General features: G+C 43.5%; 1 protein-coding gene across 1 annotated transcript; it reads right to left on the bottom strand.

Moving 5' to 3' along the window:
* Positions 1-8,196: 8,196 nt before the first annotated feature.
* Positions 8,197-44,973, bottom strand: LOC147445725 (keratinocyte-associated-like protein). Its single transcript, XM_086525164.1, has 5 exons — positions 44,815-44,973; positions 10,451-10,617; positions 9,346-9,397; positions 9,201-9,267; positions 8,197-8,396 (listed from the first exon to the last, which is right to left on the bottom strand). Exons 1-5 carry the CDS (start codon positions 44,831-44,833, stop codon positions 8,306-8,308), a joined length of 396 nt encoding a protein of 131 aa, XP_086381290.1. The 5' UTR covers positions 44,834-44,973; the 3' UTR covers positions 8,197-8,305.
* Between the last annotated feature and the right edge of the window lie 18,785 nt (positions 44,974-63,758).

The following is a 63,758-nucleotide window of genomic DNA, read 5'->3' as shown; positions in this document are numbered from 1 at the left end:
TGTCAAAATTGTGCTAACTAGCACTGTTCGGGATAGCAAAAAGCATGACACATTAACATGCTTTCACCCATTATAATTTACCATTCCGGATCTAGAAATTAGTTAACAATATTCAATTGTGTCTATCATCCTCTGCAGGGTTCAGCTAGCCATATTATTCAAGGCCAAACTCATCAGATCATCCTATGTACACATGACAGAATATATATCCAAATGAGCAATTAAAAAAACCAGTTTTGAGTAACTTTCAGCAGAGTATGCTTTAGATATCAAAACATAAACCACGTACTCTACCTTCAATTCATATGAGCAAAAAGAAAAAGACAATGTTTTGGAGAAAACTTAATCACACTGAGTAGGTCCCAATGCACTTATCTGAATGTCAATGTTTTGGAGAAAACTTAATCACAATGAGTAGGTCCCAATGCACTTATCTGAATGTCATTGTTTCATTTTAACATACATGGATCTCTAGGCCGTAGAAGTTCGATACCATCCATCACAAGGGTAAAATTACTAGTCAAAGCCAAGGTCGTGTGACATCATAACCTTACTAGTCAAAACCGGAGGGCAACGCTTGACATACATGATGATTATGTTTTAATTAAATGTCAAACAAAGACTTCATATTCTTTCAACAAGTCATATGGGCAGAACAAGCAGTAGTTTTTATAAAAAAACCAACTACCTACTAATTATGTTTTAATTCGATGTCGAAATAGAGACTTCATATTCTTTCTCCAACTCATATGAGCAGAACAAGCACTATCTACTGGGTAGGTGTAGGTTGAATCATCAACCATTACCAGCTTATACAGAATACATGACCAGTATTAGGAATACACATCAACAATCAAAGAAAAGTTATTCAACTACTACACATCTAAGCTCAAAGATTCATACGATTATGAGAGTTCAAAAAAAGATTCACATCCGAATCTATATCCCAACAATATGCAACTAGTATGTATATCTGTATCCCAACAATATGCAACTAGTATGTATGTACATATCTCATCAATATGAAAAAGTCTAATGTATATTATGGATGGTAGGGAATCAACCCCAATTTCCTAGCTTCAAGAACTGGATTTTGGTCAACAAAAAACATTCTAGTGATCATGTTTGCCTATCCTCCACCGACTGGTATCCAATGAGGATTAAATACAAAAACAATAATCAGATTAAATATAGAAACAATAATCATGCTAAATGTTTGATGTTATGTATATGGATTGCAAGATCAATAAGCGTATTACATCACATTTAATTTAAGAAATTTATTCAAAATATCAGCCCTTTATTTTAGTTTAGAACCTAATCTCAAGTGGCAAACCCTGCAAGTCAAGTTTTACATTCACACCCATGCCAAGCATGATGAGGTCAAAACGTGACCATTGGTTGCAACCTCATGCTGTTGATGTATCCTTGCAGATCGGAAAGAAATTGCAGATCAGCACTCTTATATATCCTCATTTTTACCCAGCTTATTAGGCTTCAAATGTGTGTGTGTGTGTGTGTGTGTGTGTGTGTGTGTGTGTGTGTGTGTGTGTGTGTGTGCGTGTGTGTGTGTGTGTGTGAAGCTCTAACAGCATGCACCAGGAGAGAAGTAAAGCATGGTGATTAGGGAGAGGAGAAACTCCTCATGCACAAGAAAAAGGCCTTATAGAATGTCAAGTTCTGGGGGGCGACCGAGTATGTTTGATGGGGGAAGGTTAGATCGCACGAGAAAACTCTAGGATGCAAGCAATGAGAGAGGAAGGTGAGGTAGCACTAAGAAAAGCTAGGAGAGGGGATAGAGAATAGCATGTGGCCTACACATGCATGGCCAAATAAACGGAAGAATTGCTCGCATAGCTAAGTCATCAGAATTGTTGTTGATTTGTGATAAATGATGCCATGTGTTCATGAGTTGTCCTTTATCAGCCTCAAGCAGTTGGTGTGCATGTGTGCCCACCTCCAACCGGTTCCTCACTTATGGACATAAATATGTAGTGGTTCTCTACAGCCACGAGTGGCATAAACCACCAATGCAAGGTATTAAAGAGGGATAATGAAATTGAAGCTCCTAAGGGATACAATATCAAATATGCCAGGTTGTTCTATCTATAAGAAATTGGAAATGTGCCGCCAATAGGGTAAACATTTGGTGCATGTTAGGCCATGGGTAACAAGCTAAAAAGTGGAACGAGATGGCATGATAGAGGCAATATTGGGAGTGATTACAAGTAAGTGACGAAGCAGGTGTTGTAATAGAGAAACTATTATTCTAAAGCTTGAGAGATCGCACATCCTCAAGAGTGATGGTAGGTAGATAGCACTTTAGTTAGGTAAGGCACGCAATAGATGGTTTAATAATGAGGAGAGAGGAGGAAATGGTTGCACAAGCATGGCAAAAGAGAGAAAATTCACTTGTAGGGTTGTCTCTATAGATTTTTTTAAATTATGATTTATGAGGCAATGTATTCATTCCTTTCCCAAGCACGAGTGGGTTGTTTGTGTCTTCAACCACTTCCAACTGGTTCTCCAAATGTGTGTAAGGAACTAGGGCAAAAAAGTGTGTAGTTGATCTTGATGATCAAGTAAGCAAAGGATTCTTAGATGGTTTGCGAGCATGCAATCTGAGAAGTGTGTGTACAAAATACATTATCTTACATATATTGTGAGCCAAAGCAAGTGAAGAGAAGCCAGGTAAATTTTTAAAGGGTTCCATGACTGCATGCAAAGTTGCAAGCGTGGGTTTTTTAAGAGTGATAGTCTTCGTGAGAGAGAAAGAGAGAGAGAGACAAAGAATCGTCCGTGTGCGGTGATGACTTGCTTTAAGAAGAGCTTGTGTGGTAGGCTGAAGATAAGAATAGATTGTCTTGTCTTTGTAAGAGTGTGTGTGTGTGTGTGTGTGTGTGTGTGTGTGTGTGTGTGTGTGTGTGTGTGTGTGTGTGTGTTGTTGTTGTTGTTGTTGTTGTTGTTGTTGTTGTTGTTGTATTAAACTTATACTTATACACAAAAGAACATAAAAGTTCAAAACAGAGATGGCTTTAGACAAAGGATAGAGATTAGCACAAAAACAACTCAGTGTTAGATTCAATTTTGTACATCAAAGTGAGAATGAAGCATCATTCTAGTGCTTTTATACATGCGATAGTAAAAAAATGGTTCTAAAGTAAAGGAGGTCAGGTTCTTCAGTGCCGAATAGTAGCTAAGCCAAAAACAAATTTGTTAGCCTTGAATACGTATTACAGGTGTCAACGAATGCATCAATTGTTATCCATGTCCTACTTAAAACCTGCTTAACTTAAACTTACCATCCTTGCTAAATATTAGTAATCGTAAAATGCTAACATTTTTTCTAGTGATCAAAAGGCCATCACCCCTTCTGATCCAAGTGTTATCAAAGCTTAAATTTCAAGTGTTTAAACAGAACTTTAGTTATTGGTTTCAATTATAATTTTTGGACTATTTCAAAAGCAAGTAGAGAAACCTAGAGAAGTGAATTTTGCCAATTTTTTAGTGTGATCAAAAGGCCACCATCCCTTCTAATCCAAGTGTTGTAAGAACCCTTTAAGGTTTCTTTTTTGCTTAAAATAAGGATGTATTTTAATCTTGATGTAGCACTTGTTAAGAAACCCACTTTATGTTCATCAGAATACCCTAATTGCAGCAAGTGTTTTGAACAATATTCTTTCACAAAAGTAGAAATAGGGTTCAGTTATTCTTTCACAAAAGTAGAATTAGGGTTCAGTACAATCATCCCTTCTTGAACGCTTCATAATTTCAGAGAGGGAAAATTTTGTTTCTAGCAATGTTAAAGAGAAAGCTTATGAGTTACCCAAGTAATCCAATAACTCCACCAATCTTTCAAGCCTTATTTTTAAGAGTTAACCACAAACGTTTTATTCCCCCAATAAGAGCCACTTACTTGATTTAACCAGAGTTTCTTGATATATATCCATGCCGGATCAGTATTTGCTATGACTATGACTTATATCATAAAAGGTTCTTGTTTCGCAAGGCAAGTAGCAACACTTGTAACCATTTGCTAGACTTGAACTATATCATACCCCAATCAATACACTAAAATCATCCATTTCAAGTCAAGAGTAGCCAGCTCGGCTATAATCTCAAAATATTTATGCAGCAAAATATCCTAAATATATCAGTCATTTCAAAAAAACAAGAGGTCATCCCACCCCCCTTTTTTTAAGGATTGATACTCCCCAAGATTTAATATTATTGCATTGAGTAGCAAGGATTAATGATCACTAAACCAAGTAAAAAAAACCTTTAAAATTTTCCCAAAGAGAAGACCTTGAGAAGGAGCATATTGCTCGATCAATCTCAAGGTTCATAGGACCAGAGTTAGGCAACGGCATAACATCAAAAAAGGAGTTCATTTATATCAATTATCATCTTATAAGTGCAAAAATAAAAGATACCCCTATATTTAATCAGATCCACATCGCACACACAAAATAATAAGAAATAAGTAGGATTTTTTCGGTTCAAAGCAACCCATCAGTTATATATACTATTGTCGCAGTAATAAAATCGATATAAGCTATCAATATTGATATTATAGCATTAGAAAACCTTAACGCAACAGTAAATCATTAGAGGTTGATCAATACAATCACAAAAGTATTATGCATGCTTAGTTACAAAGAAATCATCAGGTTGTATCCTGCATTAAAAAAGCAGATGTTCCTCGCTAGTATATCATTCAGCACAATAATCCGAAATGATTAACTTAAATCAATAAGAAACCATTAAAGTGATCTCAGCACCAACCTGCAAAGCGTCTCTTTTCTCAACCAAATCCATCTCAAAGTATGCAAATCAACAAACCCAACAACGCCCTTCTCTCAGAGAAGTAATATGCAGAGCAAGGCTAAGTGAGGGAGAAGAGTGTCCTTCACCCAGTGTTAAATAGGTTGAAAGCAGAATTCCAATCAGCAACCCTCAATCAGTGAGACTCTCCATTTGTGCTTTATAGAATCGGCCCAAATTCTAAGTCAGCAAGAAGCATAGCTTCAAGAAGGGAGCATAGCAATCCTTCTGATTGATGACTCGGGGTGGAGAGAGATATGGGAAGCAAGGATACAACTTTACCAAATTCTTAGCATCTACAAGACAAGGTATAATTTTAGATAGGATTAGCCTTTTCTTTTTCATGTGAAAAAAAATATATCAAAGGAAGGCCATAATTCACAAATCATGAACAAATTGGTGCATGTATACAACAAATTTCCAATCTCAAGTCCTAAGACACTAGTAAGATAAGGTCGAGGTACTATCAGATTTCTCAATGCCTACCATTGTTTTAGGTTGCAAAAATTGAAAGCCCTTTGATGAGCACAATTTGATTAGTAAAGACAAGGTAAAAAATTTTACACGACTTTAAGAATTTTAGAGTCAGTGACTTTTCCAACTATCATATAATGGTGTCGCTACCAAAAAGGCATGAAAAAGTGCTAACTATATAAATTTAAAGCCAAACAAGCTAGCTTTCATACCATCATCAAGAAATGGCTATTGTAAAGATTCATAAGGTTTAATATAAAGAGATAGTGCAAAAAATCATTAAGTTTAAAAGCTACCAATCACTCCAATGTCCTAGTAGAGCTTTTAACCAGTAACGCTTAGCAAAATTCAAATGGTTTTGATCATTGTCCAAAGCTTTAAGAGGGTAGACACTAGAAAGCTAACCTCAAAGACCACAAAAACCAATGTTTAGCCAAAAACCTATGAGGAGGAAGATTCTTCACCAATTTCTATGTTGTTTGAGAGAGAGCAAGGCCAAAAGTAGCACACCCCCTTCTTTTGAAAGTAGGTAGGGACCACAAGACCCTCTTTATCCCACTCTCCCTTTATGTTAGGGTAAAGGTGGAGTTTCTTCCTTGAGCCAAACACAAGCTAGAGGCTAGCCGCCACTATATACACATGATATCTTATTCTTGATAGACATAGAATAAGTGGCTCTCTCACACTCGATTTGAGAGGTGCTCCACCCACTCTGTCTGCTTGTTCTTCTCCTTCTTCACTTATGCACACATTCCACACGAACGCATGTTCTTCAATTGGAATCAGATTGGACAACTACAACAGTGTGGTTCATAGCCTCAAGAGCTTCAACGCAATAGCTTGCTCGCCGACAATGAAGTAGGAGATAGCTCAGAGCTTGAGCTTCTCAATGGTGGCGCTTCAACCCAAGGGGTAGCTCTGTGTGTGTGTGTGTGTGTGTGTGTGTGTGTGTGTGTGTGTGTGTGTGTGTGTGTGTGTGTGTGTGTGTGTGTGTGTGTGTGTGTGTGTGTGTGTGTGAGAGAGAGAGAGAGAGAGAGAGAGAGAGAGAGAGAGAGAAGGAGAAATTTAACATCGTAGGAAACTATCCCAAGAGACCTTAAAGATCTATTAAAATGCCTTTATTATGCTAATGTCTATGTGAGTTGATGATATGTAAGGAAATTAGTGAATGGTTAGTGCAAAATCAAAAATAGTTCTATTTTGGTATTGAGTTAGCATTGACTAAGCCTATATTAGTAAAAAATGAGGTCTAGATGCCAGCTAGATGAGGACAAGACATTGTCAATTGTGTGGAGGCATGGTAGCATCTCACAAAGAACTTTGTGGATGAAGAATTTGGAAGAGGAAAATATATCGGTTTCATGTTTAGGTAACTTAACACTCCCAACAATAATCACACAACCTTTACATACTATCTTCCTACATACCTATGCACTCACTCTAGAAGCACTGTAGCATCTCACAAAGAATGACAGTGTTGTAGATGGGGAATTTGAGAGAGGAGGAAAATATAGCACTATCATGTTTGGGCAACTTTAACACTCCCAACAATAATCACACAAGCTATACATACTCTTGCTACTGACCTTTGCACAAACTCTCTCGAAGCACACACCCGTGAATTAGGGTAGATGCTTGTTTTGAGAAAGAGCTTAAGGAATGAATACAATTGTGTCATGTATAGGCAGCACTGCTACTACCAACCATAATTACACAACTCGTATGTAGTCTCTTGTTACCTACCTACACACACACTACAAGCGAGCATTAAAAAAATGCGACAAATTAACATGCATAGACCTGCAAATCTATGTAAAAGAGTACTCACACAACACAAACGATTTTAGTAGAAAAAAAGCATAAAGGAAAAAAGAAGATGGTACACTCCATGACCAAAGCTTTGAGAGTTCGTAACTCTCAAAATGTGAGCTCCAAGAGTTGCTAATTCCAAATAAGCAAGTTGATACTTCACAACTTAACTTTAAACTAACAATTTCAACTGGGCAATAATGTAGACAGACACCTAAAACCAATTGGGCTAAATTGACTTTAAATTATCAAAATGGAACTCTCCATGAGCCAAATATACTTAACACGATGGCACGTTGCAAGTTTTACATGAGGTGCATTTCTTGAGAAGCATTTTGATGTCTACCTTTGAAATATTTTTCATCCAACCCTACCTCTATTCCCTCATTGTGCGAGAGCTAACCATCACTCTGGACTAGAGGCTTTATGAAATAAATAGACGAATTGAAATGAGAACAGCTTTAAGGTTGTTTCTTCACCTCTTGTGAAAAGTAGCTGAAAGTTGAAAGTGCTCAGCCAAGTTGAAAGCTCATCCTAACAATCATTATAGTCTGTCAACCTTACAAAGTTCTTTAAAATACAATTGAAACCAGCTAAACGATGTTAATCAATACAAGCAAACATAGGCATGAGTTGATACTCTTAATCACAAGATATAGATCAAACCCAATGAGCATGATGAAGTGCCGTTGTCCAATGCACAATGTAGCACATGTTGAAAGGAGTTTCCAGCAATCTATGAGTTAATAACCACAAAAAATCCTTAACTTCCAACAATCGAGTAATCCAAATTTTTTAGGATCTGCAAGAGACATCTAAGCAAACCATTGCCCGCTCACTCATACAGCAACTCTTTTTGCACCAAGGGATTCATTGATCCCATCCTGACACCTCTCCCTCTCCGGAAGATTTGATTCATCCCTTGCCAGTATACTCAGCCTGATACTAGAAGATGTTTGTGCATGATAGAAAAATGGTAAATTTCCCCAGGACTCGCTTATCAGCAAAGCCCACAAGCATGATTCTTAGCCAGATTACCTACTACGACACTTCTCTGAAAAAGACTCTTATCGAGAGCCCTTCAGCATCCAGACAAAATTACCTTAAAGCTTTCAAGTCTCTATATGAAGCTCACCAAAAGAGCTTTCAAGCTTCTGTAGAAAATTAGCTTGGGAAGCACCAACCTGGAATGATAGCCTCATGATGCCTTCTTTTTCACTTCTGCCTTTTGATGCACTGTAGCAGATAGCTTGTTTACTTCATAAAGAATGCCTATTGAAAAGATGAAGCTGCAGAGACATAGAAGCATGCTGAATCAAAACCATGGAGCTTGAAAGCGAGAATTGTCATTGTTGACATGTATGTGCACAAATGAGTCTATAGACGCACACGCACACGCGCGCACACACATATACACATATTTAAGTAAGTGTGTGTGTGTGTGTGTGTGTGTGTGTGTGTGTGTGTGTGTGTGTGTGTGTGTGTGTGTGTGTGTGTGTGTGTGTGTGTGTGTGTGTGTGTGTGGGTGCGTGTGTGTGCGTGTGCGGGTGTGGGTGGGTGGGCGTGCGGGCGTGCGTGCGGGCGTGTGTGTGTGTGTGTGTGTGTGTGTGTGTGTGTGTGTGTGCACGCGTGTGTGTGCGTGTGCGTGTGTGGGTGTGGGTGGGTGTGGGTGGGTGTGTGTGTGTGTGGGTGGGTGCATGTGTGGGTGTGGGTGTGGGTGCGTGTGCGTGCGGGCGTGCGTGTGTGGGTGCGTGGGTGTGGGTGCGTGGGTGGGTGTGTGGGTGTGTGTGTGTGTGTGTGTGTGTGTGTGTGTCCGCGCACTTCCACATACAGACATACATATGATAAAAAACACATATAAACACTCAAACACATGTTTATGTACATACATACACATCTACCGATATATGTGTGCGCGCACACACATGTGAGTGTGCACACAGTGCATTCAAGGGAGATGCAAGTTTTAGTCTCTTGCTGGCTATCCACGACACAATATAGCCTGTGTCATCAGTCCCCAACTGTGGGTAAAGTAGGTGAAGACTATGCACAGGATAGATACAACAAAAAGACGCGATGCTACTGTCCATTACCAAGTTGTTACACACACTCTATGGACGGCACTCGCAGCAATTGTTGCGATGATTCCCGAAAGTAGCACTGCAGGAAATGCCCACTATTAGTGGATTCTAATGCAAACACCTCATGATAGCAAAAATGCAGAGAAAAAAGACTTACCGGCTCCCCAACCAGTTCTGTTATTCAGAGTCTCCTGCCAGTTACCGATGAACTGCAAAGGACATTAAGCAAATAAATCAGAGGTTACCTATGAGCAGCAAAGGAAATTAAGCAAATACATTAGAGGCCCTAATGGCTCTACTATTAAAATAATCATTTGCAGGATGGATACTAGTAGAAGGTAGATTTAATACAAAATGAAACGTAAGTAGTGCTCTTTATATAGATCATTTTGAGCTTTCATATCCATTTCCACATCATTAGCTTTACCCTTCAATTTCTATGCTTTATTTCCCCCATCCCTCCTTTCTTTTGAACGATTTTCTTTTTTGAAATGGGTACATCCTAATTGTGACAGTCTTCTTTTGTGTAGAGGGCTTTAACACCTTCTGACAAAAAACAAACTGCAAATGCCAACAAGAAACCTCACTGACTTGATAGAAGCACTGTTGCTGTTTACAATTTACAGCTGAAGGGGAATGGCTTTCAAATGACCAACACAAAGAACCTCGCTGCTAAAACAAAATGGCCCAGCCAATCAGTATAGAGTGGTCTGCACAATGGAATAAAGAATGGCAGTGTAGCACTCTTAGTTGCTGAGCAACTCAAACAGAAACCAGTGTGCAAAAGCACATCAAATTACACTCACATGCATTAGCACCCACATGTACACGCACGTGCACATTTATAACAGTCCATGTGCACTGTGGTCACAGGTATGCACCCTTACACACATATGCACTGTTCTCATATTTTTATGTAGATACACTCCCGTACAAAAGTAGGTTATCTGCACACATAAAGAGCTAATGTTCATAACCAGCTCCATTTGCTGAACCTGCTTAAGGGCAACATTACCTTTACTAACAAGAGATGACTTGCATGAGAAACTAGCATAATTTGTGAAAAAACATTCTAAACACCAGAAAAAATGCTGACAACCAAGCTTAAGTCGGGCATTGACCATTTTGATAAAATCAACCACTTCAGAATGCAAGGCATCAAAAGAGTGTAGTTAGAAAGATACCCAGTATATATAGCCAGAGGTGAGCTTTTATACATATTGATTCGTGCTTAAAAATCTGTGTCTTATAACAGTAAATACCGTCAAAGCTAGAAGAAAGAGGAGAGAGCTGATGAAGCCTCCCAATATGGTATAAACTTCTGAAGATGCCAGCTTCTCTTTATACATTTGCTGAAGTGAAAGTGTAATGATGAACAGAAGAAAAGAGTACAACATTGAATTTCCTGCACTTGTCTTTTGACTCCTTCCTGCAGATACAGACCAGTTGCATCAAAGTCCTAATAAGAAAACAATTAATAAGGACCACTTATCCAGTTGGCAAGCAGACATAAAACTAATCACTTAGGTCAATCTCGTTGAAAATCAGAGTCAAGTTTCATTATCCACATGGGCTACCAGGGGAAGGATACCGGGGGCCTTTCGTTCAAACCATCAACCTTTGCCACAGCTTCACTAAATACAACTGAAACCACTGGAGTTATGTAAAACTGCATTTTTCTCCTTACTTTGGATGGGTGTCAAATGTCGTCACTTTCTCTCCCAAAAATATAAACAGTTCAGAGACGCATCAGATACATGTCTATCTATTTTATAGTGAAGTTTCAGTGTGCTTAAAGATCCTTTGACCTATCTTTGGGATGGAATAGTAAAATTTTGTGCGCTTGGACACATTAGACCTTAAAGATGACTACGGATTGGAAACTTCTAAACCACTAGATTTTTCTCTAAATTTTATTCAACTTGTTACAATGCGTTGGGCGTGTTTCCCTGAAGCGATTTTTCATTTTGAAACTCTCACAAAGTTTGATGATTATTTTACGAACGTCTCCAAATGCCACTAAAGTAAGGTTTCTAGAGGCAATGGCGTTTATTGAGCAGATAGGTATCATCTACCCTAGTGATTCCTTTTCGAATCAACTCTTAATCACTCACATGCTTGCTGGAAATGAAGTTCATTGAGAAACTGTGGCAAGCTTCTTAACACTAGTCTTGTCAGAGAGTGAGCCCCTAATGTATAGCCAGCTCTGTGGCGGCTGGACCACATTACTTGTAAATAACCATTGGTCAGTTGAAGACTCTGGATCGAAATATAGTAATATGACAGAAGGAGTCCGCTACAAAATTTTAGACAAATGAACCAACGCTTTTTGCATTATTTTTGGTCATATCGTGGAAGAACTACAAATCAAGAACTTGAAGAGGACGCTCCAAGAAGTTGGCAAGAAATTGGATTCCACCTGTAGGCTGTGAAACACGAGAGGCGGTGGAGGAGGTGGCAGCAAAATCAGCTGTTGCAACCACCTCACGGAAAACTCCACATGTCACAAAGTGATGACATGGCATGACCTAAAGGACAGACTCCGGATAGAAAGAGGTCAAAGCCCACCAACTTAAGGGGTTGTACCAATTTATGGGGTCCTGTCCGATGGGGCCCAAAGGGACAAAGGCTATAAAGACAAACATACAAGGCTGATGATGTGGCAGCTGTACGGACCTTTGCGATTTGCGCTGCTGACATGGCTGTCATACAGATTTTCGCGATTCACACTACTGACATGGCACCTATACGGAAATTCCGCGATTTGCGATGGCTAGCTTTTGGGACCCAAATGCTTTTAGACTTGAAGCTTTTCATGTACACTGCTTTTGGAAGGCCCAAGGCCTATAAATAAAGTGCCAAGGCCTCAGTCTCCGGCAAATAAGCTTGGGAGCACTGCTAAGACGAGGACCCTTGGACATTGTACTTTGTGAAGCATTAATAATAAAAAAATAACGAAAGGGACGCTAGTCTTTTGGGCCAATCTCTCTAGGCGCGAGACTACGTCATGCCGTGTCGTCTCTCTCAATTTTGTTCAGTACTTCCAAATTTCTCGCGTGTGTTGTGGTGGATTCTCGACTTGGAGTGACCAAGTTTGTTACAATGGTATCAGAGCTTGGTCGATTCTTCTTCTACAAAGGATCCGATCCCTTTACTCACACCACGCAGGGATTCAATCGATGAATCCCGCCACGAGGAAACTGTGGCACTGGACCATTTTGGCCGAGGCGAGAACAATGAAGATTCCAATGGACATCATCCGTCTTCTAAAGATTCAACGTAGTACGCGCCATCTCCTCCTACCGAGTACGAAAGGATGGAGATGCAGCACCAACAGAGCAGGTTGACGCTTGTGCCCAGCAGATGCTTCGGTACTCCAAAGATCCACAGTATGCGAAATTTTTAGCCTAGTACCCGCTTGACGAGATGCATTCCAGATGGGTTCCGTCATCAAATCACCTCTAAAGTTGGCATTGAAGAAGTCAACTACGCCTAGGTCTCCTACACAAGGTGTATTCAAAGGATGAGTTTGAAGAACCAATAGAGCAACAATTCAACACTCATAAAAACCAAGAAGTTGCCTAGAAGGCAGAGTCAAGCAGCATACCATCCATGCTACTTGGGTCGGAAATCTACTTTTGAAAATGCCAAGAAGGTAAAGAAACGAGTTTGATTTGAGAATGAATTCACTTCGTCCTCTTCTTCTTCTGATAGCTCTGATAGTTCTTCAACCTCCGAGTCTAGTGACGAGGGAAGAAAGGGAAAGAGGAGGAGAAAGATCCAGAGACACAACAGAGGCAAGAAGAAGGCAAAGACAAATCGATCCCATAGAAGATCCAGAAAGTACTTTGACGGTTCAAACGAGGATTCCTCCTCCTTAGACAATTCAGAGTTTCATGAGCCGATGTTTGCTACGGGTCTCTTCTTTCAAGAAAATTACGTTCAAGCAGCAGATAGAGCGATTATATTGTGGTCTATCTAAAGAGATAAGAGACTATTGTCTATTGCAGAAGTTCGAGTCCATGCAACAATTGATGGGACATGCAACGCAAGGGTTTGCAATGCATGGGGGCACTCTTACGTATCCCACAAATAGAATAGTCACAACTCGAACCAGACAAGATACGAACAACAGTAACAAGAGGAAGGGAAAACAACATAAAAAGAGACTTTCAGGCCCCTCGATTGTCGGCAGAGCAACAGGCCGAATACTTCAAGGACGGTAAATGTTAAGGTTGTGGTGAACATGGGCATGTTTTAGCCAGGTGCCCTAACAAGGCACCAAAAGAACAGCCAGAGGACAAGCTTGAGAGTTCTAGAGCAGCAAAGGAGCAAGCAAAGAAGGGAAAGACAAAAGCTAGACTAGCAGCAGATTTTGTGGGGATTGACCTAAGCAAATGGATGAAAGGACAGAGCTCTACAGAGCATAGGGCAAAGTACGAGATCAAGAAGCCCTTATCTTCTTTGACGGAGGAGCCACGGTCAACTTCACTTCGAGTGAATTGGCGGCTCGACTTGGAATTACACCCGAGGAAATGGAACCACCGACTGAGGCAGCTCTGGCATCATCTAGATGGGATGTTGCCATTACACCTGTCATAGGCAAGCTTCGGTTGCATTGTCAGGGGTATTTGGGGCACAAGGGCGTCTATATCATGCCTTTAGAGGGGTGTGATGTCCTTTTAAAAATCCCTTGGTTCCACAAGAACAATGTGGTGGTCGATTACAAGGCAAGAAAAGCTACTTTGAAGAATGAAAAGGGTAGAGAGACAGTACTTGATGTAGAATTGAAGGACGGGTCAGTCCCAATTGTATCTGCTTCGGCCATTTCCAGATTAATGAAATCCAATCTGTTTGTTTACTCGGTCTTCTTAAATGAGATAGATGATAGGAAAATGTCAAATTTGTCAGACCTTGAGAAGGAACGATTGGAATTTTTGCAAGCTCAAGCTCACTGTTTCTCAATCGCTTACCAAGAGAGTTACCTCCTCAACGTCTTGACATCACAAGATTGATTTGATTCCAGATAGTACGCCACCGAACCGGCCACCTTACAGAGTAAGCAGAGTCCAAAATGAAGAGATTATGAACCAAGTGAAGGAATTATTAAACAAAGGATTTTTTGTTTGCCTGTGCTTTTAGTTTTAAAGAAAGATGGATCTTGGAGAATGTGCATTGGCCACTCCGTGTCGCGTGCGTCTCTCTCTCAGTTCAAACTTCAATTGTTGTTGAAGTGCTAAAAGTCTGTTCAGTCTGTTCTTTTCTATTGGCACGTGTTGCCCGTCTGATGACAATGATATCAGAGCATCAGGCGTCTGCTTTTCTGAAAGTACCGGTCTGTCACGTGACACATCCAACCCTATGTGTTCGTTGTTGCTAATTGGACTATTTTCTTATTTTTAATGATTTTTTTTTTTTTAGGATATTTTATTATGTGCACTAAGAACTGTTAAAAGATTGTAGCCACAGGAACTGCCATCAGGAACAGACAACTCTGATGTGTCATTTGATGGGTGACGGTAAACATCGCGAAGTAGTTTCCGTACGTTCATTGGAAAGGGCCGGGTTACGAGTGCCCCTGATGCGTCACATGATGGGTGACGGGTGCATCAGTAAGGGGGCATCCCGTAGGCTAAGGAGGGAATCCGAACTAAGTAAGAAAATACGCGTAAGAACGCAAGCACAAGAATAAAGATGGGTTCAATGAAGCTTTTTACGAAAAGCAGGAACAATCGCGGGAAGGCAGACGCTTTCCCGCGAGGAATCTATGTTTGCATTGCATTCGTGCATGTGGTTGCATCCAGGGACGCCTGGAAGTGTTGTGAAATGCATTGGTTTTAACTTATAAGGTTTTATTGAGTTTTTGGGCAGGTTCAGACCAATTTTAAAATATGCCGGCCGCCCACTTAATAAGTAGGCAGCCACTTAGAAGTTAAAGCAACAAAACCACCCAGCGAATTCTCTCTCCCTATTTCGGGTAGAAGAGCGGAAAAAAAAAAAAAACGATCGCGATCTCTACGCTAGCAGCTATTCGTGCCGTGGCCAGGGAGCTATAAAAGCACCACATGCCCTCACTCAAAGGGGGTACCAACGTCAGCAAGAGAAGACTCTGCCGCCGCAAGAGATCGCGAGACTACGAAGCACGGATTCGCCATACGAATTGTTGTCGCGTGTTTGTGTGGTTTGTTTTGCAGGAATCTCCCATCTTACGAGAAGGCCCTTCACGGGAAGTACGGCTTCACGCCTAAGTCCCTTACGGGAAAGTACGGCTTCGCGCCTAAGTCCCTTAAGGGAAAGTACGGCTTCGCGCCTAAGTCCCTTACGGGAAGGAACGGCCTTGTGCCCAAGCCCTTTACGGGGAAGCACGACCTTCGGGTCTAAGATTACAGAACGGAGGGGTTTCCTCGGGTTCTCGTGCTTGTATAAGAATTCTTCTTGAATAAAAGAATACTCTTAAGGGGGGGGGACCAGCCCATCTTCTGGTCCCCAATACTGTGTCGATCTTCTCCCTTCTCATGTTTTCAAAGAATTATAATTTTCAGATTTTCTAAGTGCTCGTGTACGCTCCCGTCTTGTGACAGTGGTATCAGAGCTCGGACTCCTCTCTTTCTCTGCAAAGAAGGACGATTCCGGGAAGAACGGGAAGAACCATGTCGAGCCAAGGGAGAAGCGTTGAAGAGGAACTTCAACAAGTGCAAGCTCAGCTTGCAGAGTTGCAACAAATTTTACTGTTGCCAGACGTCCAAAAGCTTTTGGGCGGAATGAAGAAAACGAATGGAACTGATGCAATCAAGCATCCAGACAACACTGTTGGCTTGAGACCACAGGAGGCAAGAGAAGAAGAACGTGCCAAGGTGCACAAAGGATCTTCGGATCGTAATGAACGGCCTACTCCAAGGAAAGGCCAAGAAAAAGCGCTCTCTTTGCTAGACGAGAGCAAGGACATCTCTATCTAATCTCCATCTTACTCTCCTGATTATACTTCTACTTCTCGATCATCTCGTCAGAAGGAGGAAGCCGCTATTACTACTACTCTTCATCAACCTAAAGATAAGCCTCGATTCAAGAAGCATGGTCGCAAGTCTCAACATCGCATGAGAGTCTTCAAATCGGGCGACAAAGACATCAAGTTCGAAACCTACAATGGACGGAGAGACATCTCCAAAGCACTGTCCTTCATCAGACAGTTTGAAGTCGCCTTTACCAATGGGCACTTCACAGAAAGATCCAAATTACGCCATGTGGGGATGCACCTCAAGGAAACGGCAAGTAATTGGTGGTTAGCCAAGATTCTGGAAGGTTCTCAGGCCAGAACTTGGGAGAGCTTCAAATCTGAATTTTATGAACAATTTCTTCCGCCTGACTTCGAGTAGGACATACGGAAGGAATGGGACTGGCTTGCAGAGAAGGAACATGAAAGAGTAACGACCTATGTGGACAAGTATTGGTCGGTTCTTCTGAAGGTCACTCCCTTCATGAAGATTGCCGACAAGGAAAAGAAACGAAAGTTCGAAGCGGGTCTCCAACCGCAGCTTCGAAAGAGTATGAAAGTGTATCCGCATGATACTCTTCAGAGGATGATGGAGTCAGCAATCATTGCTGAGGATTTGCACTCAACTGGGACGCCCAGAAAGATGGAGCATAGCACTTACCGTGCAAGACAAAGAGGGGTCTACGATGACCAAGGGGGCCAAGGAAGAAAACGTCCTCCATCTAGAGACGATGATCATTCTAAGAAGCCAGAGGGCACTGGCAAGCGAACTAAGTATCTTTCTCCTACTCAACTTCAAACTTTCAGAGAGGAAGGAAGATGCTTCTACTGTGGCGAGAAAGGACATATGAAACCTGATTGCCCGCTAAAGCAGCAACGGCAAGAGCAAGCCTCTACGAGGCAAGAGAAAGCAAGGAAGGAACCCGCACTACCAAGCTTGAACTAAATTCCAGATGTTCAAGGAAACACAGAAATGGAGAAAGGAAAGCGTCTTCAATTTATTGAAAAGTACAAAGATTGTTTCACAGAAACACTTCCTGATGAACTCCCTCCGGTACGCCCGGAAGATCACCGCATAGATCTCATACCGGGTAGCTCGCCTCCCAATCAACCCCCTTATCGGGTAAGTCTTGCTCAGAAAGAGGAAATTTTGAAGCAAGTCAACGAGCTTCTAGAGAAAGGGTTAGTACAGCCAAGTGCTTCACCCTACTGCTCTCCAGTTCTACTGGTGCAGAAGAAAGATGGCACGTTTCGAATGTGCATAGACTATAGGTCTTTAAACAAGATCACAATCAAGAATCGCTTTCCGATCCCTCGGATTGATGATATACTTGATAAGTTGCAGGGTGCAAGTATCTTTAGTCGCATAGACTTAAAGAGTGGGTATCATCAGATACGGATCGCCCCTGAGGATGTCCATAAGACTACTTTCCGCACAACCTTTGGACTATATGAATTTTTCGTAATGCCTTTCGGCTTGACCAATGCTCAAGCGACATTCAATCGCATGATGGACCGCATTTTCAGCCCGTATCGAGCTTTTACGGGAGTATTCTTTGACGACATACTCATCTTCTCTAAATCAGAAGAGGACATCGGAAGCACTTGGACTTAGTGTTTCAAGAATTGTGAAAGCATGAGTTGCATGTGAATGCAAAGAAGAGCGAGTTCTTTCTCTCAGAGATACACTATCTCGGCCATATAGTTTCTCACAATCAAGTGAGTATGGATCCTGCCAAGATCCGAGTGGTAGAAGATTGGCCTATTCCCACTACAGTACATGATGTACGTAGCTTCCTGGGATTATGTTCGTATTATCGAAGGTTTGTCCGAGGATTTGCTCATGTAGCAAGACCCCTTCATGATTTGACAAAGAAGAAGATTCCTTTCAGATGGGGATCGAGACAACAAGGAGCTTTTGATCGGCTCAAGTACTTGCTAAGCCATGGGCCTATTTTGATAGTGCCTGACTTAAGAAAACCATTTGAGGTTCACTGCGATGCTTCAGGCGATTGCATCGGAGCAGTGTTAAACCAAGAAGGCCATGCAGTGGCCTACGAAAGCAAACGGCTTAAGGATGCAGAGTTGCATGCATCAATCTACGAAAAGGAACTCACGGCTCTGATTCACGCCTTATCCAACTGGAAGCACTATCTTCTAGGAGCGGATTTTGTGATCAAGACTGATCACCAGAGTTTGCGGTATTTTCTTACACAAAGGAAACTATCTGAGAAGCAGATGAGATGGGCAAACTTTTTGTCTATGTTTCACTTCCAGATCCTTCACACGGCTAGGAGTAAGAATGTGGTCGCAGACGCATTGTCTAGGCGGCCAAGGGTGAACGCTATCACTTCGGTGTATCGCCAAGAATTAGAAGCACTACCGGATTTGTATCCGAATGATCCAGACTTCTCCACCATTTGGGAAAAGCTACATCGTGGAGAGAATGAGTTTCCCTATTCCATTCGGGACGGTTATCTCTACCACCATCAGGCCATATGTGTGGCGGAACCATTAAGAAAGAAGATCATGGATGAAGCACACGCTTCGCCTTATGCGGGTCATCGGGGTATTCTCTCTACGACCTTAGCAATGGAAAGATATTTCTTTTGGCCTAGCCTTAAAGCAGACATTGATAAGTATGTCAGGGAATGCTTGGTTTGCCAAAAAGTGAAGTATGATCGGCATAAGACGCCTAGGTTGCTACAACCATTGCCTGTGCCTAATGAACCTTGGGAAAGTATTGCCATGGACTTCATCATGGACCTCCCTAGAACTCAGACTGGAAATGACGCGATCTGGACCATTGTGGACCGGTTTAGCAAGCAAGCACACTTTATACCAGTCAAGAAAACGATCAAAGCAGATCATATGGCTAGAGTCTTTCTAGCACAGATCTTTAAGCATCATGGAATGCCTAAGTCTATTGTGAGCGATCGAGATCCTCGCATGACAAGAAATTTTCGGCGTGCCTTGATGGATAATCTTGGTACAAAGCTGAATTTTTCATCTGCCTACCATCCTCAAACGGACGGGCAAAGTGAGATAGCCAATTCCACAGTATTGGATATGTTAAAAGCTTATGTGTCAAACCGGCAATCTGACTGGGAGAAATATTTGCCTCTTGTCAAGTATGCGTATAACAATACCATACACTCATCGACGGGGAAAGCACCTTTTGAGATTCTCTATGGTAAGCCTTTGCTTCCACCCATCCTTTTAACTAAGGATAAGATCTTTGCAGCAAATGAGTTTATCCGGGATTTGGACACCGCCTACGGGCAAGTTAGGAGAGCTATTCTACGCTCTCAGGAAAAGCATAAGAAAGCTCCAGACAAGCACAGAAGGAATCTAGACTTAACAATCGGACAGTTAGTCTTACTCAAGTTTGAGAAGGCAAGACTTAAGAAACAAGCGTCTCATAAAGGGAAGGTGGTAGAACTTTCTACCCGTTACTATGGGCCGTTTAAGATCACTGAGCGAGTGAATGATGTCACCTTCCGAATAGAGCTACCGCTTAATTGGAAGATCCATAATGCTTTCCATGTCAGTTTACTCCGGCCGTATGTGGGACCGCCTCCAAGCCAGCCTAGTGCTGAGGAACCTCCTAAGGTTGAGGAAACAGAAGAAATACTCCAACCAGAGCAGATAGTAAGTCATCAGGAGCGGCCTCTCAAATCCGAAAAGATAACACGGAAGTATTTGGTTAAGTTTAAGAACTACTCGAATCTAGATGCTCAGTGGATGACGAAGGAGGAATTAGCAGCTTATCCCGAGATACTCGGGGTATATGTCCAAGCACTGTAGTTGAGGTCAATTGTTTAGAAGCCAGAGGGATGTTGCTCATTGGACTATTTTCTTATTTTTAATGATTAATTTTTTTTTTAGGATATTTTATTATGTGCACTAAGAACTGTTAAAAGATTGTAGCTACAGGAACTGCCATCAGGAAAGGACAACTCTGATGTGTCATTTGATGGGTGACGGTAAACATCGCGAAGGAGTTTCCGTACGTTCGGTGGAAAGGGCCAGGTTACGAGTGCCCCTGATGCGTCACATGATGGGTGACGGGTGCATCAGTAAGGGGGCATCCCGTAGGCTAAGGAGGAAATCCGAACTGAGTAAGAAAATACGCGTAAGAAGTTAAGAACACAAGCACAAGAATAAAGATGGGTTCAATGAAGCTTTTTACGAAAAGCAGGAACAATCGCGGGAAGGCAGACGCTTTCCCGCGAGGAATCTATGTTTGCATTGCATTCGTGCATGTGGTTGCATCCATGGACGCCTGGGAAGTGTTGTGAAATACATTGGTTTTAACTTATAAGGTTTTATTGAGTTTTTTGGCAGGTTCAGACCAATTTTAAAATATGCCGGCCGCCCACTTAATAAGTGGGCAGCCACTTAGAAGATAAAGCAACAAAACCAGCCAGTGAATTCTCTCTCCATATTTCGGGTAGAACAGCGCAAAAAAAAAAAACGGTCGCGATCTCTACGCGAGCAGCTATTCGTGTCGTGGCAAGGGAGCTATAAAAGCACCACATGCCCTCACTCAAAGGGGGTACCAACGTCAGCAAGAGAAGACTCTGCCGCCGCAAGAGATCGCGAGACCACGAAGCACGGAAGTCGATTTTTCCCGCGCAAGAGCGACAGGTATCTATTGTGGATTCGCCATACAAATTGTTGTCACGTGTTTGTGTGGTTTGTTTTGCAGGAATCTCCCGTCTTACGGGAAGGCCCTTCACGGGAAGTACGGCTTCACACCTAAGTCCCTTACGGGAAAGTACGGCTTCGCACCTAAGTCCCTTACGGGAAGGAACGGCCTTGTGCCCAAGCCCTTTACGGGGAAGCACGACCTTCGGGTCTAAGATCACAGAACGGAGGGATTTCCTCGGGTTCTCATGCTTGTATAAGAATTCTCCCTGAATAAAAGAATAATCTTAACGGGGGGGGGGGGACCAACCCATCTTCTGGTCCCCAATACTGTGTCGATCTTCTCCCTTCTCTCATGTTTTCAAAGAATTATAATTTTCAGATTTTCTAAGTGCTCGTGTACGCTCCCGTCTTGTGACATTCGTGGACAAGCTACAACATGATCAGGGTTCAGTCAGTCCAGTCAGTCTAGATTAGAAGTGATCTGGCACTTTTTGTGAGTCTATTCGTAGACCGTGCATGCCCAGTCACTTAGTGTAGATGCATATCCTCTGGTTGCACACAGCATGATCATAAGCATTCCCATAAGAATCCATCAGAATCAATCATGGGAATTTTCCAGTGCATTTAGCCTATTTTCCCTATTTTTGACATTTTTCACTTTTTATTTTTAAGTGACTTCCCAACAAAAGTAGATAGGACAATTTTGCTAAGTTTGTATATAAGCAAACTAGAGCTAGCACTATTTGGCAGAAGAGGCAGCAGGAGCTCCACGCTCAACAGGCACCTTCTCACCAGAACCCCCCCAGGAGACCTAGCGTTTTTGGTTTGCAGATCAGCTTCCCTAGCATTTTTTGGACCAGCTTCCCTAGCTTTTTTGGATCCCAGCACATGCAGAATTTCAGCGATTTTCAGCAATAGAAGAGTAGCAGATTCAGCCCATAAAGAGGTAGCAGATTCAGCCCGGATAGACCATCAGTTTTCAGCCCTAAACCTGCAGATTTTCAGTGTCAAAGACCCACCGAAAACAGCCCCCAAATCAGCGTTTTTGGCTCAGTCGCAGATTTCAGCCCATAGCGTTTTTGGACAGCAGTAGAAAGATTGCATATTTCAGCCCTTAGGTCGACTTCGTCATCGTCGACATAGCCTAGACTTGCATCAGTCTCCTGCATACCATTTGTACCAGATTGTGCAATCATAAGTAGATCACTCTTGCCGACGAGAGTGGGGCCTTCGGAGGAGGGTTTTTACGTCTCTGGTGTCGTATCTCTCTTCTCTCTCTATCTCTCCGTCTCATACACTTGCACGCACACTGTCCATTCACTTTGTTTGTGATCATAGCACTCTCTCATTAAGAACGGAAGGCTCTACCTTCCATAAGAACAAAAGGAACCTTGAGCACAATTCGGAGCACTCATCTTGAGCAAAGCGCAAACATTCATTCCGCTGCACCTTACACGGTCCTACAAAAAGAGCAGACGGAGCAAACCGACACTTCCAAAGGCTATTGGAATTTTATTAGAAGAATCTTCGTGCTCTGACCCCGGACTTATTAGTGACTCCCATTCTTACTTCATCGCGCATCGCGCGCTCCCGTCTTCACCGCTCATGTCTTACAGGTCATAAGCCAAAAAGGTCACTTGCAAGATGGATCCAAGATTTGTTTCGAGTCACGGTTTTTCTCAAAATCAGTGCCAAGTAGATGTTGATGTCTACAGCTACCAAGCCGCACACTCTAAGGACTTGGCAAGCTTTCAAGAAAAATTTTGCCCGAAGTTACATGGTTTCTGACATCTTCGTTCGGAGTGCAACTTCTAGCAGAGTGGGGTACCCTGAAATGCTTGCCATGGAAACCCTTGCAAATTATACCTTGAAATTTCTCGACATCTCTCAATAGATGTCCTTCTCGAGCTGATAACCTTGGAGGTCTGGTGTAATTGCTATGTCTTCGGACTACCATCACCGCCAGAAGAACATTGTTTGTCCAAGAGCTGATGGACCATGCTGTGTTCGGCTACGACCTTATAGAAGGAACCTAACCCTAATTTTCGGTGCAGGTTTCAGGATGGAAAGTCAATCGACTTTTCGAGCTCGACTGATGTCAAGATTGCTTTTTAAGTTTGAAATCTGTTTGAGAACTTGTTTGGTGATCCTGCTTGAAATTTGTTTGAAATGGATGGTATCTGTTTTGAACTTGTCTTGGTGTCTATTTGAAATGTTTGACTTTGGTTTTAATCCTGGTTTCATTGATTGGTGATTTTACTCCCGAGTGGAGGAGTGAGAAATATTGTTTTGGTATTGTTTGAACCTCGAAACGACACAGGCCGATGCCTCAGGAGAGTTTCGTCGTATGTTTGAAAACCGCAGGCCGATGTCTGGGGAGCGTTCCGTTGTATGCTAGAAAACCTTTGAACGACACAGGCCGATGCCTAGGGAGCATCTGGTTGTATACTTGAACCTCCAAGCGACACAGACTGCAGTCTCGGGAACGTTTGGTTGTACAGTCTTCTGAGCTCATGGCCCGGACCTTTTTAGGTTATTTGTCGGGGGAATGACGAGGAAGTCGTTGAGTAGCTTCATACCACAGACCGTTCGTCTCGGGAGAGTGCTCAACAGTAGCTTCATACCATAGACCGTTCGTCTCGGGGGAGTGCTGTTCGTTGTGTCTTGTAACATGCATATGTGAGCATCTGTGTTGCATTGTGATGTGCCAACTACTGCATATTCCTAATTGGATGAGATTGCCTGGGTATGTAACTTTAGTGCATGAAGACACGCATTGAAGATCAATGCGGTCTGGGTGTGATGATGGCTAATTTTACTGCGCCGGAATATCAAGAGTTCCGATCTGGACGAAAGGAGAAGCCAGCTCCTTGATCAAAAGAGCCGAAAGGAGAAGACAACTCCTTAACAAAAAACAAGCAAATTGATTGTCCCTCGAAATGACCCTCGGAATTTTTTGAACTAACTTGAGTTGTTTTGCAGATATGTTGTAATCGCGGACGATTACTTTCTTTCAAGAAGGGAGTGTCACAAATTGGTGACATGTCAAGCCACTAAAGAACGGAGCCACTGTGCTGATCACCGGCCGAGGAGCCTAAACCCTAAGAAGAACAAGTAACAGAAGAAGAAGAAGTCCTACCAACTTATGGGACCCCGTCCGATGGGCCCAAGTGACATAAAGGCATATAAATAAAGCAAGGACCACACACACAAAACCCGGATTTTCTGTTGACTGCTGACGTGACAGAACTGTAAGGATTTCCGCGTTTCACACTGACTATGCTGACGTGGCAGCTTGTATGGGTTTCTGCGATTTGCGATGCTGACGTGGCAGTTGTACGGATTTCCGTTATTTACGCCGGCAGCTTTTGGGCATTGCTATTGGACCAGATGCTTTTGAGTTTGAAGGCTTTTCATGTAAACTGCTTTTGGGGCCTAGGGCCTTTAAATATGAGGCCATGGGCTCATTCTCGAGCATGCTTCTTGGAGAAGGTGCAGAGTCTGGAGTACCGGCTTGTACTCTGTTGATGCAATATAAAGAAATACTGAAAGGGGTGCCAAGGTTTGGGGCCAATACTATCTGGGGTGGAATTCCGCCACTCCGTATCGCGTGTCGTCTCTCTCTCAATTCAGTTCTTATTAAAATGCTAAAAGCCTATTCAGTCTGTTCTTTTCTATTGGCACGTGGTGCCCCTCTTATGACACCTTGGCCATGGAAAAGAAGTTACATGAAAAGTTTTCAAACTCAAAAGCAACAGCTCCCAAAAGCTGGCGTTAATTCAGCCAGCACAAATTGAGGAATTTCGTACGCTGCCATGTTAGCACTATCAACGCGATTCTCGGGCATCCGTATAGCCAACCAGCACGTTTTTTGGTGGATCCGTACAGTTGTAACAAACTTGAACACCCTAACTCTAGATTCTGCAGCGACACAAAAGAGATTCACTTCAAAACACTTCACAATTTAAGAGTCGACACGGCCCCCGGCGTAGTTCCATGCCAAGAGAGATTGGCCCCAAAGACTTGCACCCCTTTCGGTATTTCTTTATATATTAATCTTTGAGCAAAGTACAACTCCCGCGGGTGCTCGCTCTCAGACTTTGCGTCCAGATGCTCTGAGAAGACCCCTTGGGATTTATTTATTGTTACAAGGAATGCCAAAAGCAGAGCCCCAAGAGTAGAGTCCCAAAAGCATGTAAACTCAAAAGCAACTTAATCCCAAAAGCTGCCAGTAAAAACAGTCAGCGCAACCTTCGCAAATCCGTACAGCCATGTCAACACTGTCAGTGAGATTTGCAAAAATCCCTACATTTTGCCACGTCAGCAATCAACGCAATATGCGACGTCCGTACAGCTGCCATGTCAGCAAGCTTCTACGCAATTTTTTATCTCTTTGTGTCCCTTGGGCCCCTCGTCACTTGGCCATAAGTTGGGACAACTTTATTAGGAGTTTATTTCTTATGGTCAACGTAAGCAGTTTGTGACAACAGCTGCCCGCCGTTCTCAATTAAATTCCTGGTGACCCTTAAGGCCCTTTCGGCACGTGCCCATAAGTTGGAACCACTTATGGCATCTCGTCTTTGTCATTAGGTCATGCCACGTCAGAATTTGTGTCAGAAAGAAAAGTTTTTCTTGCTAGAGATTCACTTTTTAAGACACATGCTCTCTGCAGTGGTGTCAAAATGGATCCGGCCAAGATTGAGACCATCAGAGATTGGCCACATTTGAAGAATGTTCATGAGGTTTGCAGTTTTTTGGGCCTATGTTCTTACTATCAACGGTTTATTTGAAAGTTTGCGGAGATTGCTTCTCCTCTACATCTCTGACACAGAAAGGGGTTCCTTTTACTTGGGGACCATCTAAGATTGCAACCTTCAAGATCTCAAGGAGAAGTTGACGACTAGCCGAGTATTGGTTTTGTCTCACTTGCAAAAGCCATTTGAGGTATATTGTGATGCCTGTGGCCGCAGGAAGGCCATGTTGTAGCCTATGAAAGCAGAATGTTTTCTAGACCAGAACGGGTTGCACAAATTTACGAGGAGCTCTTGGCTGTTATCCATGTGTTACTCAATGGAGACACTTTCTACTCGGAGTCGATTTTACAGTGTTTACCGATCATCAAAGTTTACGATATTTCTTGTCTTAGAAACAGCTTTCGACAAGCAAATGCGGTGGGCAAACATCTGGTCACAATTTCACTCTCTTTAACAATTGTATTATTGTAGTGTGGGGAAGTAGTTACGGGCTATTCACTCAAGGAACGCTATTTGAGGCGAAGAATTTGATGTGTTTTACACAAGCATTGAGGAATAAGGTTTTGACAGAGTGCCACTATCCACCTTTTTCAAGCAACCGCGGCATAGAGACTACCTTGAAAGGTGTAGAGCGGTTTTTACCTATACCTAGCCAACCTAGGGATAGTCTAGCAACGGGTTTTATTTTTTATCTTCCCAAGACTCAGAGTGGGCACGATGGCATCTGGACAGTCATCGACAGATTTAGCAAGCAGGCTCACTTTATTCCAGTCAAGAAGACGGTTAAGCCAGATCATTTGGCTAAACTTTTTCTCGTGCAGATGTTTCGACTTCATGGCATGCTTCAGTCTATAGTTTCAAATAGAGATCCCCGTTTCACTAGTTTGTTATGGCGGGCAATCTGGGAGAATATAAGTACTCGATTACACTTCTCGTTCTCTTTCCACCCGGAGACTGGCAGGCAATCGAAGATTGCAAATTTAGTAGTCCTAAACTTGTTGAAATCTTACATCTCTGATCAGAAAGCTCAGTGGGAGAAGTTTTTGCCCTTGGTGGAGTTTGCCTACAACAACACAATGCATACATCTACGAGGAAGGCGCCATTTGAGATCATTGAGGGTGCTAAGAAGGTTCCACCTATTCTAAGCACCAAGGATAAGATTTTTTAAGCAGATCAGTATGTTCGAGATCTGGAGACTACTTTTGCCAAGGTGTGTAAAGCTCTTAAAAAATCTCAAGCACGGCATATGAAGGCAGCTGACAAACATCAACGTGACTTGCAATTGAAGGAAGATGATTGGGTGATTCTACGATTTGAGAACGCACGCCTATGGAAACGAAAGGGTAAGGAGCGACTTTTTCCAAACTTGAGTATGGGATACTATGGCCCTTTCCAAATTGAGGAAAAGATAAATGATGTGTTCTTCAAACTGAAGGTACCAGATACTTGGAAGACTCACAATGCATTTCATGTGTGTAAGGTGCAGCGGAAGTGATTGTTGAACTTTGCTCAAGATAAGTGCTCTGAACTATGCTCAAGGGTTCCTTTTACTTACGGAAGGGAGAGCCTTCCGTTCCTTTAGTGAGCCAGTGCAAATGATCAGAACACTATGAATGAAGGTGCTGAGACTGAGAGATAGAGAGAGAAGAATGCGACACCAGAAAAGTTGTCAAACCCTCCTCCGAAGGCCTCACTCTCTATGGCAAGAGCGGTCTACTATTGATTGCACAAATCTCTACAATGCAATGGACTTGCCGACGATGATGAGGACGGCGACGAAACGGGCTGAAATCTGAAAACGCTAAGGGCTGAAATCTGCAAATCTTGTATCTGCTGAATTATCACTCGGTGTCGACGGCGATGACGACGATGCAACGATGAGACGCTGAAAACGCAGATGCTGAAATCTGCGAATAGCGGGCTGAATCTGCAAACGCTAGCTAATCTAACCGTGTGGCGAGCATCTGTTGCGGGAAGGTGAGATCTGCAAGGTTCGAGGTTGCGGTGCGGAGTCGTAATGCTGAAATCTGAAAACGTTGATGCAGAGGGTACTTCTGTCGCCGGGAATCTACAAAATGCGAGGTGCTCTGCTGTCCCAAAAACACTAGGGCTAGTCTGATGTCTGATGCAAAAACGCTATGGATTTTGCTATGTCCTGCTATCGCCAGGCTGATTTGCAAATGCAAACGCTGGGTTGATCTGCAATGCTGAAAAAAGCTGGCCCTTGTTGGCTAAAAACGCTAGGTTGCCTGTCAGGGGTCTTGCTGAGAAGGTGCACTGTCGGACACTTGGTCCCTGTTGCCTCTTTTGCCAGAAAACACTAGCGCTAACTTTTCTTATATATTGCCCAAGTCAAATTGCCCTACCCAGTTTCCCAAAGTCACTTATTAATAATAAGTGAAAAATGGCTAAAATAGGGGAAATAGATTCTGTGCACTGTAAGATGCTCCTAATGGTTTCTGATGGTAATGTTGATGATCATGTTGTGTGCAACCAAAGGATATGCATCTACTCTAAGTGCCTGGACATGCACGGTCTGTGAACAGACTCATAAAAGTGTCAAAACACTTCCTAAGCTAAGCTAACTGAACTGGACTGAATGAAGTAGCTTGTCCATGTACACATAGGGTTAGATGTGCACGTGACAATGTGAGTGTTGAAACCTTTCAAAGGTGAGGTACTAGTGGACAAGGAGCATGAGGAGCAACCTGAAGTGGAAGAGACCGAGGAGATTCTCGTTCCAGAACGGATACTCACTCACAAGAAAGTGAAAGTGAAAGGTAAAGTGATACGTTGTAGGGTACAACGGATGTGAATGTTGAACTTTGCTCAGGATGAGTGCTCCGAATTGTGCTCAACGTTCCTTTTACTTACGGAAGGGAGAGCCTTTCGTTCCTTTAGTGAGAGAGTGCAAATGATCACAAACAAAGTGGATAAACATTGTGCATGAAAGTACTGAGACTGAGAGATAGAGAGAGAGTAATACGACACCAGACAAGTTGTCAAACCCTCCTCCAAGGGCCCCTCTCTCGATGGCGAGAGAAGTCTACGCTATTGATTACACAATCTGATACAAGATGCTGATGCAAGTTCTTGACGCTATGATGCAATGAGGTTCTAAGTCGGAGACAACAACGAGGACAACGGCTGGCTGAAAATGCTGGTTTCAGGGGCTAAAAACGTTGGTTTTTTCTGCTGGAAACACTGGACAGCAGGCTGAAAAACGCTGCTATACTGATATCCTAAAAGTGTTGGCGTTGGAACTGTTGTAATTCCTGAAAAACGCCAAGGCTTGTGTCACAAACGGGAGCGCATAACAATATAAAATATACTCGGATAAATAGAATTTATCACTTAATACTGAAGCCAAAGGATATAGAGAGAAATAAATAGAGAGAGAGAGAGAGTGAGAAGATCGACACAGTACTGGGGACCAAAAGATGGGTTGGTCCCCCCCCTTAAAGAGAATCCTATATTAGGGAGAATCTTTTTACAAGCACAAGAACCGGAGAAAACCCCTCCGTTCTAAGTCTCTGACTCGATGGTCGTTCCTTTCCGTAAGGGAAATCCGAGAGACGAGCTTTCAATCCTTTTTTCGTCTGTACTCGGAGTCGAGACTCCACAGACAATTTCCGAATTCCGTTCCCGGAATTCCCAAGCGTAGGCCGAAGCCTTCTCGCTTCTCCTTCGCGATGAAGTACCTGCAAACACACACGCAAACACACGACAACAATTCGTATGGCGAATCCACAATAGATTCCTGTCGCTCTTGTGCGGGAAAAGCGACTTCCGTGCTTCGTAGTCTCGCGATCTCTCGCCTCTTCTGGCAACAGAGTCTTCTCTTGCTGGCGCTGGTAACCCCTTTTTAGTGAGGGCATGTGGTGCTTTTATAGCTCCTTGACCACGGCACGAATAGCTGCTCGCGTAGAGATCGCGGCCTTTTTTTTTTCTATTTTTTTTTTCGTTTTTTTGTTTTCTATTCTACCCGAAATAGGGAGAGAGAATTCGATGGCTGGTTTTGTTGTTTTATTTTCTAAGTGGCTGCCCACTTATTAAGTGGACGGCCGACATATTTTAAAATTGGTCTGAACCTGCCCAAAAACTCAATAAAACCTTATAAGTTTAAAACAATGCCTTTCACAACACTTCCCATGCGTCCCTGGATGCAACCACATGCACAAATGCAATGCAAACATAGATTCCTCGCGGGAAAGCGTCTGCTCTTCCCGGAAAACTCGTTAAAATATTCCGCTTTTTAAGAAAAGCTTCTCAAAACCCATCTTTATTCTTGTGCTTGCGTCTTTACGCGTATTCCTCTTTTCCAGTTCAGGTTTCCTCTCGACTATAGATATCTCCTTTCCAATGCACCTGTCACACACCTTGTGACGCATAAGGAATACCCATCACCTAGTCCTTTCCTACCGAACTTAATGTACAATCCCCTTCACGATGCTCTATGTCACCCATCCTATGACGCATCAGAGATGTCCGTTCTCGGATGGTCGGATACTTCTTTCTGATGCTCTCTGTCACCCATCCAATGTGACGCCTCAGAAGTACCCGTTCCTGGTGGCCTTACAGATATTCCCTTTCACAGTGCTCCTGTCATTACTTTGAATGACGCACTAGGGATACTCTGTACTCGAATGTCTCCAGTGAGAAAAACTCTCTCACTTAAAATTCCAATAATTCATTTAGAATTATTTTCTTTGTGTTCCAAGCGAGAAAACCCTCTCACTTATAAATCCAATAATTCATTTAGAATTACTTTTATGTCAGATAAAGCCAATTTAGCAACAGCTTGCAAGGGTTCTTGCTTGAGAAGGTTGCTAGAGGGCCTACTGCAAAGGTTGCCTGTGCTCTCTTTGCTTCTTCTGCTCTACTGAGTGACTGTCACAAACTGCTGACGTGTCAAAGCCCTGAAGAAGGGAGCCAACTTGCAGATGTCGGCCGAGGGGCCTAAACCCTAAGAAGAACAAGTAACAGAAAAAGAAGTCCTACCAACTTATGGGGACCCCGTCCAAGGGGGGCCCAAGTGACATAAAGGCTTGACATAAAGGCTTAAAATAAAGCAGGACCCGCACACACACACAAACTAATGACGTGGCTGATTTTCGAAAATTGTGCTGACATGATGACGTGGCAAGCTATACGGATTTCCGCGTTTTGCACTGACTACTATACGAATTTCCGTGATTTACGCTAGCAGCTTTTTGGGATTGCTTTTGAAACAGAAGTTTTTGAGTTTGAAGGCTTTTCATGTAAAACTACTTTTGGGGCCTAGGGCCTTTAAATATGAGGCTAGGGCTCATTCCCTTGAATGCTTCTTGAAGACGGTGCAGAGTCTGGAGTACCGGCTTGTACTGTGTTGATGCAATATAAAGAAATACCGAAAGGGGCGCCAAGGTTTGGGGCCAATACTCTCTGGGGTGGAATTCCGCCACTCCATGTTGTGTGTCGTCTCTCTCTTTCAGTTCAGTTGTTACTGAAGTGTTAAAATATACCTAGATGAATCCAGGATAAGCCCAGATTCACCCTTGAAGGAAAGTGCAAGGTATAGACCCATGGTAGTCACCCACAAGACAATATAACCATCAGCTCCATCATGCATAGTATTGACTAAATACCACGCCATCCCCACTAACGTCGTCAGTGCCCAATAGTGGGTGTAGAACTAGGTACTACCATATGCTCCCCAACACAACACACACCACACGCACACACACATGAGCATACATCAACATAAAGTTCAGCGTGCTGAGTTTCTGTCATGACTCCGGAGATCAAGGGCAGACTCAGCCATAATGAAGCCTAGCACTAAAAGAAGCATGAAATCGAAAAAATTAGCACAAATGAGGTAGTTGATAGGGCATATGCACCACAAAAGAAAGAAAGAATTAGCACAGTATCAACTGGTTGTAACTCGGACGAAAACTTCACAATGTGAAGTCTGTTCAGTCTGTTCTTTTCTATTGGCACGTGGTGCCCATCTTATGACAGTGACTGCCAGTTTTCGTTTATATTAACTTAGCGAATTTGCCCTATCCAGTTTCCCAACAAAGTCACTTATTAATAATAAGTGAAAAATGGCTAAAATAGGAAAAATAGGTTCTGTGCATTGTAAAATGCTCCTGATGGATTCTGATGGTAATCTGATGATCGTGCTGTGTGCAACCAGAGGATATGCATCTACTCTAAGTGATTGGACATGCACGGTCTGCGAACAGACTCACAAAAGTGCCAGAACACTTCCTAAGCTAGGCTAACTAAACTGAATTGAACTTATGTCATGAAGTAGCTTGTCCACGTACACATGGGGTTAGATGTGCACGTGACATCCCCTCCTTTTCAAAGTGAGGTACTAGTACCGAATTGTATGGCGTCGAGGGAGATCACCAACAGCGTCTGGAATCCTGGAAAGGACTCTTCACCGGCCCACTCTCATGCATGGGTCATGCAATACTTGAACTTCATAAAAGTCTGCAACGCTTGCTTCTTTGGGCCGCGCCGAAAGCGATACAAAGTCATCTGTGGCTCCTTCAATGTTTCAACTTCGGCTATAGTCGTGGATCTTCCTTCTTCAAGAATCTCCAAGGAGGAAAATTCCTGAAACCACTTCTAACACAAAAAACCCATTCTATATAAAGTGACTGGAAAAATTCTAGTCTTCTTTAAACACTGTGCATCCAATGTAGATAAACATAGAGAAAAGTGTCAAACCGTTCATCAAACACACGCAAACAATTGGATCGAATCTTGACTTCCTGATCTAAATCTATCAACTGTGGCAAATCATAATGGAAATGTCGATGCTTGATGTTCAATCCTTCTTGTGCTCTTTCTGATATTGTGTCATGCCAAGGAAGCGACATGGAATGTGAATTCCTTGAATGTAAACATTTCATCTTTTCATGAGTAATCTACATACATCCGTGCTCATTCATGAGTGAATCGTGCTCATCGTACAATATGGCATGCCTATGAAAAGGGATAACATAATGACGGTGACTAAAATACAGGAAAACATCACGAATGAAACACTCGAACAATGCGTGCTTACTAATCATTCGAACACAGAATACCTCCTATGGGGGTTCTTTGGACCTCAACTCAAGAGCCAAGATCGGTTCTTCATGATTGATCGAATCTGCAAAGAGGTTAGATTCACTAGACATAGTATCAACTAAATCGTCGTCCTTGTGAACAATCACATCTTTATCATGCAAATCACGATGCTCGTGAATAATCACATCTTGATCATGCAAATCATCATGCTCGTGAATAATCACATCTTGATCATGCAAATCATCATGCTTATCATTATCATGCAAATCATATGTGTCGTGCTTTGGAGAAGAAAAGACTGAGAGAGTCTCCTTCTCCTGATTCATTTCAATCTTTGCCTGCACATGAGAAATAAGAGATGAAGATGAACAACTTCCTCGCGATCGAATTCTGTTTTTCTTTTCTGCGGCCGCCAAGCGTACTTGCTCGAGCTCACGCTCTATGGCTGCCATTTCTTCTTTGTCCGTCAAGTGTGCTTGCTCGCGCTCACGCCCTAAGGCTGCCATTCTTTCTTTGTGCCACGCTTCTTGTTGTCTCATCATGTCCATCATCGTTTTGACCAAAGCCTCCATAGGATTTGGTGCAATCCTTGGTGTAGATGGGGAAGGGGGAGGGTCAGAAAAACCTCCTGGTGGGGAAAATTCTTCTTCTCCACTTCCATGCTCATCACCTCCATGCGAAGTATCCAATCCGCTTCGGGTGATGACCATACACTGAAGTCTGGGGTTCTTAAGTTCGCGAATAACTTGGGTTCTTGTGGTTCTTGGGTTCTTGAGGGTCTTGAGTTCTTGAGGTTCTTGGGTTCTTGGGTTCTTGAGGTTCTTAAGGATCTTGAGTTCTTGAGGTTCTTCTTGAGCTTGCAATATGTGTTAGAAAAGGATGTTCTCTTACCCGAGCTCTTCTCTTTCCTGCGGGCGCACCGCTTGGCAGCCTTGCACTCACACCAAGGTTGCTTTTTCCCACCTCAAGTCGATTGGCCGGCCGCTAAGTGCACGGTCCGCTCTCGATGAATGAGAAGAGAAACAAGGGGAGGCTAGACAAGCCCTTCTTTCTTGGGTTTCCGGTCACTCTTCAAAAACACAATTAGGAATCGACACGCCCGAGTGGACTTGGGTTACGTGCGACCGCAACAAGCAAAAAAAATTCTTGTGGTTGTTTCCTTGAGTGATACAGAACACTGCCAAAGCTTTGATACCAATGTAGGGTGCGGTGCAGCGGATATGAATTTTGAACTTTGCTCAAGATGAGTGCTCCGAACTGTGCTCAAGGTTCCTTTTACTTACGAAAGGGAAAGCCTTCCATTCCTTTAGTAAGAGAGTGCAAATGATCACAGACAAAGTGGATAAACACTGTGCATGAAGGTACTGAGACCGAGAGATAGAGAGAGAGTAATACGACACCAGACAAGTTGTCAAACCCTCCTCCAAGGGCCCCACTCTCGATGGCGAGAGAAGTCCATGCTATTTATTGCACAATCTGATACAAGATGCTGATGCAAGTTCTTGACGCTACGATGCAATGAGGTTCTACGTCAGAGGCGATGACGAGGGCGGCGACGACGAGGACGATGGCTGGCTGAAAACGCTGGTTTCAGGGGCTGAAAACGCTGGTTTTGTCTGCTGGAAACGCTGGACAGCAGGGCTAAAAAACGCTGCTATACTGATCTGTTGAAAACGCTAGCGCTGGAACTGGAACTGCTGTAATTGCTGAAATACGCCAGGGCTTGCATGGGGTTCTTGCTTGAGAAGGTTGCTAGAGGGCCTGTTGCAAAGGTTGCCTGCTCTCTTTGCTTCTTTTGCTCTACTAAGTGACTGCCAATTTTCTTTTATATTAACTTAGCAAATTTGCCCTAACCAGTTTTTCAACAAAGTTGCTTATTAATAATAAGTGAAAAATGGCTAAAATAGGCAAAATAGGTTCTTGTTAACTATAAAATGCTCCTGATGGATTCTGATGGTAATCTGATGATCATGTTGTGTGCAACCAAAGGATATGCATCTACTCTAAGTGCCTGGACATGCACGATCTGCGAACAGACTCACAAAAGTGCCAGAACACTTCCTAAGCTAGGCTAACTGAAACTGAACTGAACCCTTGTAATGAAGTAGCTTGTCCACGTACACATAGGGTTAGATGTGCATGTGACATACGCAAGTATTTAGTCAAGTTTAAGAACTATCCGACATTGGATGCGAAATGGATACAGAAGGACCTAGCAAATACTCCTCAGATTTTAGAACTTTACCTTGAGGCTTTTGGTCTAGCTTCGACTATTTCAAGAGTTACCGATGATAAGCGGGTTGAATCTAGTACGGTGCAGACTGCACAAGAGGGAAGTTACTCCGCTCCTTTGTCACATATTACCAAGATGGATTAAAGTAACCGATTTCTTTTCAGATTTCACTGGTACTGATGGACTGACAGTATTCTATTGTATAACTTTAAGAAATGAAGTACTTTGTTATGGGAATTTCTTAAATAATTTTGATATATGTGCTGTGCTCTCTCATGTGTGTGATGTTTGAGTGCATGATTGAAAGACGAAATGAATGCAGCATTTCGGTCTTGATTCACCTGAGGGGTGATATGGAAATGATAGTAACAAGATTTAGTCAATCCCGACATCTGCTAGAGATCGTTGAGGTCTGGATGCTAAAAACGTTACAATGACCATGATTCTCATCCAAGATCTCAACGAGGATAGTGATGTGAATGTCATGTGAATGTCATGTGACTGTCGTCTTCGTGCAAGTATTGGATATGTGGTCTAGTGCGTTGGTACTAGAGTCAGTGTCTATTGAATTGATTGTTAGCTTATGTGGGTTTTGCAGGCGTAATAGAGGGCAATTACATTTCTGTCAAGAGGGGAGTATGTCACAAAGTGATGACATGGCATGACCAAAAGGACAAACTCCGGACAAAAAGAGGTCAGAGCCCCGTTGAAAGATGCAACAGAAGTTGTGACAACTTACACAACCAATCCAAGAGGCCAAATATGAAAGGACACCCAATTTTATAAGTTGTACCAACTTATGCGGTCCTATCCAATGGGGCCCAAAGGGAGAAGTCTATAAAGACAAGCGTAAAAGGCTGATGATGTGGCAAATGTATGGACCTTCGCGATTTGTGTTGCTAACGTGGCTCTCGTACAGATTTCCGCGATTCACGCTGCTGACCTAGCACTTGCACGAAAATTCCGCGATTTGTGCTCACTAGCTTTTGGGACCCAGATGCTTTTAGACTTGAAGCTTTTCATGTACACTGCTTTTGGAAGGCCCAGGGCCTATATGTAAGGTGCAACAGAAGTGAATGTTGAACTCTGCTCAAAATGAGTGCTCCGAACTGTGCTCAAGGGTTCCTTTTACTTACAAAAGGGAGAGCCTTCCGTTCCTTTAGTGAGAGAATGCATTGGTGCAATGATCACAAACAAAGTGAATGACACTGTGAATGAAGGTGCTGAGACTGAGAGAGAGAAGAATACGACACCAGACGATTCTCAAACCCTCCTCCAAGGATCCCCCTCTCTATGGCGAGAGAGGTCTAGATGCTATTGATTGCACAAATCTGGTACAATAGTCTAGATGCAATGGGCTTGCCGACTATGCCGACGATAATGATGACGACGACAAGTCGGGTTGAAAAACTGAAAACGCTAGGGGCTGAAATCTGCAAATCTGCTAACTGCTGAATTCTGACACTGTGTCGGCGAGGACGGCGATGGCGACGACGCGACAAAAATGCGCTGAAAACGCAGATGCTGAAATCTGCGCACAGCGGGCTGAATCTGAAAACGCTGGCTGGTCTGACAGTGCGGCGAGGATCTGCTACAGGTAGGTGAGATCTACGAGGCTAGGGGCTGATCTTGCGGTGTCTAAGTGCTAAAAACTGAAAACGCTGATGCTAGGGCTTGATCTGTCACCGGGAATCTGCAAAACGTGATGCTATTAGCAAGGTGCAAAAACGCTAGGCCTGATCTAGGATCTACAAAACGCAACCACTGATCTGGGATGTGCAAAACACCAGGGCTGTTCTGGTACTGCTAATGAAAAACGCCATAGGGTCTGTTGGCTGAAAACACTAGGGTATTCTGCCGGTCTTGCTGAGAAGGTGCACTGCAAGTTGTAGGAACTTCTGCTGCCTCTTCTGACAGAAAGTGCTAGCGCTAGGTTTCTTTTTATAGAACTTAGCAAATTTGCCCTACCCAGTTTCCCAACAAAGTCACTTATTAATAATAAGTGGAAAATGGATAAAACAGGGAAAATGGGTTCTGTACACTGTAAAATGCTCATGATGGGTACTGACTCTCATGCTGATGATCATGCTGTGTGGAACTAGAGGATATGCAGCTACTCTTAAGTGCCTGGACATGCACGGCCTACACACAAGCTCACAAAGGTACCAAAACACTTCCTAAGCTAACTTGAACCCTAGACCTGAAGTAGCTTGTCCACATACACATAGGGTTAGATGTGCACGTGATATCCCCTCCTTTTTAAAGTGAGGTACTGGTACCGAGCTACATGGCTTCCTTGTAGTCTGCCAACAACTCTGGGTAATCTTTGAAGAACACTTCGCCGGCCCACTCTGATGCGTAGGTCGGGCGATACTTGAACTTCATGAAGGTCTGCAATGCTTGCTTCTTTGGGCCGTGCCGAAAGTGAGACAAAGGGATGTGGCTGCTTCAATGCTTCAACTTCGGCTATGGCCGTGCGTCTACCTTTTTCAAGAATCTCCAAGGAGGAAAATTCCTGAAACCACTTCCAACATAAAATCATGAACATACCCATTCCATGTAAAGTGATTGGAAAAATACTATGCTTTTTAAATGAACCAAGTGACAGAGTGCCAAACCATCACCAAACACACGCAAAAAGTGAGATTGAATCTTGACTTTTCGACCTAAACCTATCGACTATGGCAAATCACAATGGAAATGCCAATGCTTGATGGACAATCTTTCTTGTGCTCTTTTTGAGATTGTGTCATGCCAAGGAAGAGACATGTAATGTGAATTCCTTGAATGCAAACTTTTTTCCTTTACGAGAGAAATCCGCATAGGTCCAAGCTCATCTGTGAGTGAGTCATGTGCATCGTACAATACGGCATGCCTATGAAAAGGGAACACATAAAGACAGTGACAAAATTACAAGAAACCGTCACGAATGAAACACTCAAACAATGCGGGCTGACTAATCATGCGAACACACAATACTTCTTGAGTGGGCTCTGGAGTCTGTGGACCTTGACTCAAGAGCCAAGATCGGTTCTGGATTCTACGTGATTGATCGTATCTGCAATGAGGTTAGCTTCACTGAAAAAACCATCATCCTTGTGAACAATCACATCTTTATCATGCAAAACATGTGTCGTGCTTTAGGAAAGGAATGACTGAGAGAGTCTCGAGTTCTGTGTCGTGTCTTTTCTTGTTGTTTGTCATGCAATAAATCATGCTTCTCTAGAAAGAGACTACGTGTTTTATCCTCGTCCAAAACATAAGTGAGAGATTAGTGACATAGATCGAATCTTAGTGTCACATTGAAGAACCACGAGAAGTGCTCCTTCAACTGCGAGACTCAAAGTGTTCTCTTTCCAACAAACTTGTGGATTATGACCTTTAAACCACTTAATGCCAAAAATCACATCGTATCCTAAGAGAGGAGAAATCACAAACTTTCGACGAAAACAGACATTTTGAATGGACACGGTCACATCAAGATATTCATGCGTAAACGAAGAGTGCATGCTAGGAGCAAACCCAGAGGCCTTAATGGGATCAATGGGTCGAGTTTCTAGACATGCGCTCTTCAGGAGAGGTGTAATCACATCATGCATACTACCAAAATCAAAGAAGACCAAAATGCGTTGACCATTCACATAACCATAACAATGCATAAGAGATGCATCAGCATGATTGTGAGAAACTTGGGACACATTAGTGCTCTCTCTGATTGCATTAATAGAAGATGTGAATTCTGTAGGTTCCTTTGTGGGTTCTTTAGGTTTGTTCTTGAGACAATCTCGTCTTATGTGACCCTTAGTGTGTGACATTGATAACATCTTCCTTCCTTAGAATAAATGACTTGTTCTTCGGACGTTATGTATCCTCCTACAATTCCTTGTGCGGTTTTTTCATCTGGGGTGAGCTTAGGTTTAGCAGGTGGGTTAGCTTTACCCTTAGATTCATTTTGAGAGTTCTTTTCCGAAGGACTAGAGGAAGATTGGTTAGATTCTTATCGTTCTTACCGTTCTATGGGTTCTGAGGAGTCTGAGAGGTACTGTGAGAAGACTTGTTCTCCTTAGCCTTGCCTTTGTCGTGCTTCATCTCTTAGGAGAGAGCAATTGCTACCACCTTGTTGAGATCCACGGGGTCGAAGACTTCTACATCAAACTTGATATATTCGTCCAACCCGAAAAGAAATGCCTCTTTGCGCTCATCATCTTATTTGCGTAATTGGGTGTCGAGCTGCAAAACACGGTTAGAGAAAGACATGACTGGCATACCATTTTTCTTGAGATTGCGCCAATCTTCTTTCAACCGCGCTAGGTACTAAGGAGGCATAAACCGCGCCTTGAGCTTGTCTTGGAAGTCGGTTCAATTGAAGGAAAGGGACACACCTTCTTCGGCTTCCTCTAGGTGCGCGGTCAATTGTGCCTCCTACCATACGTGATACCAATTAATGGCATCACCGGCAAGGTACATGGCTGCCATCAAAACCTTGCTATTCCATACCTTCTTAGTTGTCACAAAATAAGCATTAAATTGATGCAACCAAGAATGAATAACACTAGCATCCATCTTACCGTCGTACTTACTAAATGTCAACTTCTTTGTGACGGGGTTGTTGGGAGTCCGAATCTCTACTTGTGCTACCTGATGAACTGCCAACATCTTTGACCGGCTCGGGCTTTGAGGTGAGTACATGTAGGACCAATTCTTGCATGCGTTGGTCTCTCTGCGCCTCACGCTCTAACTCCAAGGCCGCTCGTCTGTCTTCGGCCGCTATGCGCTAGGCTTCGCGTGCTTGCTCAAGCTCAAGCTCAATAGCTTCCTTTCGTTCTTCGGCCGCCAAGCGCGCTTGCTCATGCTCATGCTCCAAGGCTACCCTTTTTTCTTCGGCCGCCAAGCGCGCTTGCTCGCGCTCATGCTCCAAGGCTACCCCTTTTTCTTCGGCCACCAAGCGCGCTTGCTCGCGCTCACGCTCCAAGGCTATCTGTCGTTCTTCGCGCTCGCGATCCAAGTCTGCCTTTCTATCTTCGTGCTCGCCATCCAAGATTGCCTTTCGTTCCTCGGACGCCAAGCGCGCTTGATCACGCTCGTGATCCAAGGTGGCGCAACGTTGTAGCATCATGCCCATCGTCGTTTTGAGCAAAGTCTCCATAGGATTTGAGGCAAACCATGGCGTAGATGGGGAAGGGGGAGGGTCGGAAAAACCTCCTGGTGGGGAAAATTCTTCTTCCCCACCTCCATGCTCATCACCTTCACCAAAGTATCCATTCCGCTTCGAGTGATGACCATACACTGAGATATTGGGTACTTAAGTTCACGAGGAACTTGGGTTCTTGTGGTTCTTGGGTTCTTGAGGTTCTTGAGTCCTTGAGGTTCTTGAGTTCTTGAGGTTCTTGAGGTTCTTGAGGTCTTTCTTTAGCTTGCAATCTGTGTTAGAGAAGGCTTTTCTCTTACCCAAGCTCGACTCTTCCCTGCGGGCGCACCCCTTGGCGGCCTTGCGCTCACACCAAGGTTGCTTTTTTCCACCTCACGTCGATTGGCCGGCCGCTAACTGCACAGTCCGCTCTCAATGAGTGAAAAGAGGAACAAGGGGAAGACGGACAAGCCCTTCTTTCTTGGGTTACCTGTCACTCTTTAAACACACGATTAGGAATCGACACACCCAAGTGGACTTGGGTTATGTGCGACCGCAACAAGGAAAAAATTTCTTGTGGTTCTTTCCTTGAGTAATACAGAACACTGCCAAAGCTCTGATACCAATGTAACGTGCAGTGGAAGTGAATGTTAAACTTTGTTCAAGATGAGTGCTCCAAACCATAGTTACCAGGAACGGGAAACCGGAATGGGAACGGGGAACGGGAACGCGGAACAAAATGCCATTCCCTGTTACGGGTACTCACGTTTGAAACACGGAACGGGGATTTGGAACGAGAACTTGGAATGGGAACGGGGAACGGAGACCTGAAAATGGCCATTCCCTGTTACTATGCTCCAAACTGTGCTCAAGGGTTCCTTTTACTTACAAAAGGGAGAGCCTTCCGTTCCTTTAGTTAGAGAGTGCAATGATCACAAACAAAGTGAATGACACTGTGAATGAAGGTGCTGAGACAAAGAGAGAGAGAGAGAGAAGAATACGACACCAAACGGTTCTCAAACCCTCCTCCAAGGGTCCCCCCTCTCTATGGCGAGAGAGGTCTATGCTATTGATTACACAAATCTGGTACAATGGTCTAGATGCAATGGGCTTGCCGACGATGTCGACGACAATGATGATGACGACGAGACCGGCTGAAAAACTGAAAACGCTAGGGGCTGAAATCTGCAAATCTGCTAACTGCTGAATTCTGAGACTGTGTCGGCGAGGATGGCGATGGGGACGACGCGACAACAATGCGTTGAAAACGCAGATGCTGAAATCTGCGGACAGCAGGCTAAATCTGAAAACGATGGTTGATCTGACGGTGCGACGAGAATCTGCTTTGGCGGGTAGGTGAGATCTGCAAGGCTAGGGGCTGATCTTGCGGTGTCCTAAGTGCTGAAAACTGAAAATACTGATGCTAGGGCTTGATCTGTCACCGGGAATTTGCTAAACATCAATGCTATCAGCAAGGTGCAAAAACACTAGGCCTGATCTGCGATCTGCAAAATGCCAGGGCTGATCTGGGATGTGCAAAACGCGAGGGCTGCTATGGTACTGCTGATGAAAAACGCCAAAGGGTCTATTGGCTGAAAACGCTAGGGTATTCTGCCGGTCTTGCTGAGAAGGTGCACTGCAAGTTGTAGGAACTTCTACTGCCTCTTCTACCAGAGAGTGCTAGCGCTAGGTTTCTTTTATAGAACTCAGCAAATTTGCCCTACCCAATTTCCCAACAAAGTCATTTATTAATAATAAGTGGAAAATGGATAAAATAGGAAAAATGGGTTCTGTGCACTGTAAAATGCTCATGATGGGTACTGACTGTCATGCTGAGATTGTCATGCTGTGTGCAACCAGAGGATATGCTAGATGTGCACGTGACACTATAAATAAAGTGCCAGGGCCTCAATCTCGGGCAAATAAGCTTGGGAGCACTGCTGAAACTATGACCCTCGGACATTGTACTTTAATAATAAAGAAATACCGAAAGGGGCGCCAATATTTGGGGCCAATCTCTCTGGGCGTGGAACTTCGCCGTGTCGTGTCGTCTCTCTCTTAGTTTTGTTCAATTCTTTCAGTTTTCTCGCGTGTTGTGGTAGATTCTCGACTTGGAGTGACCAAGTCTGTTACACCACCTAGCGGAATAGAAGCTTCTGTAGACTGTCAAGAAGAAGCCCTGGCATTGTCTTGTGCCTTGAGGATAAAAACCTTGAGGCATCAATGGCGGTAGCATGTAATTCAAGAATTGTGGGAAGTTTTGCAAAATAGGCAATTTCTGTCGAGGATGTTTCTAGATGAAGTCGCAAAGTTCATTGATCAAGAACTACACGTACTCGCTAGAATCTTGAAAAGCCATCTTGTTTGTTCCAGTACGACTAGTTTGCTTGTCAACATAGCAAACGATTGAAGCTCTGATACCACTGTAACCATGATGGCACCACAAGCCAACTCAAAGAGCAAAACTAGAGCAAACTTTAACACTTCAACACAACTGAAACTGAGAGTGAGAGAGAGAGAGAGAGAGATATATTCCACACAATGGACACGGAGTGGCGCAGTTCCACTCCCAAATGCTCAAGCCCAAAACCTTGGCGTCCCTTTGGTATTTCTCCAATAAGCTTATTTGTAGTATTCAAAGACAGTGGGGTCATGTCTATTCTAAAGGCTCATGGAAGCGACTCCAATTACCAAGAGATAGACGAACCGCCCTCAATGCGTGGAAATAGAGGCTAAATCAGAGATTTAATAAACAAGAAGGTGATCGTGGCTTAAGAGATAAAACGAGGTGAGGATTCACGATGACCTCTATAGGCACAGAGTGCTTTCAGTGCAATGGTGCACCCGTGGGGGGGTTAAGAACCTCGACAAGACCTGAAAGGAAAAGGGAGAAAAAGATTCAAGGAGCAAATTAGAGGGAGTGGATCTTCAACTCCCTCAGTGGGGAGGAGGACAAGGTGAAAGTAGGCCTACAGAGAATAAGCCTCCACTAGCAAAAGGAAGGGGGGGGGGGGGGGGGGGGGGGGGGGGGAGAGAGAGAGAGAGAGAGAGAGAGAGAGAGAGAACCTTGAGTCTTTGGTCTTTGTGCCCACTCACTAGGTCATTTTTCATAAGTTGTTAGGCCCTTTAACCTTCGACCTAGGTATAGTCATGTATAGTCCTAAGTCATGAGCCATATTTTTTACTTTTTGAAAGAGTTTTTTAGAAAACATACCGTACTTACCCAAAATATACAATACACCTTGAAACACTATATTTTCCCATACAAAACCATACCGTACTTTATAGTATGACCGTACAATGACAACCCTGCTTGTTTTTTCCTCTGCTTGAATCAGTCCTGTAAACAGGCTCACAAAATTGCCAATACTAAACCTGCTAGGATTCTAGACACTCCTATCTAGGAAGAAGGGGAAAACTGGCTTTGGAAGTCGATGAAGCATGTCCATGAGGCACACAGAGCCATGTGCACGTGACATGTCAACAAGAGAATCATTGACACAAGCCACTTTCAAAAAAATTGCTATTTGAAACTTAGCCCCAAAAGCAACTTGCCTGAAACATAATCCACACTAGAAACTCTGTACAAAAGCTACCACATATGCTTTGTGTAAGGCCGTTTTTTCCGTCGTGATTTCCGGGCTACCATACAGTGGCAACCTCACCATCCTCTACAATCCTCTCTCGGCCTCTCTAGCTCCAGCTCTAGTTCTATATTGTGGCTATCCCACGTCACCAGATTGTGTCAAATCCCCTCAGAACGTCCAAATAGTACCAAGATCCTCGAATAGCACAACTCAGACAGGTTTAACAGGAGAGATACTCAGCAGTGGAGACCATCGCAAGAAGCCGGGGATAGGGACTGCACACACCCGGCAATAGCAGGCTGATGAGAGAGCCTCTCCCTTGCAATCCTTAAAGCTACATCCAACTGCAAACAAATGGAGCCAAATACTGCATGATAGGCCAAAGAGCAAACAGGTAAATATTGCACAGTGGGCATTGGGCACATTTAGGGGTGCACAGGGAATAGCAACTTCCTGGCTGCCCAAGAGAATGCCATAATCCACCTCCTCCCAGAGAATGCCATCATCCACCTTCTCTCTCTCTCTCTCTCTCTCTCTCTCTCTCTCTCTCTCTCTCTCTCTCTCTCTCTCTCTCTCTCTCTCTCTCTCATTGTGCCACTCACAATTATGCCAAATTGATAATCTCTCCCCACCTGCACATTGTGCCACTCTTACAATTATGTTGCCAGGTTGATGATTGCGGACTACTTTTTATTATGATCAAAACTCGGGCCTATGACGGACCATGAAAAAATTCTTTACAAAAAGATGCTAAGCTAGCCTGCAACTCTGAAGCAGGCAGGTTCAACACAAAGGCCACTACTGGACAGTAAAAATACAAAAGCGATTATGCAAGACAGACCACTTGTTTTTGAGTAATGATCTTCCAGAACAAGGGTAGAAACATGAAAAGAGTGTGTCACACAGTGCATTACATTGTGGTGGTAATGAGAATCGGGATGTATAAGAGTCGTCTTGCCCAAGGGCGTGAGGCCCTTGCCAAGTACACCAGGATAAGCGAAGGGGGGATCCACCAACCCACCTGTGCTCCTTGGCAGTGTACTAAAGGATGACCCGTTTAAGCTTGCTTGAAACAGATACGCAAACTATGTATATGTGCGTCCGCCGTCCGGAATTCCAAGATCGAGCTCTTGAAGAGCCTGGATCTCCCTCACATGACGAATGAAACATCTCTCTCTCTCTCTCTCTCTCTCTCTCTCTCTCTCTCTCGTTACCTGCCGCAGGAGCAGCCATTCTAGAGAGCTTGTTCTTCGACTTTGCGAACGTGCTTCAATATCTGTTCGGCGACGCTGCAGAGCTCACCATTCCAAAATGGAGAAGGAATTAGTTTTCAGGTCGCTCTTGAAGAGGTTTTGAACTCAAGATGGGAGCGGTGCGACACATAAGTAAAGCCTTCCCGTCACAAGAATTAAAATGGCCTGGCACATAGGCCGGATCAAGGAGGTGCAGCCACGTGTCAGAGGGGTGGGGCTCCGAGGGGATCCCTTGTAACACCTACTTTTGAATTTACTAGTATGGCCGGCCGCCTCCGGCGGACTCTCTGTCTTGTGCAATGCTCAATGTCGTCATGGCCACAGGGTACACACACGCCGGTTCTTGCGTAATAGTAGATTCATAGAAATTGCTACACTCAAACTCAAAGTACACTCTAATACCAAAGTAGATATCACACAAACATATTGCCAAAAACACCGAGTTCATCTAAACTTAATCTATGGCAATAGAGAAATCGATGGTCCCGATCTTAAACAATCAACATAAAGCATATATAACACATCTATATGATAGGAAATTGAATAGATTCTTACTCTTTCATCTTCTATGGCTCTGGAAACCAACACTATTTACATTCAGATCCTCTCAACTACCTTGTGTGTGCGCGCGTGTGTGTGTGTGAGCGTGCGCGCGTAAGAGAGAGAGAGAGAGAGAGAGAGAGAGAGAGAGAGAGAGAGAGAGAGAGAGAGAGAGAGAGTTTAGGGTTGTAGAAAAGACGAAGAGGCCTTCGAAATTTTAACATCATGGAGAAAATGCCAATAGACATGTGGACGTAGGGAGAAAGCCATTGCAGCAAACACACACACACACACAGAGAGAGAGAGAGGCACACGCAGGACAACGGTCTTCCATTGTCAACCTATTGTTGTGCTACCCGGGTAACAAACCCTTAGAAGAGCAATTCCATGACCTGTTATTGTGCATATCCACTGACCTGCAGCTACCAATTGGTTGATAGTAGTTGTGCGTGTAAGGCCACTACCGCTACACGATTGACTATGACCGCTACCTCTGTTCTCTGTGAATACCTCTGAGTTTGTTGAAGCTGCGTGCTACTGTTGCATCTGTATCCTTCATGCTGTTGCCTGCTCCCAGGCCTTAACGATCCACCTCAATCGGTGGCCTACAGGGAAGAAACACATGTAGTATGATGGGCTCATGGATATTTTTTTAAATGAAGACATGGCACGTGCAACTGGCAGGGGTATATACAGAGGGGAGAGAGAGAGAGAGAGAGAGAGAGATCTCACATGTTCTGGCATGGGAAGGCAATATAGAGCTCGCTCTCTCTCTCTCTCTCTCTCTCTCTCTCTCTCTCTCTCTCTCTCTCTCTCTCTCTCTCTCTCTCTCTCTCTCTCTCTCTCTCTCTCTCTCTGGGTTGGCGGACTGCCTGAGGAACCCTCAACCTGTGGATGCTCACGTAGATGGTTGTCAGAAGGTGGGCTTTAGTTATTGTGTTGAACTGAGTGTGTGCATTGTTGGAGGGCGCTTGGCCATTGTGCATGTTGCATTGCACTCTCTAACTCCCTGAGTGCCTGCGCTCTTCGAGGGTGGCAACTCATACCATGCCGTGAGCTCTTCAGTCAGATTTTCACCTAGGCTTTAGCAATGTGGGCAATGGAGAAGTGATGGGAGGTTTGATCATCTCGTTGCTGAAAGCCTTAGCAGCTTAGGTGGACAGGAACAATCTCTCTCTCTCTCTCTCTCTCTCTCTCTCTCTCTCTCTCTCTCTCTCTCTCTCTCTCTCTCTCTCTCTCTCTCTCTCTCTCTCTCTCTCTCTCTCTCTCTCTCTCTCTCTCTCTCTCTCTCTCTGTGTGTGTGTGTGTGTGTGTGTGTGTGTGTGTGGACGCTTGAGCTGTTTCACTTTGCATCTAGAAAGAAACTTCAACCGAGGTGGTGACTTTTTATAGCCTCCCCATATTCAGCCCGATTAAAATAAATCGTAGCCTGATGCAAGCGCTACCCACAGCTCAATGCAAATCTTCTTGCCCGATTAAAATAAACCGCAACCCGACGCAAACACTGCCCATTCTATCCCGCAGCTCGACGCAAGCGGTGCCCAAGCTGGATTCGTCGTAGGTTACTGGCAAGCGCGCTGCCCAAACTGCAGCGCTCCACGTAGACTGATGGTAAGCGACTTTCAAGGGCTGGCTGCAACTCTTGCAAGGATTTGTTGCCACATGGAAGGCAGACCCTGTCATTTTAATATAGATATTAGATTCATCCCCAAGATTTTGTCCCATTAACTTTAGGAAAGCTAAAGCCCGCCGTTTTCCCCCGTTATTGCGCTCACACTTGCCAGTCGCTTTGGTCTCAAGCCCCCTCGGCTCCGTGCCTGGTAGCAGACACTTCCCTCCAAGCTATTTGCGATGAAGACAGAGGCACCCCGGCCGAGGAACACTCCTCCTCACCACTCCAGAAAAGCCTTCTTCCCCCCGCTCGAAGCGCGCAAAAACTCTCTCTCTCTCTCTCTCTCTCTCTCTCTCTCTCTCTCTCTCTCTCTCTCTCTCTCTCTCTCTCTCTATCGATCTATCTTAGCATTTTTCTCCTCAACACATGCAAAGCAAGGTCATCTCTTCAAATGCAATCACCTATGCTTTCATCTTGAAGGCATGTGGCATTGATATGGGCAATAATATTCACAATGATATTATTATTCAAGGACTGCTAAAAAAGCAATTGTGCTTGGCATTGCCTTGGTTGACATGTATGCCAAATATGGTGTACTTCCTAAAGCACAAAAAGTTCATAGCCAATTCTAAGGCCCTTGTCGAATGTGGGCCCAAAAACCCTCTCTTAGATGCACTAGCTGTTACATAAAGCACATGTTTGACTTTTTTACATTTCCAACAGCAAACGGGGAAGTTCAATCCATATAATCTCTATTCGTGCATTTTCTTATAGATCTAGGTCAGATAATTTTCAGCAGAGGCTTAGACACGCAAATCTACCCATTGACACACACGTTCCAAATGATCGTGTGGGACGCGAGCCTAATGCTTTGAGTGTGTGGGCCACTTAAAGCATGGCTCCAAATAAAGAATTGGTTGTGAACTGCCAGAGCACACACACACACAGGGATGTGTGTGTGTGTAATAGGGGAAGAGAGATTTTAAAATTCAAATCTCACCTGTGTAGGTGCTTGGTTATGATCTCTCTCTCTCTCTCTCTCTCTCTCTCTCTCTCTCTCTCTCTCTCTCTCTCTCACACACACACACACACACACACACACACACACACACACACACACACACACAATCGGATGCTCTCAAGTCTCTCAGATCTATTGAGCCTCACTCTCTCTCTCTCTCTCTCTCCACATTGGCACTGTCAACTAATGCTTTACTCTCTCTCTAGCTTCTCTAGCTCGCATCCATGCTTTAGGGATGTGTGTGTGTGTGTGTAAGAGGGGAAGAGAGATTTCAAAATTCAAATCTCACTTGTGTAGGTGCTTGGTTATGATCTCTCTCTCTCCACATCGGCACTGTCAGCTAATGCTTTAATCTCTCTCTAGCTTCTCTAGCTCGCATCCATGCTCTCTCTCTCTCTCTCTCTCTCTCTCTCTCTCTCTCTCTCTCTCTCTCTCTCTCTCTCTCTCTCTCTCTCTCTCTCCAATCTAACATAAATGGTAATGTTGAAGCTTACTTAGAGAGAGAGTGAAAGTCAATGAGATTGAACTTTTATTTTCAATCTCTATTAATGTTAATTTTAAGCTCACTCACAGAGAGAAACATAGAGATTAAACACTAATTTCGACTCTCTCTCTCTCTCTCTCTCTCTCTCTCTCCAATCTAACATAAATGGTAATGTTGAAGCTTACTTAGAGAGAGAGTGCAAGTCAATGAGATTGAACTTTTATTTTCAATCTCTATTAATGTTAATTTTAAGCTCACTCACAGAGAGAAACATAGAGATTAAACACTAATTTCGACTCTCTCTCTCTCTCTCTCTCTCTCTCTCTCTCTCTCTCTCTCTCTCTCTCGTGTACACATGTATACACACGTGCAATACTATAATGATCATAGTTATAGTGCCTTAGCTTAGCATTGTAAGCTTGTTGGTGTCAAGAGTAGATTACGACAATGGCATCAAACACGACTCTAGCTTTGGCAACAATGGATTCAAGCCCAAGACTAAAACTCAACAAGGTTAGTTCTTAAACTTTTATTTAGAGTGCTTAATCACATGTTTTTTCATTTACGTAAACTACGATTAGTATCTTAAAAAGACTAATAATTTCATACTAAAAGATATTCAACTCAATAGACTCAAAGTATTTATGTTTTTTAACTATTGAAAAAATGATGTCAAAGAGAGACAGGAAAGTAGATGCACTGATATGTACAAAACCTTGGTTTACTTGCTCTCTCAAAAAGTATAATGAATTCTTCCTTCTGTAGCAAAGCTAGTTCACAAGTGTACTCTTTCTATTTTCTATCTGTATTACTTTGAATGCTTGACCAAGAAGTGTTTACTTGAACAAGAAGTGGTTCTTGAGTTTTGAACAATCATCCAAATCTCACCCCTTACAATGAAAAATAGAAGTAGTGACACGAGCCGTGCAAGTGCTATTTCATAAGATTTGAAAGGCCGTCCAAATCTCAACCATAGAAACCGTCCTTATGCGACTTGAACACAGTCTAAATCCCAAGCAGAGGAAAGTAAACAAAGAGAGCACTTGAAAGATTATTGAGAGCCCTTGGGTGCAATTCTCTTCGATAGATCTCTTAGCATAGAGAGACTTTTCCTCAGAGGTTGGGATTTGGACGGCTGTCCAAAATTCAAATGCCATGATTTTTTATTTCCTGAGGTAGTCATCCATATCTCAATCCTGAACCGGATCCTTTGTTAACCCTCACGGCACACGGACACCCATCACCTACGATGGACGCGTATTATGTATTCGATAGAGTCAGGTACCGGGCTTGTCGGACCAATAGGGAAAGGTAGAGTGATCGCCGATGAGAGGCGCACTTTAACTTGGACATTCAAGGGATTAGTTGGTTAAGCATGGGCGCCCAAGTGTGAATGGGGTGAGCTCCTATAAAAGCCAACTAAACCTAATTTTTACTCATTCTCTCATTTGTGCAATTGAAGAGTGCTCTTGCTCCATCTCCATCTTCTTCTTCTTCTTCACCTCCTTGTGTGTGTGTGTGTGTGAGAGAGAGAGAGAGAGAGGGAGAGTGTGTGTGCGATCGAGCATTACGAAGGCACGACGGCGGCGAAGCGGTTGAGCGCGGCACGACTGCAGCTTCTTCTTCATCGCGGCGAGGAATCCACCACGAAGGCGAGCGTAGAGCGGTGAGTGACACACCCTTTGTTTTCTTGAGCTTGCTAGTTTAGGCTTGTTGTGTGCTTGGAGCCGTTTGTGGCTCGCATACGGTGTATTGGCAAGTCCCTTGCTTCGACAGTGCGGCAAGGAGCGCACATTTTTGGCGCCGCTGCCGGGGATATGCCTTACACTAAGCTCGGTTAGCACTTTACGCTTCCTTGTGGTGCAATTTCTATCATAGGAAAGGCAGGGAAGGAGTGTGTGGAGATTTCTGTTTTTTGCGTTTTCTGCAATTGCTGTCAAGTTCCAATTTCTGCTATTGTCTGCGTTTTTCAATTTCCGCAATTTCTGCATTTTCAAGTTCGGCGTTTTCAAATTCTGCAATTTTCTGCATTTCTGTCAACTCGCTGTAATTTCTGCGTTTTTTCTGCAATTTCTGCAATTTCTGCGTTTTTTCAATTTCTGCGTTTTTCTGCAATTTCTTCAATTTCTGTGTTTTTTCAAAAAAAAAAAAGGAAAAAAAAAGTTTTTTGAGAAAAAAAAAATATTGAAAAAAAAAATAATTTAAAAGGAAAAAAATTCGGAAATTAAAAACGCGAGCGAGCGGGCGGCGAAATTTTTTCGAAAATAAAAAAGTGTCTCTTAAAACGGACGGGTTGGTTTGTATAAAAGATAGATCGGGATCGGGATCATTTTCCCAAGCCCAAGCCCAAGCCCATTTTTCCCAAGCGAAATTTTTTCGAAAATAAAAAACGTGTCTCTTAAAACGGACGGGTTGGTTTGTATAAAAGATAGAATCGGGATCGGGAAGCCCAAGCCCAGGCCCAGGCCTCAGTCCTCAGTCTTATGATATATACTAGACTCACTCTTATATATATACCCTACTCCCTCAAGAGAGAATGAGGGCATGTGGGACAAGTCCTCCACTCTCCTCCTTTCTCTTCCCACTTGCACCCTTAGACTTTCTAGTTTGGGCCTAGTTCCCTACTGAAAATTGACAGTTTTAGGGATTCCGAGGGCATAGAGTGACCAAACGGAGGGCTGTAAAGCACGGCACGACCCTCTGACCGATACGCTCGTTTCGAGCCATCACACGGCCCATTCCACGACACGCTCTAAAAATTCTAGCAAAAAAACAAACAAAAAACACGCTAAAAACTAGTCACAAGGCCTCCTAGAGCAGCTTTTTGACACCTTAGGGTATCAAAAGCACATGCACTTACGCTCTGGGCGGGTGCTAGAACACGAGCATATTGAGGGTGCCTCTGTTCATACGGACACCCATTACCCATCCACGATAAGCTCTAGACCCTCAGCGGGGACACAAGGTAGCACCACCCAAGACCCTAAAATAGCCGCTAGTGATTCCTCCTCCGACTCAGAAATCATGGAAGCATACCCTACCCAAAACACTGAGAGAGAAGGCCATGCACCTCCCGAAGCTCCACAGCCTAGTACTAGTATGTTTAGCCGTTTCATGGAAACATTAGGTAGAGCTACTCGCTCGGAACCTGATGCAAATGAAGCACACGAAGGGGGTGGGGAAGTGGACTCTCCTTTCACATCGCACGTGGACCCCACACCCCCAAAGAGTGTCCATGTGGATATCCTACCAACTTCTTACCAAGAAGGCCCTGTTGAGCTGCCTCCTTCAGAAGTTCCCTCTAGAGTACCGTTGGTGACAAGTAAAACCACGGGGAGCAACATTGCTTCTACCTCACAAGAAACCGTTAACACGTCGACTCTAGAAGGATTGTTCATTAATGATCATTGGACATACGACCTCCACACTGAGGTGTTGACGGATCTACACTCTGGCCACGCCTACCATGTAGGATGGATAGAGATTGTACAATCCACCTCTAGTGCCACGAGCATCGAAGATCAACAGAAAATGATCTGTAATGTTATCCATGGCATTATTCAATCAGAAAGGCAAAACCGAGGGGTAAATATACTCTCAACTGGCCCCATGAGATTTCTGGATACGAGCAAGGCTCAACAGCCTACTCTATCACAAATGGAGACTCCTCTAATGAGCCCCATGGACCCATCTTACGTCATTTCACCTGGGGTCTCTATGCAATCTGAGCCTCCGAGCGAAAACTTTAGCTTCCCTAACTTGGCTCAACCCTCTATTAAGGAAAACACAGTGCTCACTCCAGGGATAAGCCTGACAGAGAATGTACCGATGACATCTACGGTTAGCGCAGTGCCACTACCTAGTGTCGTAGTACCTAATATGGGGCCTCGACCATATGTGCCTCTAGCCCCTTATGCACACATGGCCCCCACACCTCCAATTGTACCACTTGCTTATGCTCCTCGAGTGCCGCTCCCTAGCTCTTATCCGAGTGGACCTATGCCCGGTTATGTTCCATATCCTGCATCATCCACACATATGCCAAGACCGGTACCCGTTCCTCTCCCACATATGATTCCAAGAGTACCTCCACCGGCCCTGCCTCCTCACATAGGTGACTTGGCAGCGTTTGCTCAAACCATAGGTCGATCTATCGCGGAAAATATGCGTCATGCATCTGATAGAGAGCCTAGAAGTAAGGCAGTACAAATTGCCAAACTCACGCAAAAATTCAATGGGGACGAAGATGCTAGGAAACACATTGAAGTGTTTGAACAAGTATGTGATTCCTTAGGGGAACGCAACGAACTACATAAGTGCAATGCCTTAAGCTTGACATTAAGTGGGAAGGCTGGAGATTGGTATAGGACCCTAAGGGTGGACGAGAAAACAATCTACCCTACCCTTCGAAGGTTGTTTCTAAAGGAGTACATACGAGAAGGTGTGCTTTGGGGTGTAGCATCTCAGCTACAGAAGGCCGAACGTAAGGAAGGAGAGTCAGTAAGGGACTTCATTAGTCGTCTAAAGCACTTAAACTCTCGCTGCCCTGTAAATGAGCGCTTCAACAATAACCAACTGCTTGATCGATTCATTCGAGGGTTGAGGAATGAAGGAATCTATAATGGACTAGTGATTAGAGGTATCACAACCTGGGAAGATGTCACTGCCAATGCAATCCAATTAGAGGACAACTTGATGATAGCAGGCATGAGGGTGTCTACTGACACGAGATCCACTAGCTCACAAGCCATTGAGTATGAACCCATGACTGCAAAGCCCATTGCCAATGAGCCAAAGGTATTTGAGACATTCTTGACAGACCTCACCAAGGCAATCCAAGAGTCTCTTAAGGATAATCGACCCCCTCAAAATAGTCACATGTATCCAAGAAGGGAGCAACAATGGTGTTCCATTTGCTTAGGTCCACATAGCACTAGTGAGTGCCCTACGTTTAGAGTAAAATTTAATGGAACTTGCAACGCATGTGGTAGGTATGGTCACCAAGCTAAGGATTGTTTAATGATCAAACGTATGATGGCAAATAGACCACCTGTAGCCTGGACGGATGCGCCTCGAGCTCCTGTATTGATGCCTACTCCACCTGTTGAGCAACTACCGCAACACATGGTCCCTAGATCTCAAAATGTTGTACAAGCTACACCGCTACCACCTCCTGTGCTAGGACCGCAGCCCCCGCATCCAAGAGTCGCCCCTATGAACCAAGTGGGTTGCGAGCCATCTAATGCTTATGCAGATGGCTGTGAGGAGGAAATAGACACTAGTATTGCCTACGGACTTGATACATTGGAAGAGTGTCCTATATACTACATGGAAGATTGTTGGGGACAAGTCAAGCCGGTTTATCAAGCTGCTGCTCTCGCATCCAGAGGTCAAAATATCAACACCCAGGCTAGGAGGCCACCTCTTCAATGCTACGAGTGTGGTGGACCACATCGAGTAGCGGAGTGCCCTATTAGGCTGCAAAAGAATGCTGCACAGATGCAAATGAATCAAGGGAGCACGTCTGCAATGCCAATACTCACATGTAATCGTTGTGGCATAGATCACTTGATTGCCCAATGCCCCTATAACCCAAATGCGCCTAAAATCACACCCCTGAATTTGGTCGAAATTGCTAGTGTGACATCGCCAATACCACCCGTCGCACCCGCTTATGCGATTACACGGTCCATGCTTCAAGGGCCAGGACATATCCTCGAAGAGAGAGATACCGCGTCAGTTATCCAAGCAAAGAAAAAGAAGACACGAAGGAAGAAGTCGCAGAATACGGAAAATTCAAAGCCAAGTTCCAAAACAAACATAGGAACAGGAGATGACCCCGTGTATATGAATGACCTCGAGGATGATTCAGATTCAGTCGAGACAATGGAGACTAGAACCAATACCACAAAGGGAAAGACCGACAAAGAAAACCGTAACATGGAACCAAATGAAAACCGAATAAGAGAAAACCATAAAGAGCCTCTGAAAACACCACAAGTGTTTCCAAATCCAATCCAAGACCCCCAAGATAAACCGCAGGGGCAAAAAGGGAAGAATCGTAAAAAGAAGATTGGGACGTACCCAAACCCAGTAGACGAGATTGAGCAGGTGAAACATCTAAGAGGTTTAGTGGAGGAGACTCAAAGGAAACTAGAACCAGAACCCATGCATGTCAAAATTCATGACACAGTGTTTCCCACGCAAGTTCATCCACCCCACATGAACCATAGACCGTTAGCCATATCTAGTATCATCCAAGAAGGGAGTGAGGACGGGACATCAGAAAGTGAGCATACACCCTTCTTGTTGGAAAGGATGTTTAACGAAGGAATACCTGATCCCATTGAGGAATATGAGATTCCATCCTCACCAGTTCCTAGTCAAGGACCTACACCCTGCAAAACGCCAATGAATGTTGCCAAACTAGTGGACTTCATGTCTTCTGAGGTCCGAACCACGATCATAGCAAAGCTGTATGGAGATCCTGAGTTATTCCTTGCACTTCGAGCATTCCTTAACGGAGAGCTACGAACGGGATTACCGCAGTTTGCGCAACCAAATAGGCCTGACTCGATTATGATTGATGAGGAAAATCATGTGCAATCACTTGACTTAGATGGACACGAGTCTGTGATCGAGGTACCCATTAACGAATTAGGGCAGTATTTTGAAGGCGACGAGTCTAATGCGACCCTACCCATCACTACCAAGGGATTAACTATAAAGGGAATTCTTGATGGTGGTGCGGGAGTTAGCATCGTTACAAAAGATTGTTGGGAATCCATGGGAAAACCCCGCCTCAGTGTTACTAACATTGTGGTAAAGATGGCAAATGGTACCATAGCCAAACCTATGGGGATGCTCAAGGATCTTAAGATCAAAGTTCTAGGACACAAGGTACGACATACGTTCATTGTAATGGATTTCTCTAAACACCTTATGTCATATGAAATGATTTTAGGACGACCATTCATGAGGGAAGCACAAATGGTTCACGATTGGTCTAAAAATCATGTCTATTTGCAATTCCAAGACTCTGTCCTTAGAGTGGATTTGGTGACTGGTAAGGTACACCCCTTAGGGAGTAAAACCATTATTGATCATCGCTCTGACACCACAGTTCACTCGGCCCCACTACAATATTGTTACACTTGTAAGAAGGATACAGACATTGGCCAAGATTCTCCTTATATGGATATCCTACCTGGGATGACTGAGTCGGACACAATGTGGATTGGGTACACCTAGCTGCAACCATAGATACCTGGGGAAATAGAGGAACCACTTGGGTCACACCAGAGGGGGAAGAGGTACCACAAATTGCACCTCTGAACATGATAAGTGCCATACATGCATCTTCTAAGGGCAAGGCAATTGTGGACCAATCTGACAGTGACACTGATAGCTCAATAGAAGACTTTGACCAACACGACTTGGACACTGACTCCCAGAGTGAAACGGATTCTGAATCTCATGAATTAGAGAGTGGAGCAAGTTCACAGTCAAAACATTCGGAAGGACCGAGCACATCAACCGATGATAGCTCCTCCGAGAGTGAAGAGGACACCAACGAGGACTCCTTTAGTGAGCCAGATCTAAATGCAAATCAAAAGCAGGTCTCAAATAAGAAAAAGAAAAACCTTAAGAGGCGTCGATATCGAGCCAATGTACGTGCTAGGATAAACAAGAAGAGATCCTCAGCAGAATGGCTCAGTTATATAGGAGCATGTGATGCTCATCGAAAATTGGTAGACAATTGGGGTGAATATCTCCAAAATGTTATGTGGTGTAGACCACGACCCCATGACATAGCCCAATTAGAGATCATAGACAAGCCAAAGTTGAGCCGCACTGCAAGGAGGCGTCAAAACCAAGAGTTAGCTCGACAACACAAGAAAGCAGAAATGGAAGCACAAACCAACGCACAACCAGAATCCACAGACTTGCATCCTGCACCAGAACATTTCAAATCTTACACCACAAGGGAAGCAAAGGTTGTGTACACAAAAGCCCAAAGAATACCTATCGATGGGAATAATGGAATCTATGATGGTCCGGCAATAGTTAAAGAAATAGAATTAGCTGACCCCGGTGAAGAATCAAAACCTGTTTTTATTGCCCAAGACCTCACAGAAGTTGAAGAGGCGGTCCTCAAAGAGCTTCTCAAGGAATTCAAGGACGTATTCGCTTGGACATACCATGATATGAAAGGTGTTCCGCCTTCTGTGGTCCAACATACAATCCCTATGATTAGCACTGCGAAGCCCGTACAACAAAGACCCTACCCGATGAATCCTAAGTACGCAAAGATCATTCAAGAAGAACTAGAAAAGCTTATCAAATGTGGGTTCATATATCCTATTGAACACTCTGAATGGGTGTCGCCAATAGTTATCGTGCCAAAAAAGAATGGGAAACTCAGGGTGTGCGTGGACCTCAAAAAAGTTAATGCAGCTACTAGAAGAGACCATTACCCCCTACCATATTCCGAACATGTACTCGAAAGAGTTGCAGGCAAGGAAGCTTATAGCTTTCTAGATGGGTACTCAGGCTACAACCAAATCACGATAGCGCTAGAGGACCAAGCTAAAACTGCCTTCATCACAGAATTTGGCGTGTTTGCATTTCGTGTGATGGCTTTTGGCTTAACAAATGCCCCTGCTACATTCCAACGATTAATAAACACTGCTTTTAAAGAATATTTGAGAGAGTTTTGTGAAGCTTTCTTAGACGACCTTTGTGTTTACTCTTCTTGGAAAGAACATCTATCATGTTTGCGGAAGGTGTTTGAAAAATGTAGGTTATATCGTATCTCATTGAACCCGTTCAAATGCCAATTTTGGGTCAAGCATGGAGTTATTTTAGGGCATATAGTATCCAAGAATGGTATCTCAACCGATGAGAGCAAAATTAAAGTGATTCTAGAGTTACCACCACCAACCAATTACAAGGGAGTTCAAAGGTTCATGGGACACGTGGGTTATTATCGACGGTTTATTTTATTTTTCGCTGAGATAGCACGTCCTTTGTACAAGCTTCTCATTGAATTTAAATGGACTGAAGAGTGTGACCAGGCCTATGAACAATTGAAGAAAACACTAGCAAGTGCTCCAATTTTAAGGACACCTAACTGGGATGTCATTTTCCATGTGCATATTGATGCATCAAACTTTGCTATTGGGTGTGTTCTCACTCAACCAGGAGAACATAAATTGGACTATCCCATTAGCTTTGCAAGCCGTCAATTGAACGATGCTGAAAGGAACTACACCACTACAGAGCGAGAAGGTTTGGCAATGGTTTATGCAGTAAAGAAATTTCGCTACTACCTTCTGGCAAACAAGTTTGTATTTTATGTGGATCATCAAGCGTTGCTGTATCTGGTAAACAAGCCATGCTCCACAGGAAGAATCACACGATGGTTGTTAATTCTTCTTGAGTTTGATTTCACGATTGTAGTGAGACCCGGTAAAAGGCACGTCATGGCTGATCATTTGTCTCGCATACCCAATGGTGAAGCCCCTACAGGAGTTGATGATGAATTACCCGATACTTCCCTATTCATAGTTGAGACTATGCCTGAATGGAGTGAGAACATTGTTAACTTTTTAGTTAATGGTTTTCCACCCAAGGAACTTCGTAAGGATATCGCTCGAAGGCTAGTAAAAGAATGTGAACCCTATTGTTTGATTGCCGGAACCCTGTATAGATTAGGCAAGGACGATATTCTTAGGCGTTGTGCCCGCGAGGATGAATATTTGTATATCTTGCAAGAAGCACATATGGGCATAGCAGGAGGACATTTTTCAGGGGACCTGACTGCTAGAAAGGTGCTGCAATCAGGCTATTGGTGGCCAACTTTATTTAAGGATGCATCACTTTTTACAAAAGGGTGTGATGAGTGCCAACGTTACAAGACCACACAGCGCAAGGACAGAATGCCCTTACATCCTATTAAAGTAACCCAACCATTTGAAAAATGGGGCTTAGACTTTGTAGGTCCAATTAGTCCCGCAGCTCGCAACACTCAATCTCGATATATTCTAGTTGCTACGGACTATGTAACAAAGTGGGCTGAAGCTAAGGCTTCACAAAAAGCTGACGCGAGGACAACAGCTAAGTTTCTTTTTGAGAACATTATCACAAGATTTGGTTGCCCTTTTGAAATTGTTAGTGATAATGGTACCCATTTTATAAATGAGGTAATAAGAGAGCTTACCACGACCTTTATGATATCCCACCATAAGTCTACACCTTATTACCCGCAAGCTAATGGACAAGCCGAGAGCACCAACAAGACTCTAATCTCTATTTTAACCAAGACGGTAGAGCTCATCGCACTGATTGGGATTTGAAGTTGACATCTGCTCTATGGGCTTATCGTACTGCTTATAAAGTGGCTATTAATTGTACGCCATTCAAAATGGTATACGGCCAAGAAGCGGTTATGCCTTGGGAGTTTGTCATTCCTAGTCTTAGGGTAGCTTCGCAAGAAGGATGGAATGGTAACCCCTTAACCGAGCGTTTGTTTATCTTAGAAAAACTAGACGAAGAGAGACAGTTGGCTGTGCAAAATGCTCTTGTGGAAAAGGATAGGAGAAAGAAGTGGTTTGATCGCCATGTGAAGGACAAGGATATCAAAGTTGGTGATAAAGTCCTTATGTATGGAGTACGTAAAGAGAAGAAAAAGTTGAAATATGCTGGTAAAGGACCATATAGAGTATGTGAAATTACCCCACAAGGTACCCTTCGTGTGGAAACTCTTGATGGAGTTGAAACCATTGGATTCCTCAATGGGAGTAAATTCAAAAGATATTATGATCCTTTAAGCCAAGAAGAACTACGGGCCATTCATCAAAAGAAGGCCGCCAAAGCACAAACCGAGTTAAACAAATACAAGCTCAAGCTGAGGCTAAGGAGCGACAACAACGTATAAGACAAAAACGAGAGGCTAACCTTGGGGTCACAAATGCATTCCACGTGGAAATCGAAGAGGATGGGTTGGACTCTGACACACCTCTACGATACCCCATTGAGTTAAATAGTGCCTATGGAAAAGTGCTATATAACGCCTTATTGGACACGGGTGCTAAATACAATCTGCTATCCTATGGGGTGTGGTGTCAGTTAGGGAAGCCACCTCTATCTGAGAGTATTATCCAAGTCAAGGGTGTCAACAAGAAAAAAACTGCGGTTTTTGGAATCTGGCACACTTCTGTCAGTTATGACAATGGGGTTGTAGCTCAAGACTTTTTGGTCATGCCTACTGGAACTATGGAGGGTAATATAAACCTAGGCCGCACGTGGATGATAGCCACCAAATGCACTATTGATTGGGGGACTGGGGGTGTTACAACGCAAAAACCAACTCTTAGCCCTACCACTCAAGCCATAGTCCCTGAGATATTGCCCAAGGAAATAAAACCCAAGACATTGCATGTCCAGGAGGTTGAACCATACGTCCCCATAGCCCAACTCTCTAGAGCTTCAACTGATGTAGTTGAAAGAAAGCTTGAGACACACAAGAACCATCCTAATATAACAGAGAAAACATACAAGTGGGTCCCTAAAGCTTCCTTAGCGACCATAGCTAGTGCTAAAAAACAGAAGCCTTGTAAGAAACGTACCAATCACTCCAAGAAATGTAAAGAAACGCTGCGTTGGATTCCTAAACGACTATTGGAAGCCCAAGGATACTATGAAGGAAATGATCAAATCTGGGTGCCCAAACGTAAAGTGTACTCTTACCTGTCACCTGGCCCATGTAAACCCAATCCTGTGGCTCCAAAACAAATTGAAAATCGCGGAAAGGAAAAAATCATGGAATGTTACACACCCGTTCTAGAGCTAGTTTGGGTACCAAAGAAAGAACGATTTGTTCCACCTAGCTCAGGAACAGGGAAATCAAATGAAGCTTCTTGCTCTTCATGTAGTTCCTATATGCAAATAGAAGCTTCGACACAACCTCCACCTACCACTGTACATATCCATCCAAGCACGAAAGAGTTTGCACCTTCCGGGGTAAGTTCACCACCTACAACAACGTTGCAAATAAAATCCTGGGAGAGTACCTTACCACCCTTACAACTTGACGAGGCACCTAGGGTAATAGAAAACTACTGGCAAAAATCCTCACCTATTACCAACTGGAACAATTGGTTTCAAAGGGTGACAAGCTCATTTCAAACGGTATGATCTACCCAAGGAAGGGGGGAGTGTTTGCTGACAGTCATCATTCATTTGTTTCCCTCTCAACCTTTTTCCCTGACCTCTCAATCTCCGATCTTAGGGAATGTATATATATAGCCTTATACTCACAAAAAAACAAAAATAGTAAAGAGCAAGAGCGCCTAGCAATGAGAGAGCACCCTATCAGATCTTACATATAAGTCCAAATTCACCGTGTCAAGTCAAGCAACACACAAAAACAACTCTTATGTTTTAAAGGCCTAACCAAATCTATCTGTCTTGTCAGAAATGGCTACTTCACCAGAGGCATGCACTTCTATTTTTGATGAAAGGTACCCCTTGTCTTTTCAACAAGTGTTCTACGTATGCTACCCTATACTTTCTTGCGAATGGGATTTGATAGAGAGCCTTGCATGTGAGAGAAATTTTGAGGAGTTAGAATGGCTGATACGTCTATGGCTAACTAGTGATCCCTACCCAGTGGCGAATGTGTCTCCAATGGCACATGCTTATTCTTTTGCACAAGATGAGTATCCACGCATCACGAGGTTCTTGATTAGCATGCTTGCACAAGAGGATGATGAAGAGGAACTAATAGAGACCGAGGAAGACTATGGCCTCACGGACAACGATTTTATTTATCTAGATGATGAGGATAGAGGCCTAGCCTTAGGGTGGCCACCCGGTTTATATAATATCCTCTTTCCTTGATTCTAAAAGGGGTGACAGATAGGTAGGTTAGGGGTCTAGATTGTGTTTTGAGTTTGTTTTTTAGGAGTTTTAATTTTTCCCACTGATGTGCCTCCTGGAGGTATTCCTTTTGTTTCCTAGTGTGTACAGGAGCGTGTTGCTATTGATAGGATTTGGATCTTCATGGAACCTTCAAATCAAGCGCGACCATCAACACAAACAGGTGTTTCTTATCCATTAGCATTGCCCTTATCTTTTTGCATCTATGATTGTCTGCTTTGATTGTGATTGGTAGCATAATATTCAGCGCATTTGCTTAGTATCAAACATTTAATTCAATGCAATCTTTTGTCATAATCACTTGTTTAGGTGTAAAAATCAAGCAGTCCGACTAAGCTAGTTTGACCAAGCTAGGTACTAGAAATCTTCTCTTAATACCATGGGGAATGCCTTCCTAATAAGCAATGGTTACTTAGGTTCTTAATCCGATTTAGGCAGCATTGTATGAAATGTACTAGGGCTTTCTAGTGGGCTTGACCCTATTGACCTTTAGCTTAAGTATTATAAAGGGAGTTTACTAATGTGATGAGCCTGGGGAGGGTAACAGTGTTATATGACCCCCCAAAGTTACAAAATTAAAATGATGAAAATGAACAAACAAAAAATCAAAGTGCCACAATGTAAAATTTTAAGCTGGAAGAGAAATCTCAGCTTGATTTGGTACTTCACTCACATGTATTGCCTATGGTACTAGAGCCCTAGAGGTTCCCAGTGTGGGCGCTTTTCCTTGAAAAGCAAAAAACCCAAGGCATACAAAATAAGCACACACTTCAAAATTGAATCAGTGTGAAAAGATTTGGGGGGTCAAAGAAAAAGTAATCAGTCAGGCGATGATTTCATGAGAAATTCCTTTTATGGTAGCTTAACTACAAGGTTTTCTAGATATAGCCTCTAGTCAGCCCTTGAACATGAATACTTGGCTCTCGCGATTAAACAACTTAATTGACCACAGAAAATTAAGAAGCTTACCCATGGTATTAATATTCGATCTCTAGTGCTTTTCGACCGTCAAATTAGCGACCCCAGACTTGTTTAATTTTTTACCTTTACATCTGTTTATGCATTTGATTACATTGCAATTTAATGTTCATTGCTTACAAATTGTTTGAAATTCTTTTTCCAATCAATGTGTCTACCTAAAACTGCATATGCTTTTTAAGAGAATGCCATTACTGTACCAATGTTGTTTGATTTTGCAGTGACTGAAGAAGGCTAAGGACATTCATCTCAAATGCTCTTCCACCTCGACGATCCAGCTTCAACTCAATAGCTTCCGAGGACGGAATCTACATCAGGAAGGGGGGCATGTTAACCCTCACGGCACACGGACACCCATCACCTACGATGGACGCGTATTATGTATTCGATAGAGTCAGGTACCGGGCTTGTCGGACCAATAGGGAAAGGTAGAGTGATCGCCGATGAGAGGCGCACTTTAACTTGGACATTCAAGGGATTAGTTGGTTAAGCATGGGCGCCCAAGTGTGAATGGGGTGAGCTCCTATAAAAGCCAACTAAACCTAATTTTTACTCATTCTCTCATTTGTGCAATTGAAGAGTGCTCTTGCTCCATCTCCATCTTCTTCTTCTTCTTCACCTCCTTGTGTGTGTGTGTGTGTGAGAGAGAGAGAGAGAGAGGGAGAGTGTGTGTGCGATCGAGCATTACGAAGGCACGACGGCGGCGAAGCGGTTGAGCGCGGCACGACTGCAGCTTCTTCTTCATCGCGGCGAGGAATCCACCACGAAGGCGAGCGTAGAGCGGTGAGTGACACACCCTTTGTTTTCTTGAGCTTGCTAGTTTAGGCTTGTTGTGTGCTTGGAGCCGTTTGTGGCTCGCATACGGTGTATTGGCAAGTCCCTTGCTTCGACAGTGCGGCAAGGAGCGCACATCCTTGAAAGAGTATTGAGAGCCCTTTGGTGCAATTCTCTTCGATAGATCTCTTAGCATAGAGAGACTTTTCCTCAGAGGTTGGGATTTGGACGGTTGTCCAAAACTCAAACGCCATCATTTTTTATTTCTTGAGGTAGTCATCCAAATCTCAATCATGAAGGAGATCCATGCTTTAAGATCTAGACCATTGACCAAAAGTCCTAGACTTGTCACTCATAAATTTAGGACTAAAAAGTACAAAAATTGAGGGGACAAAAAACCTAGGGGTGAAATTTGGAATCATCCACATCTCTACCCCAAACCAATCAATACTTGAATACGAGATTTGGAAAGATGTCAAAATCTCGTAGACTTGTCGCTCATAGATTAAGGACTCTAAATGTAGGGAGATGATGAGATTTGAACAATCGTCCAA

This window comes from Adiantum capillus-veneris, chromosome 12 (assembly GCF_014529385.1).
Source record: "Adiantum capillus-veneris isolate H3 chromosome 12, ASM1452938v2, whole genome shotgun sequence".
Lineage (NCBI taxonomy): Eukaryota > Viridiplantae > Streptophyta > Polypodiopsida > Polypodiales > Pteridaceae > Adiantum > Adiantum capillus-veneris.
This window is presented reverse-complemented; position numbering and strand designations above follow the sequence as displayed.

Bases quoted from the DNA above. Each gene is read 5' to 3' on its own strand.
- LOC147445725 (XM_086525164.1), bottom strand. The intron at 9,268-9,345 runs GTAAGTCTTTTT...CATTTCCTGCAG, and splicing joins CAGAACTGGTTGGGGAGCCG to TGCTACTTTCGGGAATCATC. The intron at 8,397-9,200 runs GTAATGGACAGT...ATGTCTCTGCAG, and splicing joins AGAGTGTGTGTAACAACTTG to CTTCATCTTTTCAATAGGCA.